The sequence below is a fragment of the Brachionichthys hirsutus genome, chromosome 12 (genome assembly GCF_040956055.1).
Source record: "Brachionichthys hirsutus isolate HB-005 chromosome 12, CSIRO-AGI_Bhir_v1, whole genome shotgun sequence".
Taxonomy (NCBI): Eukaryota; Metazoa; Chordata; class Actinopteri; order Lophiiformes; family Brachionichthyidae; genus Brachionichthys; species Brachionichthys hirsutus.
Window position 1 is genome coordinate 10,526,101 of NC_090908.1, and position 60,948 is coordinate 10,587,048.

General features: G+C 44.0%; 2 protein-coding genes across 2 annotated transcripts; one reads left to right on the plus strand and one right to left on the minus strand.

Moving 5' to 3' along the window:
• The first annotated feature begins 3,845 nt into the window (after positions 1-3,845).
• Positions 3,846-38,394, plus strand: gulp1a (GULP PTB domain containing engulfment adaptor 1a). The gene is made up of 12 exons (XM_068746193.1): positions 3,846-3,943; positions 24,581-24,662; positions 31,182-31,243; positions 33,146-33,217; positions 34,945-35,043; positions 35,126-35,263; positions 35,355-35,471; positions 35,747-35,833; positions 35,975-36,205; positions 36,322-36,463; positions 36,546-36,637; positions 37,649-38,394. The coding sequence occupies exons 2-12, from the start codon at positions 24,635-24,637 to the stop codon at positions 37,718-37,720; spliced, it is 1,140 nt and encodes a 379-aa protein (XP_068602294.1). The 5' UTR covers positions 3,846-3,943; positions 24,581-24,634; the 3' UTR covers positions 37,721-38,394.
• A 241-nt stretch (positions 38,395-38,635) lies between these two features.
• Positions 38,636-56,858, minus strand: col5a2a (collagen, type V, alpha 2a). The gene is made up of 54 exons (XM_068746583.1): positions 56,750-56,858; positions 52,323-52,547; positions 51,937-51,956; positions 51,823-51,855; positions 51,697-51,729; positions 51,465-51,518; positions 51,084-51,176; positions 50,770-50,841; positions 50,588-50,632; positions 50,430-50,483; positions 50,256-50,309; positions 50,090-50,143; positions 49,931-49,984; positions 49,680-49,733; positions 49,540-49,584; positions 49,322-49,375; positions 48,950-48,994; positions 48,804-48,857; positions 48,555-48,653; positions 48,410-48,454; positions 48,222-48,320; positions 48,068-48,121; positions 47,822-47,929; positions 47,670-47,723; positions 47,489-47,587; positions 47,198-47,251; positions 47,022-47,120; positions 46,880-46,933; positions 46,739-46,792; positions 46,600-46,653; positions 46,456-46,509; positions 46,270-46,314; positions 46,096-46,194; positions 45,797-45,904; positions 45,558-45,611; positions 45,385-45,438; positions 45,074-45,127; positions 44,927-44,980; positions 44,604-44,711; positions 44,444-44,497; positions 44,266-44,319; positions 43,825-43,986; positions 43,471-43,578; positions 43,259-43,366; positions 43,124-43,177; positions 42,940-43,047; positions 42,666-42,719; positions 42,470-42,577; positions 42,327-42,380; positions 42,051-42,158; positions 41,583-41,889; positions 41,063-41,244; positions 40,659-40,901; positions 38,636-40,067 (listed from the first exon to the last, which is right to left on the minus strand). The coding sequence occupies exons 1-54, from the start codon at positions 56,856-56,858 to the stop codon at positions 39,921-39,923; spliced, it is 4,506 nt and encodes a 1,501-aa protein (XP_068602684.1). The 3' UTR covers positions 38,636-39,920.
• Between the last annotated feature and the right edge of the window lie 4,090 nt (positions 56,859-60,948).

Here is a 60,948-nt window from a genome sequence, read left to right on the forward strand (position 1 = left end):
TTCCCACTTTTCATCCAGCGATTTCAACATACTCTCTTTGGTGTAACAAGCTTCCTCTTAATGGCCTGAAAAAAAAAACGCTCCCCTATCTGTCTGATTCCGTTAAACCACAAGAGACAAGCGGAACTGAAAATAGCTGATATAACGACGATGACTTAACGGCGGTTCGGTATCGTGCCACAAAAAAAAAAAATGCAACATCGTGCAATGAGACAGACACATCGTCTCAGAACCCTGCTGGTAGAATGTTCAGAATTGCTTCTTTTTTCATGGACTGTTTCAAGTTGTAACCCCCCCCCCCCCCCCCCCCCACAGATTTTCTGAAGCTGTCTGGATTTCTGTTACTGTTGTTGCTTCATTGTCTATAAAAGGATTCAATTAACCCAAAGTCATTGTTCTTTCTGTGATCGCGGTGAGATCTAAACCACATCCCGCATGCCGACAGGAGGATTTATGGCAACGCCAATCACACTGAGATTATTTTTTGACTAATATCCATTTATATTTAAGCGTGACAATTTAGAAATGCATTGGATACAAAGGCTTCTGTGCTGATGCCAGCTTTGCTCTCAGGCTCACCTCCCGATTCCGAACAATCATCGATGGAAAGAAAGGAGCGGATGCGACTAAAACATGACAATGCATCCAATCCCGGTGAAATGTAGTCAATAACATCACACAATGCGGCTAATGACAGATAAAGCACACTTCAGTAATGGGGCTTTTTTTTTTTTATGTGACATCGATACGCTCCTCTTCGTGAGATTGGTTACACAGATTGTAACAACCCTTGGCTCCAGCGCTGCCGCATGGATTCAAGTATTCAAATCCAATTATTGCTGCAGCCGTTCATAGGACAGCTTAAATATCTCGTGCCTATAATGCCGTCTCCTCTGTGTGCTGTTTGGACCTTCGGAAAAAGATTTACAGAATAATAATCTGTTTTTTTTAAAGGATATTTCTAATGTATGAGAAATAAAATAGAGACACACAGAAAGATTTACGGGGTCTGAATTAAATCATCTTCATCTCATGCTCTAGTCTAAAGTAAATCATGCAAGTGTGTTTAGTGCAAATGCCTTTTAGTAGTTAAATGGTGCCAAAGTAAAGGGTTGCATTTCCTCTCTTAATTGTTTAAAGGTGCTTTATGGGATGTAACATGAATTATAGTGGTTAGAGTGCCATCCCCGAGCCAGGAGCTCCTGCACCTGGTACATTGCAATTTACATTTGAAGCACCACTGCCGATGCATGGATCGGGTGGGTGAGGTTGTAAATGTGAACATTTCGGTAAATAATGGAAGGGGTGTAAATGGTACTTCCTCCTTTCGGAGGATATTATCCAAAAAGCAGAACACTTCTTGCTGTCTGTGCCATTTAAGTTAGAGTGACAGCACTATAATTTCTGTGACCATATTTAAAACTATACCAACACATAAACAGGTTTAATCTGTCCCTCTAAATGTCGTATTCCGTTCGCATTTAAAAGCGATACGGTGGCTGCCTAGGCCAAAAAGGTACACTTCAAATAAACACATACATAGATAATGCGATTAAATGCAAACTGTTGCCACTGAAGCGACACAGATTCTTGCAATCTTCGCTTTCATGTATCAAATAATTGAAGAAAAGCAAACCATTTCCTTATTATATCTGTTTGAGAAATACTAAAATGAAACCTTGTGCAAGTTTTAATTAATCATCAATCTTCTTCTGTAGTTGTGATAATAAGATGTGATAAGACGCATGGATGGTCGATAGGTCGGTGCGTGTATAGCTCTGCTCTTAACACGCGACCTCCTCTCGACGGGTGGAAATGCATGGGTGGATTTGAAGAACAATGATAAGCATCTTCCTGAACGGAGACCTCTGCTATGGGTTGATAATGGAATTGCAAATAGAGGCAGTTTAAAGAAGCCCTTCTGCTGCATAAAGTACGAGCCCCCGCTGCAGCCCAATCTCACATTTTTCTCAATATGAGAATAAATAATGTGCAGTGTGGAGATGGCAGCACTTACTATTAGGAAATAAAGTCAACCGTCAGGGTTCAGTCTGCAGTTAAAAGCCTTGGCAGCAGACAAAGGAGAAAGAATGGCTAACGGAGAGAGTCCCTTTTGAAAAAGTACATTTTCTGTTCCATGTACTTTGCAACAGGACACACTACCGAACAAACAGAACCGTAAACTGGGAGGAAGTGGATGCTGTCTATAGCTTTGCAGAGGTTTTTCTATATCTGCAGTGGCGCCACCAGCCTTTTTTATCACTTATAAATAAACCGGATCCATAATTAACATGCCTTTTGTGTTGACCCGTATGTGGGTTTTTGAATGCCTAAGCTGTTTTTCTCTAGCAACGTTGAAAAGAGTGGGTGCAGAACGATGGGTCTCACAATCCAAGGCTATTTTTCCACGCCGACAAAGAGTCACAAAAAAAAACGATGATGGCCAGAATGCTTTTTTTTTTTTTTTTTTACTTTCTGAACAATTGCAGATTGAGTCAATGAATGGGTTTGGTGTTGAACTGCTCACAATGCTTCGGGCTACCATATTTAAGTCTGATCAGTGGGTGAGATGACAAATATAAAAAAAAGAACATAAACTCTGATCAGATTGTGGCTGAAACGGCTCTGATTCAGTTTTTGGTGTCAAAATTGGATGCATCCTAAAAAGTTACCAACTTGGATCCTGAAAAACCAGTTAAATATTAAAGGAAATGTAATAATAATAACAAATAATGAATGTTAAAGCTGAGTAAGTCGATAATATGTTTAGTTATCACTGTGCAGTAGGAGGAAGAGCTATAGATATAACACATATTAAGAATTAGAATGCTAATAATAAAAGGAAGCTATATACAAATCTTTTTTTTTATTCCTGGATATTTGCTCTATAATTTTGGGAATACATCAGTCCTCAGGTGAACCATGGGAATGCATTCAGTATCTGCAATGTCATCACGACAGCGTCTGGTCACAGCGTAAGTTCAGCGGCAGCACCTGGGCCGACTCTCCTGTGATGCTGGGATATTTTTAGCAAACTGGAGATGATGGAAAGTCAGGAATCTGACGCTCTGCCAGCTCCCCTGAGATCAGGCCGTATAATCCTCTGTGAAATATATAAGCTGCCATGAAATAGATCTAATTTTCTTGTAAATGCTTTATATGAGAGCCTGCATTTTTAGCACAGAGCTGTCCCTCTCTCCTCACGGATGCAGCGGCTGACCTATTTGGATTTTCATTTGAGAATAATTCTCTTTTAAATCCTACAGAAATGGATTTGTGTGGGTTTTTTAAAAAAAAACACAATTCACTGTTTTTGCTGTCCTCAATGCCTGGGTGGAGTGGGGGGGGGGGGGGGGGGGGGGGGGGGGGGGTCATTATACTTCAATACTTCACTTATTATTCTGAAACAATAAAGAAACAAAATAGATATTGTTTGAGGAAATAATTCAAAGTGAAAGAAAAACTGTTAAATTAAGTTGGATTTATTACTTTTTGTTCTCCAGGAGGGGGGGGGGGGATTGCTCTCGCCCTCAGCCAGCTCGAGTCCGCCCCTGCTTAAAATGATTCCTGATTAATAGCCCCCCCCCCCCCCCCATTGTGTCCCTGCAGATGCAGAATCCAAACACGACTTCCCCACCACACACACACCTTAGGAGCCTCCAACTTTTTATAATGAAATTAACCATTCTCACGAGGGGGGGGGGCTTGCCTCCCCGATTCTTGCGTCTTCCTCCTCCTTTTTCTATGTATTATTCACCCAAAGAGCTCCGCCGGCGGAGGCTGAGCGCTTGTTGACGTCAGCAAACTTCTCCGGCAGCGACAGAGGAGGAGAGAGAGAGAGGAGGAGAGAGTAATGAGGAGTGCTGGATGTGGAGCCGCGGAGCCGTGAGGAGGACCATTGTTTTCTCCGCTTCTTCTTCTTCTTCTCCTTCTTTATCTCAGGGTAAGTGAACGCCTCTCGGTGTCTGGAAGGATCCCCCCCCCCGGAGTTCGCTTGAGTTTCTCGCTGGGGAAGTTGACATTCATTGTCTCACTGCACGGAGCGGATGTTTCAATGTTTTTTTTTTTTTTATTCATGCTCAGCTACGTGCTACATCCGCAGCAGACATAACGGCAAAACTTTGTTGCGCAAGTCCGCGCAAGGTGGACTCCGAGCCCGCCGACTCTCTTTCAGGGTGGGGGGGGGGGGGGACCTTCACCTTCACTTCTCCAGGCACGAACACGGGGAAGAACTGCGTCATCGCCTCAGGGTCAGTCGACTTTTACCTTTTGGGTAAAAAAAAAAAAAGAGACTGAAAACGAATCAAAAGATGACGCTGTCTTTTCATCTGCGGTGACGTTTTTAATCGCCGTTAACACTCACAACTATTTAGGCAACATTTGTCTTCGTGTAAATGTGAACATAACAGGCTCTGTCTGTTTGTGGCGCTGCTATTAATTTGTGCGCGTTGAATTACGCGCGCACACATCGTAGGAGACGAGCGACGCGCAAGATTCCGACCGATAGAGATGACGTGAAGCGGCATTTACCTGTCTGGTGATCCGCACGCAGCGCTAATGACGCGCGATGCTGCGTTCACGACGGCAGTAAAACTCGGAAATCCCGTAATGTCAATTTACGGCCTCTGCAAGACTGAAATCACGTGATCAACTTCTGAAGACAGTATTGATGGACCGATGATTGGCCACATGAGGAGCGTATCATGTTCCTCTCTTGTGACGAATAAACTAAATGTTTTTGTAGTAATTCAATATTCCCGCTGTCTTTGAAGGCAGCACGCCTGCCTGATGCTTTAAAAGCAAAAACATCCAGTCCAACCACGTGTTTGTATCATTTTGTCTCGAGTCTGATCTTGTTTATTTCCGATTGTCCACCCTGTCATGAATGCACCGTCACTTTTAAAGAAGGGCAAACATCTGCCTGTGTTGTACTTCCTTGTGTACCACTTCTCATTTCAAGCCTGATGAGTCACCGTTACACCCCCCTACTCCGGTTGTGAAACAGGAGGTTTTGCAAACTTGTTGTCCTTTTTAGCAGGTTGATCCTGTAGCCTGCATGCTCCTAGCGCCACCGCTAGCAGTGGCTCATAAACGCTGTGAAAATCAGCATGAATTATCCCCGAGGCCGCCATAAATTACAACTCTAGTCTGGACTGCATTTTTTTTTTTTCATATTCCTCCTCTCCTGCCAGGACGGCAACAAGGTGAATTCAATACGAGTCAAAGGCAATTGATGATAAGTTGGAAATCTTTTCCTTCTGAAACACAAATGGACGACACTGTCTGCTTGCAGAGCCCACTTCCAGCTAATAAGCAGAATGTTGTTGAAATGTATCAGCGTTCCATTTGAAATCCAAATCACTGGCGGATTCTTTCTGAGCTGAGTAGCGATCCGACAACAACAAAGAGCTGACTGCAAAAGTCCCGCCTTCGCTGTGTCCTTTTCTCTCTTCATTAGCTAATCTTTAAATCTCAAGACAATTGTTTCAGTCGGGGTTTTTTTTTCTCTACCCCCCCCAAATAGTGAAATAAGTCAATCATTTTCTGACTCCAATCTGTTGAATTTGTTTCTCATTTGTCAATTTAACCTGAATACCTTCAAAACACGTCAGTTTATTTTGGACCTTTTCGTAAAATACTAAATTTTTCCACGGAGGTCACATATTTCCATGAATTGCTGGTTTATTTGCTCCCAGGATTATGCAAAATAAATAAATAACAAAACCGACAGAATGCATTTCCAGAAGAAGAAGGAAGGGGGTGACATGGGTCATGGGGCCAGGAAAGAACTCGGCTGCAGAATCTGTTTAACACCTATTTCATGTTTGCAATGCTCAGCAGGGGACTGGAATGGGTGGGATACGCCGAACAGACGTACGTGGAACCATTTAACCTGGGGGGGGAGCCCACACGCTCTACTGAGAACCTTTCCAGTTTGCTCTGTTAATAATTTACATTAAATGGTAGCGTATTTCCACTGAGGAATGAAGCTGGTGTACGCGTGGCCTTCTGGGTGAAGTCTGCTTTGTCTTACTGAACTAATTCCGAGACTTCCATCTTGTAAACTTGTCTTGATCCTGCAGAACAGAGTGAATCGATCACACGCCCTCGGATCAAAGACGTCTGACGGGCGACTGGGTGTCAGTCAGCGTGCATTAGAACACCAGCGTTCGGCTGCCTTCAGAAGGCTGGGCAGACGCGCCGTCTATCATTGCGAGATCACACGGTGGCTGATAACATCGTTTTACCATCGGTCTACGCGCCCCCCCCCCCGCTGTCACGATCATCTCTTACGACTTTATCCTGGGGGGGGGGGGATAAAGTCAGCCTCTGGGGATGAACACCCAGAGCTGTTTGTTGCCGGCTTGCAGGAAAGCTAAAGGGACGTTGCGAACGTTAAACGCCGTTTCATCCACCATCCTGTTACCTCTGGAATCAAAACCAAGCAGGGAGATTACACGCCTCTTTTTCCTATCCGCATCGTGTCTGTGAGAACTGTGCCCCCCCCCCCCCCCCGTTCGAGGCAAATACCCCCAGCAGTGACCCAGCTAAGTCACGATCATTGATATTGTCTTGCTGGTCTCTCAGGTGTCGACTTGTACAAATGCCAAAGCCTCCTGTCTCACTATCTCTGTGGTGGAATTAATAATCCTCTCAGCATTTATTAAACATCTCAATCAATCAGAGGCCTCCGCAAATGAGTCGGCAGGGAGGGGGGGGGGCTCGACTCGAGCCCGTGGATGTTTCCCGAGCCACGCTTTGTCTCTTTTCGTCTCGCTCAATTCTCTGAGGAGACTTGAGATGGTTTCAGGAAAAAAACTACTTTCTCGATCGAATGGATCGTCTTTGTCGCTCAGAGGATGTGTCGTTTTGTGAAGTATGTTCAGATGTGCAGCGTAATAATGAATGAGCGCAGCTAAAGTCGCAAGCCACTTAAGAATACATGGTCTGCATTCAGCGCTTTGAAGTGTGAGCTGGAAATGTCACTTCAGAGACGCTCACTGCAGCAATAAATGGCTTTATAAACTCACAGAGCAAACCCAGAACCTACACGACGTGCAGCCGTTAGTGAGCCGACGAATCAAAACGCGCACGGTTATGGACCTCAGTTTGAACTCTTGACCCACGGATCGCTTTTTTTTTTAAATCTTTCTATTTCCCCATACGTTTTGTTGTTTTTTAGAAAACCAATTAGCGGCTTTGCTTGATTACCTCTTAATATGTTAATTCATTTGTTGGTTGTTTTTTTTCCTGCTCCGAACTTTCATTAATAAATCGCCTTAATGCGAACCGGCATTCTATTCACGTCAGCGCCATCGTGCCCTGCTGTGTTCTTCACAGATTGTCGTAGCACTCCAGCGTCGCGCTAGTTTCATCGTACCTTATTGTTGTGTTGTTAAAACTAGCTTGAGTATGAACACAGACTTGTGTTCAAGCTGTTGCTCTGAGTCGACCGAGCCATTGGTCAATCAAAAGAACATCAGCTGGCAACTTTTTTTATAATAATCCCTTCAGGTTTTTGGACTAGTTGTTGGATAGGCGTTGAAGTTGAAGATGTCACTTTGAGGAATTTCAATGAGCATTATTCATTTTGACATTTGGGAACCTAAATGGTTAATCCGCCATCATGGGTAGATACATTTTATAATAGTGAAAAATAGACACAAAGGATTATAAAATTACACACGGAGCATTTCCGATCATCAATCATTCTTATTAGTTTTAGCTGCAGTAATGTTTGATCCGTTCCGTCGAGTGAAAGAACAGGAGGAGTCTAATTTGTTTAAATTTAATCTCAGCATCACCGTTTAAGCTTCGGATGTTGACACGGACAAGAAGAGGTGAATGAATACACAGAAGAGTTTTGGTATTCATCGCCATCTGTTGTCCTGCCCGCTGGCATTTGGAAGAAATGCCTTTGGGATAGGTCAGATAGGAAGTAAATCACAGCTGAGACAAGAGAAGCCAATGACGGAGGAAAACAAGCCGGCGGGCCGATGAAGAGCGCTCCCAGCAGCCTCATTATATTATTGCTTTCACACTGTGACTTTAGCCGTCCTCTGATTCAAGACCGATAAAGAAGAAGAGGAACAGCAGCTGCTTTGATATAACGTAGTCTTCGTTTTGAAGTCTGTGTGTTGTGTGCTTTGTCTTTCCGTTTTACGTTGAAATGTCGAAAAAAAACAACCTCAAAATCTTGATTTGCTTCAGTCTTGACATGTTTCACTGTCAAACCCATGAACAGGTTTTGGTGCGATTGAAGGGCGGGGTTTACAGCTCAATGTCAGAGAGGATTGCTTGTCATAGTTTAATAAATTATAATATAGCTTCCTCATTAATGTGCTTATGCCTTCGGGCTAATGGGATAAGGAAGGCGGCTTCTCACGGTTGGGGATCACAGCTTTCGTAGTGCGACAGCGGCGGTAATAGTGGCTAGACACAGCCAGGCGTGTGGACTGAATGCTAAGTAGGTCTTTATCGTCCTCGCACCTTTGTCCCGATCCTGACAGGGCGTATCCCATACATGGGATCCTCATCCTCAAGGATATCAAAGTTGTTAAACTCAAACCAATAGGACATTTGTATTCCCGTAGCAATCAACCTGTTCATGCAGCTTATTTGACTCATGACGTACCCGGTCTGAGGTGCAGACAAGAAATACCCAGCTTCACTGTTAAAACATAAACCATCACTATCTAAAAAGACGGTTAATGAAAGGTGAATCCCCTTACGTACAGGACAACATACTCCATCAGAGCATTACAGCACTAATGAGTCTCCCTTTGACTGAACTTGAAAGGGAGTCGTAGTTGTAGACCTTTTTCAAAATAACAGTTACAAAACATAAATATTGTGTTACACATTTATTCAGGCTGAATCCCAAATATATTAAAATTAAGATTAAAAAAAACATTATTTAGAGACTAATAATGAAATAAATGTAAAGTACTGCAGTTCCTCAAGTGGCCAGTTGGAGGCAATTTCCATATGGACTACTGCAAGTCTACGTATTAAAAGCGAACCACTCCTGCTGCTAATCATGGAAAAAAGTGTAACATGCGCACAGTCAGCAATACTAAGATCCAAGTTCATCGTGTACGTGTTTTTGCATGTGTTTGCTGAACCGTAAACACAAACATACCTTTGACACCCCCCCCCCCCCCCGCCGCCTCGCCTCTCACCAGAGCCATCATCAGAGAACCGCTACTAAGATGGAGATGCAAAGTTCTCTCCAACAAATTAACGAGGTCCTCCTCCAGCACCAGAACAGATGCGGCTGTCGGCATCCACTAAACACAGCCGAGGACTCCACTCATCGCATGATAAACTTTATTATCGCTAATTCATCTCAGACCGTCGATGCGGATGCTGCTCAGTGATTAATATACAGAGCCTTTATGAAATCAGACTTCGCAAGGACGATGTAATCAGATCATTGTGAAAAGTAAATTATGGAATTCTTCAATTATAAACTGCAAAATGTATAAATGCGCCTCTGATCACAACAGCGTGTGCAATGTTGCCGAGCTGGATTATGTGTCACACGCCCAGCTTTTATTATGTCTCATGCAAGCCGCATCCATAAAGCCGTTGTGTTTCATCTGAGACAGTCTTTGTTGTTGTTGTTGTTGTTGTGGGGAATGTGTTGATGTGGTAGTTTTTGCTTTGCAGTCTCGCAATTGAAATATTGTACCGAATGGCATGGAAAATGGAGGAGTTGCAGGTTGACAAATGCATAATGCATTGCATCTGAACTGGGACCATTTCCATTCTATTAAGGAACATCCTGATCATTTAGACTTTTCGGCCTGTCATTGTGCTGAAAGGCTCCCGACTGAATCTGTTCGGCTTGAATGGAGCTGACGGCAGCATAAACAGCCGAACACCGTTGCCGTGGGTGTTGGATTTCGGATGCAGCTTGATCCAGCACCTCCGCAGAAATCGTGGCCATACTGCTTTTTTGTTTGTTTTTACAGCTCATATTTCTTCACCGACAGAAGCTTCGCAGCTTTTTTATTTTTTTAATGCGTAAGATGACGGGCCTGCATTATCCCTCTAATGAATTGGCAGCAGTTGTGTGTGTTTTACTGCTTTATTGTTTAGTACTGTAGATGGGAGGCTGGTTCTCTGCTCACTTGGAGTTTACTGCGTATCTCATTCTCGCAGGCCTGAATGGCTATTTATGTGTGCTAGATGTTTTTGCCAAGGCTGCAGTCTGAAGTAAACACTTATCCCTTTCCGAGCACATCATTTATTTTCTTCTACACTATCAGGCTGGAAGCTTCCTCCATAAAGATCATTCACATTAAAACTAATTAGATTTATTCCGTGTCTTTGCAATGCCGCCTCCCTGTGTAAACACTTAGGATTTCAGTGTTGTTCTCTCCCTGTTTGTTTGCGCTCTCAGCCAGTTGCTCCACAAACATTTTTTTTTATCACTTTGAAATGGGATTAGGTGTCTCAGATTAGCAGCCTTTCAACATTTCCTGGGACACGTTAACAGAAAACAACAAGGTGAAGAATTATTTTAGGGTGTGAGTGTCTGGTTTTCACCAGTGCGGAAACAAATGGATTTTATTTCCATCTGATAGCCATTAACTCTTTGAGTGCCAGTGATGTCTAAAGATGTTTTTCTTTCGAAACTCTAAACATTCACTGCCAACCCTGACATTGAAATCTGCCTTTCTTCCACGGCCAATAACTCCAGAAGGCAAAATGGGAGGAACACACTGCCTTTGTCTGATGAAAGATGAGACTTTAATCTTTCATATGACGGGTTCGGATTGTGCATGGTCATAGTGAAAATATTCTGTGGGGCTTTGAAAATATGGCTAAAAAATGCACGAAAACTGGGGCACTCAACATATAGCTGAGCTGAAAATGGCTGGCACTCAATGAGTTAAAAGTTCATCTGCCTGCTACTTTCAGATCAGATGAGCTCTACTTTATCATGGCTGTGGAGAAAACCTTTCTCTGGAACCACCCACCCCTGAAGGGCAGTGGGCAGCCCTTCTTATAGGGTCTTCGGTATCATCCTCCACACAAGATCGATGAGTTGATGAACTGAACTAGAGGAAAAAAGACAAGAAAATGAAATGAGAGATGCTTTTAAGTTTTTGTTGAGCTGAAGGATTTCGTCACTGTGACATCAGACACAATCAAAAGTACTGCTCTTGACATCTCTTTGATATTCTGCTGTAGTAAGCCATCATCTTTTGACGGGACCCGTCTCTCAGCCTGGTTTCATCCTGCATGGATTTAAAATGGAAATCAACACGCCCTGATTAAAGAAGTGAGTTCCCATCTCTTCTCTCTCTCTCTCTTTGTATGCAGCTCACTCGTTTCATTGGGGCTAAAAAAGTGAAGACGACGAGGAAATCCAGTGTGTAATTGCTGCACTAACAGCAGACCGGCGATGGCTCCTTGTGCAGGAGCTGAGATAGTGACTCCTCAGAGACTGTTGATGCAAGCTTGGGGGTTGGGATGGAAACTGCGTGGCCCGACGCCACAGCAGCCGAGACGAGTCCGCACAAAATTATACAGTGACATTTGAGGCTGAACTATATGTGCTGTCTCCTTTCTGAAACTCGTGACTCGAGATATAATTGCTTCTCCTGTAACCGAGTCCGCGTTGCCTCCATCTCGGCCAGGACTCGCCAAATCCCAGTCACCCCCCCCAAAAAATATTATCTCTATTTCTGAGGAGCTTGTGTCGCGAACTGTTTCATGGGACCAAGTCAGAATTCACTGGAGCATATATATCCAGAGCAAAATCCCGTCAGGCATCACCAAAGGAATGGGGGACATGTACACGATGACACATCCGTTGTTGGAACGCGTCAACGCGTCACATCAAAAGGCATTGTCCTCTGTGACAGACTGCTCCTTGTCTTCATTGACGGTTTGTGCTAATTGCTATATTGAAATTCTGCCTGCAGCATACGACTAAGGAGTTCTGCTGATACACTCCTACTTATCGTCCCCTTTGGTTAACAAGTGGTGATTCAGACTTGTGCCATCCACACACGGGACGTGATTTTCCCATCGCCATCTTGACCTTTAAAAGCTGATGTACCAACTTTATCATTCTTTTCAGCGAAGTCGGCCCCATATCATTTTCTCCCTCCCCCACCGCCCCCCGGCCTTCTCCTTTTCGACCGTGCTCTGCTGTCTCAACACTTATTGTCTCCTTCATCTGTCACGGCCCTCTCTCCGTCTGAGAGAACCCGACAGTGATGGATGCTAATCCCTTTCCCTTCGTGTCCGGCCGCCGGCCCAGGCCTCCCTCCCTTCTGGTCTATGAATACACGACCTTCTTTTTGATACTCTGCTGTCAATATTACTACATCTACCCTGTGATTTGTCTTTTTTGTTTTTTGAGCTCAGACAGATATCAGCACATTTTGGACGGCATACAAATGAGTGTGAAACCAACATGAAATCTGTATTTCTTTGAAGCCAGGATGGCAAATATTCTCAAAGACCTTATGCCTTCTTTCTGATTGAAATAGAAAGGAACTTTCACTGCCCTCTAAACTCTAATGTGCAGAAAAAAATATATTGACAATGTGTTTAAATCCTTAAAAAAACAGGGGACTTAAAGTCCAATTACACAACAGTTCTACCTTTTGTTTTCTTTTTCTTGTCTGCATTCACGGACTGAAAATGCAGATGGGTTTTGTGAAGCTTTGGAAAAGGTGGAAACACCACCCTGTCCTAGCATTTTCTTCTAAATAGTCAAATCATTCACTAGAAATGATAACAGCGCCACTTTTTGCTTCCTCCTATGGTTCCTTCTGGACTCATTCACGTGCACAGACAGAAAACGGCCTGTCATGGCCAGAACAGCAAACAATGACAGTGTCAGATTGTCCAGAGTTGTTTGGACTGCAGACTCTGTTGAGGTTTTGGAGGCCATTCCAAATCAGATTTGCTGACGCGCCACTACAATGTGATTCTGCGGTGTTGATATTGAAATACAACCAAGTTCTGGCTTTTCATTCCTACTACAATGTTTTCAATTTTTCCAGATTATCCTTGTGTACGGGAATCGTTTGGGTCTCCGGTGTGGAACGCCAGTCTTCAAGTGTAAAGAGATCTGATCTCAGATCTGCTGTTTTCCTCTCGCACTTTTGCGTTTTATCCAACATACAGCATGTCTCCTGTGAGCTTTCCAGAAACTGGTGTTTCCCAACAAAGCTGCCTTTCATGCTAAGGAAAAGTTTTTTTTTTTTTTCTGCTCTCATCTTTTTGTTTGGCTGTGTTTTATGAAACTGGCGATGCACTTCTCCCAAAATGCTGCATCTTTCAAAAGAACGGTTTCATGAACTTCCTCTGGACGATTTAGAGATTATACATATTGAGGGGTGGCAGATGCATATTGGGGACAAATGAGGGCCAATGGTTTGCTCTTTTCGTCAGCAATTATGTCTTTAATGTGGAGTTGTTGAGGATCCAGCCCATAAAGTTTGTCTTATCAGAAGCCATTGAGCATTGGTTTAGACTGGAATTGTTTTGTCTTAATTATGGCGTCTTCCCACCTACTGTATATTGTAGAGTGTGTGTGTGTATATATATGGCGCAGTTTGAGGCGGGTCTATGCTTTTCCATGGATTAACTTCTTCCAGATCCTCCTCCTGCAATCAGCTCATTCCGGTCACCTGTGGCACGCAGGCTCACCTGCAGCCAATCTGTCATCAGCCCGGACACTACATATACTCAACTCATTCGGATCTCGCTGCCTGCCTTGGTTACCTGGTTTTTAACCCTTGCCTGATTTCTGGAACGCTCCCGTCGCCTGCCGCTCTTCTGATTTGTCTGCTGGTTTGAGGAGCCCTAACCTTTTGCAGAACTGCTAAATCAAGATGAGCCGGACGAAGTCTGTAGATGTGTTTTGCTTGCTTAGTTACCCTCAAGACTATTTCCTGTCACAGCTACTCTGTACACTGACAGAGAAGGATGGCCCCTTGGCGATTGGTTTGGCTACCGGCCTGTAAATGCAGTGAACTTTAAGGTTGCCACATGGTTTGTCTTTGTGTGTGAGTGGAATCCTTTCCACTGAAGTTAAATGAATCCTTGTGGGGTAGAAATATTCTCAAATTATAAATAAAATATAAAATAAACACCTGAGCCTCATCATTTGAATGATGCGAGGCTAACGTTAGCTGAATTATGCTATGCACCTGAATGCACAGCAGCCGGTCATATCAAGTTAGGGTTGATTTACACCATTGTCAGTCATAGTGTGATTAGTGGAACAGAGATAATAACATCAAATCTGTTGTCATTTGCCGCTATAATAATCTTTTCCTGGGCTGTAACTTTCACAAAATGTACATCACATAAGTCCCTAATGCGGCCTTGCCGGAGTGGACGTAAATAAAAGGGGTAGATGTTTGGTCCTTGAGGGACACCAAAAGGGATTGGAAGAGGATTGAAAAATGCTAAAAGAGAGATCCACTGGATTGTTTATGTAGAAATGTTGTGTCATCTCTGAATGAAAATAAAGTGAGGAAGTGAGTCAAAAGTGGTGGTTAGCTTTGGATGCAACAGGAAGCAGCAGTTAGCTGAGTTAGCACGTTGGAGGTTAATATTTTTCTCGGTGTCCTCACCGCATCAACTGGTGAAATCAATTTACATGCAAAATATGTCACATTTTCTGATGATGCTTTGAAAGTTACACTTGTTGTAAAGTACTATCAGGGTTGCAATACAAAGGGTCTCAGTGTGTGAGAGAAATACTAGCATGTTGCTGCAGTACCACCTTCAGCATGGATAGGAGGCATGTATGTTGTGTTTTCTTTCACCAAAGAGAAACCAGACAATTGTCAGAGAGTGCCAACCTCCTGCAGGGCAGCGTCCCGTTATGTCACTACGCCTAAAAGCATCCAACCCACGATAGTCACTGAGAATGCGACTCATGTACCTGCCCCTACCATTCTGAATCACAATAGAACCATTTGTAAATTAACAACTGCTCATGTTTTGGATGATTCAATATTTACTTCTGACAAACTGACATTGCTCATGTTCAGGCACATAGAATTGTGTGTGTGTTTTATTCATCGCTAGATATTTGGCTGTAGACGCTGCCCTTTTCAGTCTGTGTTTTACCGTGTTAAAGTGGCGTCATTGATTCCGAACTGTCTGCTCTCTTGCACCGTGTCAACGAGAGACACGCCGGAAAATAGAAAAATAGCCCCAATCGCGGCGACTTTGTCAAATTCAAATCTGAAGTCAGCTGTAAACGCATCACAGCTGCTGCCACACTTACAAAGGTCAACAGACAAACCAATTATCATAAATCATCGGCTGCAGAGAACAATTATCTTCATTTCATTCAGTTGTTTCTCCTGATTGACACAAATGATTGCAAAGCAAAAATAGTTGCTATTTAGTCACTATCACTTAATGCCCTCAGAGAACTGAGCGAAGGACGAAGCAGTCCCAAACTTTTAGCAACCTGAAGCTACTGCATTTTAACTGTGTGTGTTTTTATTTTCTTTTATTACCAGTGTAAGTCAGGATGCTGCAGCGTTTAAAAGGCCGGCTTGTACCTTCTTTATGCTTGCCCAGATATCTGTCCGACGCAAGCACAATCCTCCCCTCTCCGGAGGGAGGATAGGCTGGAGTCAGCGTGGTACTATCTTTGCATCCCCCCCCGACTCTTATCTACCACCTACAGCATGCTGTGTACTGGATCTAAGCAACTGCCCACATGAGAAGGGCAGAGTGTTATCAGGAAACGACTGCTTTAGAGCCTGGAGGGATGCGAAGGTTTAAGGTTTTGGGAAGCTTTAATTTGAATCTGGTGGGGGTGGGGGATTGCTGTTTCTCAGCTCATTTTCCAATTTGTCTTGGCCTTATATTGAATTTGAGCTATTTAATGATTGGATTTTATGCAACAACCATTTGTTTAGTAATGGAACCAACAGGCCTCCTTCTCCAGACTGTTTGTCGCAGGACTTTTGCTTTGTGATCTGATGCTGGGTCGTATTTTTGGCCTGAGATTCCCTTTGAGTCATATTTCATGTTGGACCTTACAAATATGCCTGACCTGACTCGGAATACAATATCAAGGCCTTTTCCTTCGATTTTCCTTTTGGAGTTGACTTTGTGCTGAGCTATCAGAACTCCCCCAGAAGGTAAATCCAATAAACCTCGTTCTTTCATAACGAGCCACCCACCTCTGTCCTCGGGACTTAAAAACTCCTTGCTGACCTCAAATCTTAGTTATTATTTATTTCTTCTTTTTGCGTGATTTGTTTCAACTAATGAAAAAGGAACAGGATAAAGGCATTTCAACTGAGTGTCGGATTTTTTTCCTGTCAAACTAAAGCCTTTTAAAATGTGGTAGGTTTTACGCCCACGAGCTACAAACCAAAGTCACTTACTTTAACGGCATTTACAAAGCCAGGGATTTACATAAAGTAATTAACAACTTAATCAAGTAAGAACCACATGTTTTCCCAATGTGCTTGGCATTTCAAACATCAATTTCCCTCTCACGAGTCAGATTAGCATTCTGTAAAACCATATTCGTGAAACCTAAACTGCTCGAGGGCAGATTGAAACTGCACGTGGAATCTACAGCCAGTCTCCATGTGTTTTTGTACACAGCGATCTGAGCTATAATACGAGGTGTCAGGCCCATGACTTTGGCCATTCAAGCCCCACATGACTGCAATGCTCTTAATTTACCGGTCTATAATCTGACTTCCTGTCTTCACCTGTGGTCGTGATCTAGAGGTAAATGACCAAAAGAAAGGCACCTGGGTTCACACCTTGAGACAGGCTGAGGTGGTTCCCTGGGAAGACTTTCCGGCTACGTCGGCATACCCTGAGTGTCCCCAGGGATTCGATGTTACCCCCCAAGAATAGTTGGAGGAGGTTTGAGATTCTCTGCTGAAAATTGTGATTTCAGACACGCACTTCAAAAGGAGAAGCCAAACTGTAATCTCTTGCCTAGACAGGCTAAAATTAGCCAGAGTCAGCAACTTTTAGCACAGGTTCCTGGGATTATTCTGCGTCTCACTTGTGTGTGGACTTGAGAAGAAGATCCTTTGTGGAGATATCAAACATCAGAGTGAGTATTATTCATTTGAGTCACGGCGTGCGACCAGAGGACATCCGTACAGAGTCGTCTGAATCTGTCTTCATCAGGACTGAATGAACTGAGTGTGAGTCCATTTACTCATCGAGCATATTCTTTCTTTAACTCTGAGCAGTTGGAGAATTGTCTACGCCATTATTTATAAGGAGAAAATGAAACATGGAACTCCAGTCACATGCGTCCATAAATATGGTATTGATGTATCTGCTCATCATGACTTTGTGCTGAGGAAGATGCAGTAAAACACCATTTATTATTCTAAATAACAAATGTTCCCCCACGTCCAACATTTGTGTCTTCAGTCAGACAGAGTGGGCTGAAAATTACAGAGTATCAACTGAACAGTATGTATTAAAAAAAAGCCTGTCAACAGTTGAGGTGGATGCCCTCAGATACACATTCAGATGGCATCAGGAAGTTGCACACTGGACAACGGCAGCAGCAATTACAAGGCGTCGGCTTTGGCTTGCCTGTTATTTAGGGCTTCGATGGGCAGGAGGGACAAATTAGTTTTTAAATTGATTCGGCCGATGCTCGGGGACTCTAAAGTGTCGGCCTGATGGGACGAACGAGTCCTCGTTGTGAAGGACGTGGGTGTGGGGTCTGACATTGTTTGCTCGGCCTGTGTTTTGCTCGGTGAGGCAGGAAAACCGGGACACATCAATGTCTGTTTTAAAGTGTGAGAATCAGGACATTTCACCACTTTCAAATCACAGGAAGTGACATAACGGGTGACTTTAACAATAATTAATGAATGTCATTTACGGCCACATTCAGCACACATAAATCCCTTCATAAACCAGAGGGGTGGCTGCTGTAATAGAGTATTTACCCATTGCTTTTAGCCAGAGGAGCAGAATGATGCTGTGGTACCTTGAACTGCCATTTTTTTATTTTCCAGTTATTTTATATGGGAAAAATGGATTTGAGTTATGAGTTCAGTCCAGGAACGAATAATTTACTCGTATGTCAAGGTATCTCTGTACTGATTCAGATTCATCCCTGGGGCTGTTGTTCCCAGAGGTAGACTCTGTAATGTCCTTGCTGAGTTTCTACTGGCACCATTAGTAGTTTCAAATTGCAGCGAAATAGCACAACAAGATATTGAAGATATTGACATTGAGCCCAGTGGTAACATCCATGAACTGTCACGCAGCATCATTATCAAATGCTTTCCTAGAAAACTTGAGTCTTCAAGAAATGTATTATCCTCATTATCTTTGTTTTCCTGCTCGATCAACTCGTCAATGACCCTGATATCGCTTTCAGTACCATCTATGTCAGCTTTTTTTTTTGACAGGAAAAACAAAACAAAAACGAAGTTGTCTTCTGGGCCAGACGGTCTCTGGCGTTCTTCTGCTTTTACCTGTGGATAAAAGGTCACGGAATCTCTAAGTCAGCTGATCAGTGAAGAATAGCAACAGGGCCTTGGAGCTACATGACATCAAAGCTGTTCAGCACCAACTGATAATCAGCAGTAATAGTTTGCAGGAAAAAAAAGGCCGTTGTGTATTTGCATAATGTGAGGCATTTAAGGCTAACTCGCCAAATATACAGCGCATTCTTGTTACCTGTGTGAGCAGGTGTGCTATCGCTATTGTTAATTTAGCAACCGTTTGCGTTCCATATGCAACGCTACAGGAGGGAAATGCTTCTGAAGCTTTCAAGAACAGTTTCTGCGCAAAAGAACTAGCATTCATTTCCAGAGCTGCTCTTTCTTCTGATTAAATCCCCCCCCCCCAAAAAAAAAACTAATTTCCTGCCTGTTATATTAAATCAGGGGCGGGTTCATCCCAACCAACATGTCCTCGTGTTAATTCCATTAAGATTGTGTTTCGTGCATCACACATAGAAAATGTTTTTGCTCTAGACTCTTGTCATCATATTTTTTCTTGCAGTGACATTCAGCAGAAAATACACCAGTGGTATCCCACATTTCTCCTTTGGATTACACAAATCAAGCGAAGGCTGCAGAGCTCAATGGAAATCCTCCCAGATGTTGCTCATTGAGATTCACGTTCCTGCTTCTCCACCCACTCCTACGAACACACATTCCCAGCCAGGAGGGAATAATTGGACTCTGAACTTACACACGTCTGCAAAGCTATCGTGACTTAACAGGACTGCAGCAGTACGATGCTGCCTTAAATATTTTATTTGTTGTTATGTTGTTTACAATTACTTATTACTGAAAATGACTTTCTGTTTATATATTTGATACTAAACGTGAAATGTGAAAAAGGTGAGGCGCTGTAGCCTAGTTACAAAGATCTGAAAAGATGACTCTGTGATATTGTGTTCATCTGCTGACCTAGATGCATTTCAGCTGATTCTGATGCATCTGTGCTGTCGCATTGAAATTCATTTTAAATGTACTGCACAGTGACATGTAGGTGAGAAATTCAATCCGTCAGTTGCACCTTTCCACTTTTGCCTGTCTAATGGAGATATTTTTCTTCACCCAGTTTTATTCATGTCTGAGCAGCATGAAGGGCATCACTTTAAACGAAAGCATCTGGGCCGAACACTTCCTTTTACCACACCACAGCTGTTCATACAAGATGCAAATATGAGATGATACAGGCCAGATCAAAGAAATAATATGTGGACAGAGCAGCGACCTCCAAATGATATGTCAGGCACAAAGCGAAACACACCGACCCAAGACCCTGACTGAGCTCAATGTTCAATGGTTAAGACCATTTAACAACTGTTAACTATTGTTTAATTACCATTAACTACCACTAAATACTAGTAACTATTGTTTAATTAGCATTATCTACCACTAAATACTGGTAACTATTGTTTAATTACCATTAACTACCACTAAATACTAGTAACTATTGTTTAATTACTATTATCTACCACTAAATACTAGTAACTATGGTTTAATTTCAACTTTCACTAAATTCAATTAAATATTGTTTAATTACCGTTGACTACCTTTAAATATGATTAACTATTATTAATTACCATTAACAATGATTAATATTATCTTTATAAACCGTTTACATTTCTATCTTTTTCCATTCTGTGCATTTGTCGAGACCACTGTCAGAGTTTTATTAGTTAGTTTTCCTTCTTTTATGCCTGAGCGATTTTAGATGTGCTTATGGTGGCCGGAATTCATACGTTTTTAAATTTTTGTGGGGAGCAGCAGAAATGGAAAGCGTGTTATTAATCTTACAATAAGGTTTTAAAGGCTTTGTATTGGAAAGATAATGTGACTTTTGCTTCATAATATTCTGGCTACACTGTTTTTTTTCTTTTTTTAAATCAATGCAAAGATGTCCACCGAACTCTGCTGCGAGTGCACATAGTGTGATGATGAATCACAAGCTGCAGTAAAAGGGTCAGACGGCAACCTCTCGCTTGTTGGCTTTTGTAGGTCATCTCTGGTACGCCGCGGTGAATCTCCGTCAAACTGTTCCCGTTGAAAGGAGGAGGGGGTTCTGCCTTGCTCCAACAAAACTTCAACAAACTGTGGGAGGAGGAAGTTTGGTATGAATGTCAAGTATCGTGTGTCAAGGCGAAGGCTTCGTGATGAGTTTGCAAACCCCATCATCTCTCCTTTCTGCAAATCCTTAGCCTCCCAGCATCTGGCCCACAGCTGAAAACTATTAAGAGCCGCTGGAACTCCCTCGCCTCTATTCCTCCCCAGTTTGAAGGCAAGTAAGTCGCTTTTATCTCCAGCTCTGTTGTTGTTGTTGTTGTTTGCATGCTTCTTTCTATAGCAGCGCTTTTACTTCACGAACTACAACACGGTGACAAAATTCAATTCCGGAGTCGCGAGAGTGCCGGGCTGCGAGGGAGAGAGCAACTCTGGATTTTAGATTAGACCCCACGGTTGATTCGACTGTGGAATTCTGGGGCTGAATTCATAAACAGATTGTAGCTGCAAAGTCTTGTGGGTCGTTGCTTAGTCGGCAAGATTCCAGAGCCGGGTGAAAGCAGTGAGGAAAACAAAGGATCTTTGTTGATTTGCCTTTGTGGAGCTTTATGCTGGGACCACATCGCAATGCTCTGCTTTCATTCAATGCTAAATGCCTGCTGCCTTTTTCACTACATATGGGTCACATTAGTGACTGGCTGAGGGGCATTTAGAAGTGGAAAGTTTCTTTTTCTTTCTCCCATTTTTCGGTTTAAGTAAACCTTGGTAAATATTTAACTCAACCCGAGGTATTTGGATTACTTTCTTACTTTTGTTTTTTGTTTTTTTTTGTCTCTAGTGGACTCTGCGGGGTCAGACGAGTCTTTCCCAAACAAAATTCCAAATGTCTGAGTCACCGAAGGTGAACTGTTGATCGTCTGGACATGATGTTTGTTGTGCACTTTGGAGGATGATGTTCTAAGGAAGCTTTAATTTTCTCCTACTTTTAAATGAAACACATTTCCGACCACATCCCTAAACGTTCCTTGTTTGTTTGTTTTATCTTGATCACATTTGGTTTGTGGATTTGCTTCATTTTCCTGTTCAAGTCTATAAAGTTCTGTCATTTGCCTTAATAATGTTGGAGCGTCCAATACTTTGTTCTTTATGTGCTTCTTCAGCTGCGGCTTGTAAACATGGAAAAGGAGGCTCTGGAAGTTTGCAGCTTGGCGTTAACTCTGTGTGTGTGTCTCAGGTCGCCAGCTCTCCAGAGGGGCTGCTGTTGATTCACCAGACAGGAAGCTATTAAATCGCTGCGAATGCCATCAATGCGGGTGACATCACTGTCAGGTGTCGAGGGAGGCAGCGCAGCACGACGCCTCAGGGTGTCGCAGACAAACCAAAGAGAAGCCAAATGCTGCGAGAACTTTTATAAATCAGGCAATTCACCAGATCCGATTTAATATGTGATAGGACAGCCTAAGAGTCAAGGAAAGATGGGTTCTCCGGGAATGGATGGAATCCTTGCCAGGAAGTAAATGAATAAAGATCTGCTCAAGAAAATACTCCTTGCATCCATTGGAGGAGGCCTAAACACCCGAGCCCGTTTACCTCGGAGCATCCAGTCCTCCTCCCTTTGCTGCACGTTTGCCCTCTTGTTCTCGCTCGCTCTCACTCATTTCCTGTCCTCTCTTCAGCTGTCCCGGGGTTTTGAATGGGTGGTTGCATTTTCGGAAGAATTCATCCAGCCGTGCAAGGAAATGCGGACTCTTCTGCTACAACGTTTATTTCCTATATGCCGAAAAGTTTTGAACATATCTCAATTCTGAATTCCAGAGCCAAAACGCAGTCGGGTGTGCGTATAAAATAGGAGTCTGACTTCTGGGCTGACGGGAATGCTAAGGGTTGGTTGGAGATTTCCGGCCTTTGAATACTCTCCATCCGAACCAGCCAACAAAACAAATTAGAAAGATGTTAAAGGACGGCTAATTGGCCCCACAATCTAAAAAAACAAAAAAACAAAACTTGTCATTTAACTCTGTACACAACACCCGTGTCCTTGAGTCATCACCCATGTGATGTTTTCATCGGGCTCCACCTCAAGATGAGGAACACTTGTCTCTATTTTCCCCGCTGGACTGTTTTTGCCGACTGAGGAATGTCCCAGTTCCCCGCCCTGAAGTGCGTCCCTTTTGGGAGTCTCCGGTTCTCTCAGAGTCTTACATCCATCACTGTGAGAGCGGGGATCATCCGTGTCACAGTATAACTGGTGTTTGTGAATCCAGCAAAGGAGGAAGGGAGATGTTATTTGTCTCGTTTCTTCTTCTGTCTGTTCGTCTGTAAGATCTGAAATGATTAAACCGAGCCTTTGGATAAAAGGCCAAAGAGGAGCTGGTTGGATTTAGACATGGGATGTTCTTTTCTTTTCTTTTATGCATTCCTCACTTCATAGTAAACCATTGTCTTTAAAAAGCAATAAATATATGGTAATAAATAATATAATTAGCATATTTGTTATTACTCAATAACTTACATTTATATATTTTCCAATTAAAGTCTATTTTTGCTATTTTCATTTCAATGTCGGTTCTTTGTATAGATATTTAGTTGCAAGCTTTTATTTGGCCTTGGGTCCGTTTAAAAATAATAATAATTAAGATCCATGAAGTTTAAATTTCTTTCAAATAAAAACATATGTAAAGACAAAATTAATCTCCTTCACTTCAGCTTTTAAATCTAAGCCTACCTGTTACCCTTAATATGGCGATACAAGAGCATCATCATCATCATTCATTTCTAGACGGACCCTGGTGTTCAAACATCAGCCCTTGTTTTTTAAATTAGGCGGCAGGATGCAGCTCGTTGGAAGCTCGGTTCCAAGGAATGAGCGGGGTTTCTTTTTCCATCTCCTAAAAACTCGGAAGAGGTCGGGTTTCCCTCGATAAATGGAAAGTGCCGAACATGGAAAATCCAATTCGTTCTCATTTGTTTGCAACAGTGTAAGACTAAGGGATATTGATTGTGGCGCCGGCTGGCAGCTACCGAGTCCTGGACAGTTTGTCCTCTAGATGCTGAGCTCTCATTGGGGACGTGTCAGACTGAAGCGACGCAGGACCTTTAGCATTCAAACGAATGGTTGCTTTTACAATAACGTGGAGCAGTGATGCACCGCAGCAGTGTGTGACAGGGCAACGCAGTTCCCGGACGCCTATGTGAAATATCTGTAACAGTCTTTGGTCAAAATAGCAAACAGATGCTGCAGGACAGCGTCCCTCTCTTCTGTCTCAAACACCTCTGTCAGAAACGCCTCTGTAAACGAAAACGAAACTAACTTAATTGCGTGCTCGCCACGAATGTGCATGCATGTGCACGCACATCTTGTGCACGTTCACCCCTCTGTGACATCGCAGGGGGAGAGATTTCTGCCGGTAGGTGACTACAGAACTACGTAGGAATCACTTGATGAGATGGGAAAAGTGAGTTTTTCATATGTCTCCTTTAAAGAAAATCAAAAACTGACTTTCAGCACAGCTACATTTGTCTCTTCCTTTATCCAGAGGAAAAAACATCCCAAGGGATCGCCCAAATGGTTTTTTTGTGAAACATGGTTTTGTTGATTGCGAAACTCTGGAGATGCTTAGAAGAGAAGGTCAGTACAGGCATTCCTTCTGATGATTAAACCTTCTGGATTTAGTTTTAGGTTCTGTCATTTTCGGGTACACGGGGGGGAAAAAAAATCATGCTTGTTCTGCTCAGAGGATCGTAGTGAAGACTGCAGAGTTTTTACTGCGTAGCACTTTTGGTCAGGGTCACCGTTTTTAGACAAGTTTGGCACCGCAGAACGCCAAAGACCGTTATTATCGACGCCACAGATTAGAGGTTCCACGTGTGATGTGCGAGACGTGGCGCGGCGGCGACCACATGTGATGCAGATGCCCTGGAACCTTAAATCGAACTCATTCTGACAGCAAAAGCACTGCCTCGCTCTCGGTGGTTGGGGGGGGGCATTGTGCAGCAAACACGTCACATCTTTTTATTTTTGGATGTTTTGCTGGAGGCCCGAGATTTTAACTGGCTTCTCTCTGCTGCTTTTCCAGGTGGAATATTGTCAAGACACTCGGGAGGGGAGCCGGAGACGCACGTTTTCCACAATGAACCGCGCCTTCAACAGGAAAAAAGGTGAGCGGAAATAGCTGCCGAACATTTAGCTGATGGACTTGAACTTCAGGGGACGTCTGAATCGGCAGCGTTGTTCAGTTGCATTGCGGAAATAATCTGACCCAATACACTTGGGGAGGAAGATTCCGAGAATAAAGGGGAAATATCGAGATAAGGACAGTCACAGCTAAGAAAGTGAGTCATAATATTACAAGAATTAAGTTGCAATCTTTAAGTCATTTGAAGAAAAAGCCATGATACTCCAATACATTTTGTTCCTGAAAGTTCCCCAGTTTTCTCGAATATTCCATTTACTTCTTTTTCCTAATATTTCCACCCTTTTGCTGCACTTTATTCTTAATAAGTGCTGACGCCACGCTACATATAGTCTTGACGTGATCCTGCTTGGATGCGGCTAAAGCGCTCGCAGCTCGGCTGAACGGCTTCCCGCGTTTGCCGCCATCTGTCCCGTCCCTCCGGGATAGGAATCGGAAGACCGGAGAAGCCTCGGACAGCTTTGGGAAAGCGTCCTGGGACCAGGTGGCGAGCTCCGCTTTAATGATATTTGCCTTGCATGATTCACTTTCTCCCATTAGGTCGTCTATTTTAGGAGCCAAAAGTTGGCAATCAGAGAGAGCAGCACCCCGCATTAAAATTCCCCTCCATTGCTCCCGTGCCGCTCATTTCAGATGGGGTTTCATTTCCATGGCGCGAAGCTGTTTGCACGTACCTGTGGCTGTCTATGTCCGTCTGTCCGTACAGAAGCATCGTCTGATTTGAGATTTGCCATTAAAGTTTCATGCTATGATAACTTGGAGTACCTTTCTATTGCAATTGATGTAGTTTTGTATCAAAAGCTGCAACCGGAAACATTCTTAAGGTTTGTCTCCGGCTGCAGAACGTTAAGACGCTCTCCTCCCGAAACACGACATGCGTTCAAGATGCTCTGAGACGGGAGCTTCACTCTGGCCTCTTTCTAGATTTAATTCCTGCAACTCTGGTTACAACCAGTAAGAAGGTCTCCCACATATGCAGCAGGGCGATAAAAATGTTCCCCTCCCGGACAAATAAAATATTTTTATTGGCTCGATCGAGGCTTAATATACAAAAACATATCGGTGGCCATTCTGTGTTTTATTTGGCTGTTTGGATGCACCCTCCTTTGACCTTTGCACAAGTTTAAAGCTGCAAAATAGAAAGGTCCTTTTTAAAGTTCATCGCCTTCATATGAGGCTTAAATTAACTTGATGTTACGCCGTTAATGAAGATGCCGTGATGATGATCGTCCGGGTGCGATCGCGACCGAGACTGCTTTCGTCTCTGTGTGTTTGACATTATCATGTTATTATCAAAAATGAGTTCAGGTGCAGGTGAAGTTCCTGTCAATTTGAAATAGCATTTCATCTGCAGGTGGCTTGAACAAAGGTTTTGTTGCTAAACGAGTAAATGATCCTGTCTCTGCTGCAGGCTCAGCATTTCGAGAAGATGATTACTGCCTTGTTGTCGTTGTTGCTTTTTGATGCTGTGATAATCAGCACTTCCCTGCAGGACCACGACTCGTACGTCGACACGCACACACAGGTGTCTTAGGTGGTTGGATTTCACGTTGTAACTATTAATAGTAACGCAATTCCATCGAGCGAGTGAACTAAACCGTTAATATTCGCTCCTCTGTCTCCTAAACCAGTTGTAGCCAAATGAACGATTCATCCTTCCACCCTGTCCTTTACATCGTCCTCCCCAACGCCATGTCCTCCCTCGCTACGCCCATGTATCTTCTCATAGCCGTAATAAAGCAGTAATAAATATGTTACAACTCTGCCATAGCAGCAGATGGTAGCGGAAGAGTAGTCACGTTAATGCAAACTATTAGCCCAGAAATGAGGCTCCTCACTGCGATTATGCAGTAGCCGAGGACAGTTCATCGTTTGCCCTACGTTTTCTAACACCATTGGGCTCCAAAGCTGCTCAGCGCTGGTATTTTGGTTGACGGTGACAACAAACTATAAAAGGACAATTTCCAACGTTGTCCCGCACAAATGTTAAACACAAAGAAAAACGTAAAAACACTTTGGAGAAATGGATTATGATGGATATCTCATACGCTCCAGGAGTCACTAAAGTTCTGTGATGCTGTTTGTCTGTGAATCGCCTGAAAAGAAACTTCATGAAACCTTCTATATGCATGCAGGTGAATGAATAATGACTGGAAGTCGGATGTCCATCCGTCATCATGAATGAAGGGGGCCATAAAAGCATTCATACAGAAAATTAGAATCTGAGGATGCTTGATCTTGTTAACTGAATTGCTGCAGATGAATATCATTCTTCACAAGACATTCATGGTTCATAATGTGATCAGAGAACAAGGAACTGTTTTTTTTTGGATGCATCTCTGATAACCACGTGCCGGATGGACTCGGATAGGAGAGAGTTTATTGGGTTTGTGTAATCCGCATTAGCCCTTAATGAACCTTGAATGTCTTCCTACCAGCAATAATGTTGAGTTTAATGAGATTGGGCAAATCCTTTCAAAAAGGCTTTAGCTTTAAAGAACAGTGGAACATGAACATGAAGTTGCAGAGTACTGACGCAAATGCAGGAACTCTTGCAAAATGTAATTTAATACACTAAGTAACCAAGTATCTGTCGAGAGGGTTCCGTTTGCATTGAATTGCATTACGTTGCACTGTGTGTGTGTGTGTGTGTTCTATTTGAGTCCATTTCCCCAAATGTTTTCCACGAGGAGCAGACAAAAGCCTGAAGGAAAAAGCGTCGGTATTTTGCAAAGAATATTTCTGCACGTGAGCTGCAATCTCCATATCGAGCAACAGCATGGAAAGATATTATTATATCCCGGGATCCCAGTGGGAGCGCAGTTCAGCTGCCTTTTTGAATGATGGACAACTGTGCATGCCCAGCAAATGTATCGCATGTCATTGATTGAGCACTGCAGTCAATTCGGGCGAGGCCTGCCTGCCTTTCCAGCGGTCCGATGGAAACGACTGCACACAGCGTAACATTCAAGCGCTGAAAGGTTAGCGCTAGCGATGGGGGGAATGCTGGAGGATGTTGGAAACAGAGCTTCCACCTCTGCTATAAATAGTGAGGTGAGAAAGTTCTAAAAATTTAAACAATCACGTGAATAAAAGCATATAGAAAGATCGACAGCAACGCTCTGCTTCGTTCACGTGGAGAACAAACATCTAGGATGAGACAAATTTTGCTTGACTAGAGCTCAGCAATTCTTCAAGCCTTGTATAAATGTCTAAGCGCCGATGAAACGTAATGGATCTTAAAATCAGACAAACGTGCTTCTTTCATGCAGCGCAGACTCAGTAATTTAGATAGATGCACTAAAGAGGAAAATTTCAGTCTCCAAAATGAGCAGATTTTAAAGATTGTGTGCCTCAATTTGGCTTACAATGCAGAGATCATATAACTTTTCTGCTGAAACGGCGTCGTTTTCATCTTAGGGGTGCACCGCAACGATATTATAGGACGTTAGAAAACGATCCCGAGACACAAGGTTCATTTACGTTCGACTGTGGAAACCATTTATCACCGTCTCGGTGCAGAATTAGAAAATGGTCAGATAAAGAGGGTAATGCAGGCGTAAGTTTGTAGATAAGGCCATGCACTCTGTGATGATGCACCAATGGATAAAACCATCGATACCCCAGTGTGCTGGACTCGTCTGTGGAAGTGTCGGTTCCATTCCTCTAGTCTAGGGCCTCAAGGCAACATTCACTTGCTCCAACATTTCATTCTGTCATTTTCTGCTGATGTGAACTCCTACAGTGTCGGAGTATTTACGGCCTCTTAACCCGTGTCCGATTCTCCAGAGGTTTTTTTTTTTAATCTACTTGGATAAATAATGAACCAATATTGTTCACGGAAGGCGCACGTTATTTCTTCTTCTATGGTTTTGCCCCTCCTGCATGCGTAATGATTTACCATTTATATCTGTCTACTCTGTTTAATTAGAGCAGGTATCTTTGGGCAGGGGTTCGGTCTGCAGTCAATTCACAGGCCGATACGTCAGATTGGATTTTAAAGAAGGCACAATCTAAGACTCCGGTGTCCTTCAGGATCGGTAGATGATTACTTTGGCTTACTTTATAAAGCTAGTTGAAATATATTCTACCGCGTGTTAAAGTACAGAACCCTGTAATGTGACAGGGGATAAATGAATACTGCTATTGCCGGTGACAGTAGTCTCTGGAGTGTACCGTGCATGAAGGACCGGTGACCTTTTTTGCCTTCCCGTGTGCTGACCTGGGTCCGCCAGAACTATGAAAGCACTGAGAAACAATGCACTCCCACTCTCCAGAGACTTTTGTTTTTGCATTAAACTACACAGTGACAGAGATGCATTGGCACTTCATCCACCATCTGGCAACTTAACCAGGCAGAGTGACCTTCAGATGTCACGATGCATCTTTGAACCCCAGGAGATCATTCTCCCTGTGGGCAATCACATGAGTTTCCATTTCAAGGAAGGAATGAAAAGCAAAGAGAGAGAGAGAGCGAGGAAGGAAGTCCACCCTCCCACCACCAATCCCTTATTCAGAGCAGCAGGTGTTGACTGCTTTAAAAAGTGCCAGCTATACCTGCCACGCCACTCCGTTCGCCCTCACCGCTCTCCTCCCTAATCTCCCTTTAAAGGAAAAGAGGAGGTACATTGTCCTTCTATTAACTTTCGTTCAAGACTCCCACTAGAGAATTGATTGCTCTTTTGAATAGATCTGTCCCAAGGTCATTGACCATGGGTCCAAGGCTTTTAAGTAAACGTTAGAGGATAATCTATAAAGATGAAGAGTCTCCCAGTTTAAGGTGAAGCGTCTGGCAAGTGGCAAAAAGACCTCTTATGAACTTCCACCCTGATTGATCCGGTCATAGGCGATCAGTTATATGACCACCAGTTTGCACTTGTGTGGAACAAAAAGCGGAAGAGCACAAACCTGTAACATTTTATGAATTCACAGAGGTCCAGAGAATTACACATTTGCTGTAAACAGACTCTGGGCAGCTTATACTGTCCTTTTAGCTCACTAAGCTGAGTATATGGGCAACTGAGAGAATAGTGGTTGAAGTTAATAAATTAAAACAGATCGCATGGAGATCGGACAGGAAGACTTTGGCAACGAGACTCTTCAGGGAGCTTGCGATCAAAGGGCATTTGTCATGAGCTGCATGAAGATACAAACTGATTGCCACGCATCTTCAATCAAGCTGCATGTTCACACCCAAATCTAGAACAGTCTGTTAAGATCAGATCATTCCAATGCAATGAGAGCCGTGCAGGCCTTTGTGCTTCAGCGGATGTTTCTACTTCCTGCCGAGGCAATACCAGGAAGAATAAAACAGGACATCCTTTCCAGGAGAAGACGCTAACTATCAGTCCCTTAGTATTGCATGGTAGGTTCCGAACATGAGCAAAACCAATTACGCACCAAATTAAAGCTTGATTAATTGGAAGGATTTTGAAATCATCAAGCTTCTTAGCCAACAGCATTGATGTAAACAAAGTCATTAGCATACTTGGGCAGAGGACGTGGTCAAGTTGATTCTCATTATTTACAGCTTTCAAATCCTGATTAATGTAATCGACACTCAGGAGTTAATTACCCCAAGGTCACCGGCATGTGTCTTTCTTGAAAAAGACCCATTAGCAGGATGGAAATCCATTTGTGGAAGGGAAATGAAGACAGGGAAAAAAGGATCCCCAAGGACCCGTTCTGATCGCAGATTCTTTCATCTTGTAAGACTATTGGAAGACAAAAAAAACAAAAACAAGATGCACAAAGAAGCTGCATCGGTTCCTACATCAAGTATTGAAATCTTACACCATATAAGAACAAATTGTTCGTTGATTGCTTTTGTCATCCGTTTTATAAATGCAACTTCTGAGGGTTTGATAGGAGTGTCTTCCAATCCCGTTGAAAGTCCAAGCCCAAATTGGCCAATTCGATAAATGATATGCTTGATCAATGAATCAATCTGATAATAAAGCTGTTAACACATTGAAAACACATTTCTGCTGTTCGTTTCGTCAACTGTTTGCACTCTTTGCGCCCCAGCAGTGGTTGACGGTGATTAATTGCAGCGCAGCGGGAGCGTTTTGACAGCTGTCATACCTCATAAGCACCAAAGTTGTGAGATTTGTTCGAGAGTGTGTGTAAAAAAGAGTTTGTCTTCATGCAGTTGCAGAACTGGGACTGTTTTGGCTCTTCCTGCATTAATCTTTCATGTCAACAAATACCTGGAGACGGGTCGTACCGCTGTTAGCGCTAAGCCACAAACAGTTCACTCCGCGTTGGTCTTTAATGGAGTTAAAGACACACCTACCCAAAATGTCTTCTCAGATGACTGAATGTCTTCGGATATGATCGCGACATCCTTTTATTCTCTTTCCGCTGTCATCCTCCACCAAAGATGGAGGGACGGATTATTGGTGTATTTATTCTTTTTCGCCTTTGTTGAGTCATTATTTTTGCTTCATTGCATTTTACTGCCGCACTGTTTGTATCATTTCAGATAAAACATGGATGCACACTCCGGAGGCTCTGGCCAAGCATTACATACCCTACAATGTCAAGGTATGTTTCGCCATCGCACTGAACGACGACAGAAGAAGAGAGGCATTTTTCTGTTACTCGCGGGGGGGACTAAATCCCATTTGTTTGCTCCGCTCTCTGTCATACTTATGAAACCAGTCCAGTTGTTCTCATTCCAGACCTCCAGACCTTTCACAGAGGCTAGCTGCTCGTTGCAGCTTTGCAGATTTCAGCCGTTTGCCCCCCCCCCCCCCCCCCTTTTGCCTCTGATTAATGCCAGCCAGCATTTCCAAGTCACCTCAACGAAAGAGAATTTGGATGATTGACACTTTGTGATTGTACGTGAACTACCAAAATAGTGAAAGTGAAAGATTTACCAAAATGGAGAGAGCAGAGTAGCTTCAAGTCTGAGACAGCCAATCAGCTATCATTTCACAGGTCTGGCATTTCCTTGGACTTTTAATGTGAAAAACAAATCTTATGCCAAAGTACGATCTGTTTCTCTACCGAGTCCTACACCTCCACAAGGCTTCACAGAAATTGAGTGTTTTTAATGCGTTACTTGATTATGGAAAATGTTGGAGAAAAGTCAATTTTAAAGTCAGTGGGAAACAAAAACTGGATCATTTCCTACATGTAATGGTTTCTTTGTTCCACCTGCCAAATGTTTCTACCATGTTTTATCAAAATCCATCACTGTATGTTAAAGAAAATGGGGATGGGGGGGGGGGCAGGAAATCTCTATCTGGATCCATTTCAACATATAATGGGTTTTCCTTTGCCACATGCGCCACACAACCACCAGCATGAAAATCCATCATTTCCTCCATGTGTGTGAAACTAAGAGAAATTAACTTTAAAAAAATGGTTGCAGATGGTAACATTTGCCATTTTATTTTAATAAAACCATGCTATAAATGAGATTGAATAAGTAAATAAAGAATATACACATCCAAAAAAAAAGGAGGTTGGATACGGGGAGCTTCATCTTGGGCAGCTGTGCAGTCTTTCTTCTCGCCTTGCTTGACGGCGTCTGTAGCGAATCGATTGTCCCTGATGAGCTGCTGCGCTTCGCTGACGCTACGCTGATGCAACGGCCGCAACCATTAATCAGCTAACTATTACTCACACCTGAGTATCGCGTTTGGAATCAAGACGCTCGTTACAGATTTAACCAAAGTGAGTTCTATGAACTGTCGGGGGGGTGACTCGCTTTGAAAAACAGGCTATTGCTGCGACTTAAAACCGGCCTGACATTCAACGCCACAGAATTTTAACTGTAGTTTCTGCACGTATTTCTATAGTCGTAACTGACCTCTTGACACAGATGGTGCGGGGTCATGCTGGGTAACTGTTATTGCATAATCATTTCATATTTACACCACTTCATGAACGTGTGACTATCATGTCAGAATCAGACTCAAGACGCTCACAGCATCAAAGAGACGTTGTGTTGTGGATCGTCCACGGCTGAGTTGTTAGCTCCGTTCCGGTGGAGACATTTTGTGGCTGTGGGAGGGGGGGGGGGGGGGGGGAGTCTGATACGGGAGCAGGTTGCACACCTTCAGCTCACTGAAGCAGAGTGTTCTGTGTGACTGGAACAATAACTGCTGCTGTTAGATGGAAAATGGGATTCTCAGGTCCAAAGGTTAACGGCTCCACCTGTCGGAGGATGACAGAAGTGTATTATGTGTGTGTGTGTGTGTGTGTGTGTGTTTGTGTGTCATCGCATGATGAGGCATTGGTATCGTTCGTAGGTTTATGTCAATCAGTTAATCGATGTGAGACTGAAACAAATGGGGGTGTGATTTATGCAGCCAATCATGTTGATAGTTCCTGATGCGCCTTAAAGCTTGACGCGTTTAACGTAAAGTCAAGTTATGGTGTTCTTTTTTTTTTTTTCAACCCAGTTGATGCCTGTGTGATTTTCTATTCTCTGTCCAGTTCCTTGGAAACACGGAGGTCGAAGGCCCGAAAGGCACCGAAGTGGTGAAGGACGCCGTCAGAAAGCTGAAGGTAAAAGCGGTAGCCTGAAGGACCCCGGGGGGGGGTTGGAGGGTGGAGTCTGACAAATGGTCCCCGTGCTTATCATTTACCAACAAGGTGCCCTTGGAGTTCTCCAGCTCCTGAGGGTGAACATTTTGCACCTGCTGGATACGCAGCGCAGTTTGTTCAGTCAGCCATGAGCAGCCTGATGGATGCATATTCAATCAAACATCCATCTAACACAACAACTGTTGTTGTCCTGGCCTTGGATTGAACCCTCAAACCCCCCCCCCCCCCCCCCCCCGCCCCCCCAGGAGTTTACTCAATAAGCCGCACAGCTTTCACTTAATGAGTGACTTTATTAAAGCGCCACTGCTTCCATTTTCCATGGCAGTAAAAACCTCTGAAGTTATAATATTCACCGCTAGTTACTGAAGTTCATGAACCTCGATGCCTCAAGCTGACAGAAGCAAAGTCAAAATGGTTCAACAGCAGTCCAAAGTGGGATAATCTCAGACTATGAAGGCCAGACTGCATAAAGAGGGGAGGTGAGGAACAGGTACAGGCCGGACACAGGTGACAATCATAAACCATCCCGGTGGAGGAAAATAAAAAAACACCACACGCCTAGAAATAACCTTTCACAGTAAAGCAGAATTTTCACAATCCAAAACCATGTCGTATTACGCATTAGCATTCAGCGCTATTTCCTTTCCCGATGCATTCAAACATGCGCTCCTCAGCGATAGTTGGGTTTAGATAAACTAGCGGCGTCTGCCTTCCTCGCTCTTGTTTGTGTGGCTTCGCTCGCTGCCCGCTGGCCTCTCCTCTGCCTCCCACCCCCCCCCCCCCCCCCCCAGCCAGGCGTTGAATCTGTGAGGCCACTCGTAGGGGAGGACTGTTTTCCCCCCCGCAAACCCATCCCTCTGTTGTTGTTCCATTACATTTGATCTAGAAAGCCTGTTTGGACACAGAGGCTCCATGGTTACGCTCCGAGATGCAATTACAATCACAGAGAAAGCATCGGTCCTGACTGTTCTAGCCCATGGTAGATTTTTGTGTGTGTGTGTTCCTCCCAAAGAACATCAGTGTTCCTGTGACTCACACTTGCTGTTTGTTCTCCTCACGCTGGTCGAGACCCTGAAGGCTGAATATCTCCTCACAAGGACTCGATGAAGTTCAGTTGATCATTTTAGTGTGAGCCTGGGAAGGCCTCGTTTTTATAGGCTGTAATACACTTTGGTTATTTTTACACACACAAACGCCACATTTCTCTTTGTTGTGGCGTTGTTGTTGTTGTTGTTGTTTTTTTTGGGGGGGGGGGAATGGAGCAAATCATTGCTATGGCAACAATGGATATTTCCTTAACATTTGATGTATCTACATTGCAAGTACGGTAATGGCAGGCTCAAAAGCGCCCAAAAGCCTGCCTTTGTCCAGCAGGGGGCGTTATTTGCATTTGTGGTGATAGACGAGCATAAAAGACCATAAAGCAAAAATCAATTGTACACTGTCAGGATAAAAAAAAAAAAAAATCTAGATTAAGATGCGTTAATTAATATATATTTTGCCATGACTTTGCACAATTTACTTTTGCTTCATGGTCTTTTAAGGCTAATTGTTTTTACCGTTTTACATTTTGGATTGCGTCCTATTGGTGGGAATAACAGCCAATGGCGATGCACCAATATTGTAGAATTATCTAGAATCCTGCGCTTCTTTTGGCCACTTGTATTTGTTTCTTCTGCTGCTGGCAGTTTCAGAGACACATTAAGAAATCAGAAGGGCAGAAGACGCCCAAGGTGGAGTTGCAGATCTCCATTTACGGTGTAAAGATACTGGATCCCAAGACAAAAGTGAGTCCAACTATTGAAAAGTTGTATTTTCCCGAATTGACAGCAAACCAATAAACACGAATGCTTTATGCTTCTTCCCCAGGATGTGCAGCATAACTGTCAGTTGCACCGGATATCCTTCTGTGCAGACGACAAGACGGATAAAAGGATATTCACCTTCATCTGCAAAGACTCGGAGTCCAACAAGCACCTGTGCTACGTGTTTGACAGTGAAAAGTGTGTAAGTGTCCTTCCGCCCTGCCACTGGCGTGTCTTTTGGTTTGCCTTCGTTTTTTGAACGCTGTTCCAACATCTTCGCCGACGCGTTGCAGGCAGAAGAGATAACCCTGACCATCGGCCAGGCCTTCGACTTGGCCTACAAGAAGTTCCTGGAGTCCGGAGGCAAAGACGTGGAAACCAGGAAACAGATCGGGAGCCTGCAGAAAAGAGTATGTCCCTCATCCATCGGCTCGAGACCGCCGCAGTGAAGCATTGATATGTGTATTAATTAATGCAGAGGTTGTTTGTATTGATTGCTTTTAAAAGATCCGGCGAGGGCAATCAAGCTGCACTGATGAAACATATCGATAGTGAATATTAATGGTGCTAGCTCGGCTGCTGCAAACTCTGTTTGAAATCAAATCGGAACTCGGAAATAGGTGTGGAGTTATTACTTGACTTAATCGAGCTTTTAATTTACTGCAACCGATATAACATTTTGCAGATTCAAGAACTGGAAACGGAAAACTCTGAACTAAAGCAGCAGCTTCAGGATCTGGAGGAGCAGCTGATGATCGCTCACGAGCCACCGGTGAGAACAAACATCCACTTCCATTCCGATCACCGTGACGCCGTTAGCATCTTGAAACCGCGTCTTCTCCTCCTTCGTCCCCGGATAACGCGCTTCCTCTGTGGTTGTTTCCCGTCTGCCATCTTTTTTTTCCCCCCTCAGCCGCTGCACATAAACGCGGCTAACGAAGCGTACATGCTGCAGAGGCCCTCCTCTCTCTTCTGGTGTCACAGCATCAAGTCGCTCTCCTGTCTGGAGATCTCCTCCATCACGCTCACCCCGATGAGCTCGCCGGAGTCCAACCTGTCTGCCGGCCTACTAACTCCTCCACCTGCCAAACACGCTGTCCTTCCCCCTCAGCCTTCCGAGGGGTGCAGCATCCCGCGACCTCGCGTAAACGCTTCCTTTCTTCCTGCCGCTGTCGTCTCCTGCTTTTGTCTTGCCTCCCCCTCTCTCTTAAGTAAGTTTGTCCTGCTTCATCTAAACCATTTCCACCACTCCACACGCAGGCGGGGAGTATCTCCATGAAGCCGCAGTCTACAGACGTGTTCGACATGGTTCCCTTCTCGCCCGGGACACCACTGGTGCCCACCCTGGCCAGCAACGGCTGCCCACCACCTCCACCACCGACCACCTTACCACCCGATATAAGTCAGTGATGATCCTAAGATCTGCAGGTTTGCTTTGCGGCCTTCATCCAGTGCAGTGACTATGATGCTCGTGTGCTGTCTAGGTAAAGACCTGTTTGGCGCCCAGCCGTTTGATCCGTTCACCTGCGGGGCAAACTTCCCTCCAGATATTCAGTCAAAGTTGGACGAGATGCAGGTGAGTCGGCGTCGGATTCCTCGCGCAGCTGTGACTCTGAAGCGGTGCAGTGTTAGCGCAGAGAGGCTTCTTGCATCACGGGACTGGGTCAGCTGGAGGGCGGGAGGGTGAGATATTATTAAGGAAGGGGTGTAAGGACTTGTTCTCATGATTTAATGTGACTGACGATGGCATGCATGAGATATCTTTGGATAGTCAGGGTTTAAAATGGTCTGGAAATGAAAAAGAAAATTAGACTTGGAATAAAAAGTCCTCATCTACAATTATAATTCAAATGTGGATTACTCTAACTTGAATTTATTCTAATGGTGTATTAATATCCACATATTTTAAAATCTTTGAGAATATTCAGGTTGGTTTTAGGGTAAGGTTTGACGCCGGCTTGCTGCTGGAATGAAATCTACTACTTTAACACCAATCAGCTGCAGGGATTCTAGTTTGATCAGAAAATAATGAACTCTGATAGTTTTATCAGGAACGGCCAGTAGGAGGCAGCATTGCACTGACGGGCTTGCTTTTAGTGCACTTTAACTCCTTCTTCTGCGTGACTAACAACCGAATGCATCTGTTGTCTCCTCCACCTTCAGCGGCAGAGATGGTTGGTACTTTTCATGCGTCTTTAGCTCCTTTCATGTCGGCATGCTGCATGTTTTCCCCGTGTGATGATTCGCCGCTCAGCAGAGGCGCCATCCTTATTCAGGATTCATACCCGATGATCTGATCTAGCCTCGGACCTTGGTTTATTGATCCATGTGATGGAAGAGTAGCTATCCCAGTGATGCATGTGAGGATTGGCAGAAAGAGCATGGATGGGACAAGTACTAAATAAACACAATTATATTACTTGGGGCCTGACGTGATATAAAATTGTGCAAAGGGTGCTTTTAAGGTGAGCTTCACTCTCCTCTTCTTATGCTCATGCATGATGTGTTTTAAACTGTATGTACTTTAACATTTCATCCCCCCCCCCCCGGACACTGTCATCACTGCTGTGGTCTCTTTGTCTTCTAGGAGGGGTTCAAAATGGGACTAACCTTAGAGGGCACTGTCTTCTCTTTGGACCCGCTAGACAGCCGCTGCTGATGGCGAGAAGATACTCTCTGTCATGTACCCTGAACTCATTTGTATGAAGAAGTGCCAAATCCCCCCCCCCCCCACACACACACACACACTCCACGGTCCCATCAAGATGTCACGGTATTCATCTTGAGGTTTATATGCATTTGCATTTTTTTCTTTTCGATATTTCGAGGTATAGAAAAGAGCTATTTTTGTAAAAGAGAAACTATGGAAGGTGTAGTTTGGAGCGCCGCTGCTTGCGCAGGCAGTGGGAGATGTAAATAGTCAATGATGTCCAATGGTACACATAATTTTCATACGAGACAGTTTGTGTGTCTGCACCATTTGAATTATGTACCGTTAAACACATTCCTGTTTGTATGGCAACTGAAATAAATACAATCTGTGTCAATAACACAGCTCATCCCTAATATCTTGTAGCTTATTTTACTCCATATTATTGCACATAATGAATTAATCCAGTCTGTTGTTTTTTGCTTACTGACCATTCCACTGTTTGTTTTTGACATTGAGTTGTTGTTTTTTAGCTTTGTTTATTTGTTTTGTGGCATTCAAAAGTCGTCATTTCAGTATTTTCTTGTCAGAATGTTGCACCAGAGGGCACTTTCTTTGGACAGCGTTTGTCCACATCCAGTATTTTACTTTTGGTTGCATTGATTTTGCTGTTGCAAGTTATTAAAGAAAATCTTGATTCAAAAGAGATTCCGCACATGCTCGCATTTATTTATCATTTGCATGACTTTATGGTTGTGCTTATGTGTAATTTTTGTCTTTGGAATCCTTTCTATAATATTTTATTTGTTATATTCCTTTAAAAGAAAATGCAAAATTAGCTTCAGTTAAAAAAAAATTCAACCAAATCAACAATAAGCAAAGAGAAGGAATTTTAAAATATTTATTTTCAAATCTGGCCTCAGGATGTTAGCAGGCAGTCAAATGTCGGAATTATTTCAAGGTAGATTCATGAAAGTACGGAACAAACAGCTCAATTGAAAATGTCTGTAAATGTTAAATACACAAACCCGAATACTTTTTTTTAAGTCCAAAATGTGAGTCTGTGGGGAAAAACGTAATGTAAAGGATCTGACTATACCTGAAGCAATATGACAAGAGTTTGGGGGGGATTAACAAGCATTGTGTTTAATTTGTTGCAGAGCAAGAAATACAAAGCAAACAGGCATCACAGCCACCTTAATCTATATAACTGCTTATAAAAAGGGTTTCAAGAGCATATAAATCCAGGATACTCAAAAAAAATAAAGGGGGGGGGGGGGGAGTGACATGCATAAAAATAGAAAATTATTTTCTACCTTTCACTGAACGATATTGGAACTGAAGAAACAAAAATTACAAATCACCACACACCAGTCACATGACACCTCATTCATCTCTCCATCAAAGACAGAAAGATCTTTATTTTGGTATCCCCAAACCCTGCCCTATTGTGCAGCCGGGAGAAGTGCACAGGGATCACACGACTTACAAAACAGCACCTGTGAAAATGATTTACATGTAGCGTCATGGTTTCTCAGTTTCGGTGACGAGGTAGCTGACACTGAGGAATCAACAGTCTTAATGATTCTTTAATGTTGTGCATGCTCGGTACAGAATGTTAGAAGAACTGGATACAGACATCAAAAATACCTGTGCCAGTAAATGCACCCTTAGCTGTATGTGTTTCCTCAATAGCACCACAATCTTTTTTTTATATTTTTTTATATATATATATATTCAAATATTTAAAACAAGAAATTAATAGACAAATCAGTAAAAGATAGTGGCGGAAGGACATTTGCTGTAGCATCGCTGGGATTTTTCTGGACCTATTTAACATCAGTTTTAATTACCATTCTCAAGCGTCCATGTTCATAAATCTTTGGCAATGTTGTGAAATAAAAAATAGATCTTTGGGAGAAAATTACATCGCAGAGAAACTCGAAATGCATCAAGCCTTGAGTCAAACATGCACAAAGCACAGGAAGGATTCTGACTTCTATCAATTTTCTTTTTTTCCCCCCCTAATTCCAAACATTCATCCTAACTTATAAATCTTCGATGTCTTGAACTGGGTTGAAAGGCACAATAAATATCTCGCCACAGGGCCAGAATAGTCCTCAGTACTTGTATGTACAATGTGGCTGATCGTGTCAGCGGTCAGTTCAATAGTCTCACAATTCTCCTCTATAAATCCCGGCTGACGATTTTACAAGAAGCACACTTCCCCGATATCGATGCCGAATTCTTGATCAGGGCCGCCAATGTTCACAGGGGCAATATCCACAATGGGAAGTCTCGCCGTTTTCTGTGTCCTGTACTCAAACACTGTCTTGCCCCAGTTGCCGTTTGCTTGCTGCAAAAGACAGAAAAATTCAATTTAAGCAAATGACTTTCGTTGATTCTGTTAAAAGCAATGCATCTCAATGAAATGGTATCTGCATGGCTTAACAATGGAAACAACCATCAATGCATTCTACCATCGTCCATCTGTATGCACTGTTAAAGCGCATCATTGGACTTAAAGACGCATCCAGTGAGTGTGTTCCAATTTAATTACAATAACACTATTCCTCTGGTCAGGTCAATCAACAAAGCCAACCCAAAGTTATTTAGGGGGGCTTAAGAATATTTTAGGGGGGCTGAAGCCCCCCTAAAATAGGCCTAACGACGCCACTGGTCAAAACGTATTCTAATATAGCTCCTCCGCCAATCTCATATTGACGCACAGGTGTTTCCCCATTGGAGCCACTAGCCTGGTGCTTGTCATCCAGACTCAGAAGGGCAGCTTCTGGTCCAATCAGGCAGTGAGTGCAGCTTGTGCAGGATGAGACATGGCTTGCCTGAATGTGTTGGCTTTTGTTCGTTTCACCGGATTTGCTGAGATACAGAACAATCTAGAGTAGTGCCAGCCTTAAATGATCCGCAACGGTTTGAGTGAACTTACTGTGCAGGAGTCCTCCAGCACCGTGTATCTGAACCGGTTGTTCCCCTCTGCTTTGAGTTCCAGATCGTTGGCGGCCTTAAGGGTTACTGCTTTCTTTAAGTTGCCTGCCTTCTCATCCTTGTAGCCGACAGAGTTCTTGCAGTGGTAGGTGATGGTCTGAGATGCCTCTTTGGAGAGCAGGCGGATGAAAGTCATCTGAACAGTGACGGAGTTCACTGGCTGGTGTTTGTTGCCGTATGTGAACTAAAAACACAAAAGTACACCAGTAAGCCAAGATGCACTCGTGAAAATACGTTTCAACAAATCTTTCTGCCACGGTTTTACACATGAAGTAAAGTACATTTTAGTACATATTCTTGACACTGTCAGATGTTCTCTCCCATTGTCTAAATTGTGACACTCACTTGTTTTCCTCTGTTGATGTCAGCTCCAAACCACACTGGTTTGTTCCTGGAAGTGCTCCACCATTGTTTACGAGGTATACTCGATGGGTTGGCAGAGATGCAGGTCTCTCCGGTGTCCATGTTGCAGTGCACTTTGATGGCATCCTCCACACTGCCTTGGTTTGGATCCACCCAGTATTCCCCTGTGCAGCAAAATAAATATCAGCATTTGTTGGATTTATTCCACATGACTGGAAGAGCAAGATAAATTGATTATATAGCTTGGGTTCAAACTTCAGAGGCATCATGCCCTGACATTCGTTCTAGATTCATCGAGATCAAGAGAATTGCTGCAGAGATGAGCATGAAAAATGGTTCCAGAGAGAGCATCGTAAACTAGAGGACAAATATAGGAGATGTGATTAAAAGTCATGCAACACACACTACCATAGCCAATGGCAGTGTAATGAGCATATAAAAAAGGAACAACATGCAAAGGCTGCCTCTGGTGGAAAATCAAAACTGTCCCAGGAACCCTTACCGCTTTTCTTCATTGGGTAGCATCTCTTGAGGTCATCGCAGGTCCTGGCAGGGTGTTTCTGGCTCCCATCGGGGCTCTTCATGCTGTCGATCTGGCTGCTGAGGGCCTTCAGGGTGGCCAGAACGCTTGGGTCCACAGGATCTCCAGCGGACGCGTTGCTGTTGGGCAGAGCCTCGTCCTCGCTGAACTCAGGAGGAGGAGGAGGGCCGGAGTCGTAATCCTGAGAACCAAAGAGGTCCTCCACGGCGGCTACAGGAGGTCCCGCGGGACCAGGGGGACCTGGAGGTCCAGGCTCTCCATTGGGACCCTGTGACAAAATGAATTCACAGATTCAAATATCAGTCACCTTTTCCCTTTAATATCTGTGGGAAAGACAGAAAGACGTTTTACAATTTAGCAGCCCACCCTTTTTAACAGTTGGCTATGCTACCAGCTGCTTTTAATGAAACAGATTTTATTAGGAAATACCTCTGGTCCAATTTCTCCACTGATTCCACGAGTTCCAGGAGGTCCCATTGGTCCTGGCTGTCCCATATGTCCTTCTTTTCCAGAAGGTCCAATAGGCCCAGGAGGTCCCTGTACAGATACTTAGCTTTTATTTTGAGGATTACAATTCCAGATTAAATGCATCGCATAAAATTGTACTAATTATTTCTGTCAATGTTAAACGAATGGTATTAAAACAAAAGAAAATTGAGGAAGTCAAATTTTCCTCATGAAATAAATGGAATTGGTGGATTTTACCCTTTGACCACTTGGTCCCACGATTCCTGTAGCTCCCTGCTCTCCTGTTGTACCCTAAAAATAAACAAATTGTATCATTAAAAATATTTTTACCTATAAGTTCACCATATAAAATTAATTTTTGCAAGTTACTCGGAACTTACTGGAGGTCCGGGCAGACCCTGCAAACCAGTGAAGCCTCTGTGTCCCTTCTGTCCTCTCTCTCCGTGATCACCCAGGTCACCATTATCTCCACGAGGTCCTTGGGGTCCCTGAGTTTAAACATTTATTCATTCGGTGATATCTCTTTAGAAATGGGGGATTTTTAAACTCCGCAGAGATGTTCAGTTAGTTACTCACCACTAATCCTCTCTTTCCAGCTGAGCCTGGTGGACCGACAGGTCCTCTGGAGCCCTGGAAATAGGTCAAATCATCAGAAGGCCCTCGGGGAACAAGGACTTCTGCCAGCGCTGGGAAACTTTCCAAGTCATCGTTATACCCAAATGCAACATTCCTATCATTTAATACTGACATTACTCACGTTCCAACATGCACGCTGGGCTTAAACCAAATCACGAGAGCTAAGCACGGGTGCATATCTGCTTCTAGAGGAACAGAGATGAGAATGTCTTACAGAGTCTCCTCTCCTTCCAGCGCCACCCACTGCACCTACTGGACCTGGAGGGCCAGGAAGTCCCTGAGGACCAATCAAACCCTCTGGACCGGAATCGCCTCGGTTTCCCTGTAAAAGTAACAGAGATTGTCAGCTAAACAATAAACAACACACCGGTCACTCTGCTATTGTCTTTGTCTTGTACCCTTTGTCCAAGAACTCCATCCTTGCCTGGTGGACCATCAGATCCTGCAGGGCCCTGAGGATGAGATAGAAAACGTTAAGACGGCTCTCGGTGTTCCAGACACACTTGATCGTCTTAGGTACAATTTGCGCTTACATCAGGACCAGCATCACCACGAGGTCCATTAGCACCGGGAACACCAAGTGGACCTGGTGGTCCTTTCTCTCCACCCTGTCCTGCTGAGCCCTGTTTTCCTGGTGGACCCTGAAAAGTGAAACAAAGACCTCACAACGCAGCACCGAACGGATTAAATGTGAACATCAACTGTAATCTTTAACAAATCGGATTAAAGGACTTCAGATACACACCGCTGGTCCTGGTAGGCCTGGCATTCCTCGCTCCCCTCTCTGACCAGGAAGACCCACAATGCCTCTCTGTCCAGTAGTTCCAGCTGGGCCTGGGGGGCCATCCGGACCCTAAGACCAACAAAAGAAACATCAATGCTTCTTTAACCCTTGGTAGTAAAATCTATCACTGGCCACATTATCTGGACAAGAGAGAACTTTAACAGAAACTAACGGGCGCTACTGGAACCATAAAAAGATCCATATGGAAAGTTCGGCTGGGAATAACACCCCTCAGGACACCTAAATGTTCTAACTGTTCATTTATTATCATAATTTCAGTGTAAAGGAATTTGGCTGCTGTCGTAAAGACTTTACCGTGGGCCCATCTTCTCCAGAGTCTCCCTTGTCTCCTGAGCTGCCTGGGGGTCCCGCTGGTCCTCGTTCCCCTTGTTTTCCAGGGGCTCCGTGGTCCCCACGAAGACCAGGTGGACCCTCTTTCCCTGGAAGTCCAAGGGGTCCGGGTTCTCCAACTGGACCCTGACAAGGAAGGTGGCGTTTAGCAATAAGGTTGCGGCTGGCGCAGGACACCAGCAAAAACAGTTTATTTTATTGTATTTATTAATTCCTTGTGGCTGAACGTATGTTGATTGTACTGTTTATTGTTGTAAACTTACAAATATTGACATGCTTTTCTCTCCCTGCACTGCATTATTCAATTTTGACATTAGTTATAAATATTGAACTTCTTGTCAAGACCTTACAATTTCACATTTCGTTTTTGTCCTCGCTGTCTTTTCACAGTCGGGGAGTACTTACACCTGGGCCTGGAGGTCCAACCCTTCCTGCAGATCCAGGGAAACCAGTAGGGCCCTGCAAACAGGAATGAAGTCCTCAGGACTTAAGTTCAAACACATCAGGAATTTAAATCTGCTTCAGGTGTGAAATATCCTCCTGTGCTCATCTGATGTCACCTCATTATGACAAATGTTCTTACCGGTGCACCCTGGGTCCCTCTTCCGCCTTTCAGTCCAGCAACACCAACTGGGCCCTGCAAGACAAACACAACTCAGGGTTAGTTTATGGTTCATTTGTAAATGGCAATGGCTATGGAAAAAAAATTATCGAGATTATAAAAAACACTGTTAGGGACTCACATGAGGTCCATGAGCACCAGCCAATCCTTGAGGCCCCGGTGATCCAGCGTCTCCTTTCTGACCTGGCTCTCCAACTTCTCCCTTCACGCCGGGTTGGCCATCAGGACCCTATAAATTGATGTTAGAAATGTTTGTGTATTTATTACAGATAATAAATCATAATATATATGTCTGAATTATAGATGTTTGTGCATTTCTGTATGATAAAAATGATAAAACTACACACACCAAAAATATTGAACTATTGATTTCACATTGTTGAGCATAAATAGTATGTCGAAAAGAAAATATTACATGATGACTGTGAGTGAAGTGATGCTTACGGGAGTTCCAGCAAATCCAACAGAACCAATGGGACCTGGGTCACCTCTTGATCCCTGTCATTGGACATAAATTATTATATAGAAGCACACTAATTCCATTACAAATAAAATGGACTTTATGTAAATGCAAATAACGGGTCTACTCACTGGCATTCCCCTGGATCCTGGGGGCCCACGTGGTCCGCTGGGTCCAGATTCTCCCTGCAAATAAGTCACGTTGTCACCAGCAATAAGTTTAATAATGATAAACGCTTCTTTGTGAGCCCAGGATTCTTTTGTTTAAAAGGTAATGCCAGTTCTAGACTCCCCCCTCCTTGAGGCTGCGGTTGGAGAAGTTACACCAAGCAGGACTGAGAGCATCATGGGAACTGGTTATCCAGTAACAGTACTGGTTCTAATCGGGAATGATTACGATGTCAGCCTTTTAATGTGTGCTAGAAAGAAAAGAAAGACTCTACCTTCTCACCACTGGGTCCGGCAGGTCCTAGTGGGCCAACGGGACCGGGGGCTCCCTGTTGACAGAATACAGATCATGTTGGGGGCCGGCGACAATAGCAGTCATTTCAATGTATTGAAGCCAAACTAACACGCCATCGTCAATAAACTAAGATGTGGAGGATGCTTTGCTTACTCTTGCACCATCATTTCCGGGTGTCCCTTCCGATCCTTTCTCACCAACCGTGCCCTAGACAGAAGAGACCAAAGAAACGCATGTAAGCCTCCTTTAGTTGCATTCAGTAGCAGGAGTCAGCACCCGAGTTCGCTTGAGCGCAGAAGTGGAGAAGTGGACCCAGCTGACGAGTAAATCAAGAACGATTCGATTTGACATATGTTTTATCAGCATAATAAAGATGATGATGACAAACTTACTCTGTCACCTTTAGGCCCAGGGGCGCCAGAGATGCCCCTCTCTCCTGGCATTCCCTGAAGACCTGGTGGCCCTGCATCGCCAAGTGCACCAGGAGGACCGGGACTACCCTTCAGAGACAAACACAGAGACATGCTGGTTTTATTCACGTGTTAATCATTTATTGATTAATCAGTACAAACTTACTGCTTTATTTTATTGCGAGGCATCCCACTAACTTTCCTAATCTATTTGTCTATACATGAAGGTATAGCACTGATATGCACCCCCCCATGCATGTTGGCAATGCCACTACAGGTACCTTCGGTCCATCTGGTCCAGGTGCACCAGGTATGCCCTTAGGTCCCTGGAGGCCAGTGGTACCAAGCTCTCCTCTCTCGCCAGGAATTCCACGCTCTCCCTAGGGAAGGGGAAGCATCAGTGTCACCATCCTTGCCACAGATGCGAATAATTTACAGTTGTGAATTTCACCCACCCTCGGTCCGATTTGTCCAACAGCACCAAGCTCTCCAGGAATACCCTGGAAGAAAGCATCAATGGCGTGACGTCCAAGTCAAGAGTGAAATCGGATATGTTTTAATTCCGCTGATTTAAGAAGAGAAGGCAACAAAAGAGCGAGTCCAATGAGCTGCAGTCATTGGTTGGCTCTTGTCACACTCACTAGGTCACCGGGTTTTCCAGGTTCTCCAGGAGGACCTTGATTTCCAGGCAATCCCTATGAAAATGAGACGTCAAATATCAGATCGAGCAATCAGCGCATTTCCATCAGAAAGCCATTCACCATTCTCACATTTTATAAACCCACCTGGAATCCATTCACACCTGGAGGACCTTGCTCTCCTCTGTCTCCTGCGACACCCTTTGAGAGCGAAGAGTAAAGTAAAATTTCTATGACGTTAAAAAAAAAAAAGACAAATGCACCTAAAGAGAAATGGGACACTTACAGATGGACCAGGAGGACCAGCAGGGCCAACTTCGCCATCTTTTCCAGGAGGACCCTGAGGAGGACATGACACAGCTGATTGCATAGCTGGCAGGGACAAACGTCCAATAATAAAACAAAGGAATGGAATAATGGCACTCACTCTTTGACCTGCCACCCCTGAAGATCCTTGTTCCCCTGTCTTTCCAGGGTCCCCCTTTTGCATTGATAAAACCAGTTTGGAATTAGAAACAAAAGAGAGTATTGATGGCCTGATGTGGGGCAAATAGAAATCACTGCCTTACATTGAATCCCTTGGGGCCTGATGCTCCCATTATTCCTGCTGGTCCTCTGTTTCCAATGGATCCTGCAGGACCTGGACGACCATCTTCACCTGTGGCACCCTGAACAAGAAAAACCACCATGTCTTATAGGCTATCCCAAACTTAGGGCTAACTCTAGTGCTTCAATTGTGACCCACCAGTGGTCCTGGCTTGCCCTCTGCTCCCTGGACTCCAGGAGTACCAGTTAGTCCCTTAGATACAGAGACACAAAATATAAGCAATGGAAACGTGCTCCCAGACATAAACTTACCCTGTGTTCCAAATCACAAACTAACCAACTGCACATGTCCTATTGAACACTGGACTATACGACTTTGTCAATTTGATGTCATACTTAGCACAATTGCTACATTAGAATGTGATCCAGGACACAGCGATGGTAATGTTGTTTTAGATCAAATGTGGAATGCCAAGCTCCTCGGTGTTACCCTTGCACCTGGTAGACCAGGCTCTCCGGTACGGCCAGGGTCTCCCGCAGAAGCTTTTGGCCCCGGTGGACCAGATGTTCCACGGTCCCCTTGTGCACCCTGTAGAGCAAAAAAATGATGAGTTACCCGAGTCACAATAACTAGCATAAATAATACATAGAGACTCTGAAATATACAGTACCTTTGGTCCTGGCAGCCCATCAGCACCAGGGAATCCTAAGTTACCAGGAGTGCCCTGACAAACAGATGACGAATTACAGTCTATTCTCAAATGATAGGCAACAACTAGCGGCCACACAGTGAGAAGACCTTTCCTTGAAGTCTGTGACTTACTCTCTCACCGACGGGGCCCGGTGGGCCCAAAGTGCCAGGGTCCCCACGCTGTCCTCGCTTTCCCTCTTCACCCTGAGGTCCGATCACTCCCTGGGCACCTGGTGGACCCTGGAGGGTCGACACATGAGAAAGAAAATGCATTGAAGCTAAGCCGACACAGTTGGACTTCGATTACATGACTATAATGTCTAATGTGACACCTGTCTGACCCAAATCCAAGTTATATAAGATAGAACGAACGCTTACAAGTTCTCCTTTGGGTCCACCCTCTCCTTTAAATCCTGGAACGCCAACATCTCCCTGTAACACAATAATGTAAACATGTGAGTTTCCTGAAGATCAAGCAGCTGTCTCAGCTGAATTCATATGTAAAAAGATTCCAGGACTTTTAAAACTTTACCAGCTGTCCTTTGATTCCAGGCTGACCAGTGCTTCCCCGAGGTCCTGGTGGGCCAGCTGGACCAATATGGCCACCTTGACCTTGTAGACCAAGATTGCCCTGGCAGGGAAAAAATGTCCCCAATGAACCTTGTGTAACTGCTGGCATTAATAGTAAATTAATCCTTAAAATCAGAGGACTGTACATACCACCGGTCCCTTGCTACCCGTGCCACCATCTGTACCCAGGGGCCCCTATGAAACACAAAGTTTGATCAATTGCGTGTCAATAGCATTCCATCACAGTGACTCTTTTTAATGTTCTAGTGACATGCGATGTGTAGATGAGATTTACCCTGAGACCAACAGGTCCAGCTCTGCCAAAGTGACCGGTCTCTCCTCTCTGTCCCTGTGGGCCCTCTGGACCTCGGACTCCTGTTGGACCCTGTTGTCCCTGTGAAGACAGTTAATACAGAGACATGTGACACTGACTAGTTAACATATACCAGCAGTGGAGGGTGGTTAATACGAAGATGACAATTAAAGATGAATGACAATAAAAGCCCGCAATAAGAGTGTCTCTCGGTGGGACGTTTTCCTGTACCTTCATTCCAGGTGTTCCTGGATATCCAGGTGGGCCACTGAGACCCAACGGACCCTGTTACAGCAAATACAGTCACAGTATTTGATCAATATAAACAGAAGGCGTCTAACAGAAGTGATTAAAAAGGTACGCCGATGCCGACTTACCATCGGACCGTGTTTTCCAGGGTTACCAGGAGAACCACGCTTTCCCTGAAACACAACATCAAATCAAATTGGCTCATAAATCACATTTGGATCACCTGATGGTATCACCAAGGTTACCGTGGCTCAGGCCTGAAGACCAAAAAAGGATTAGAATAAAAAAAAAATCAAAATATGCAATTTCACATTATTCATAACAAGTATTACCATTACTGTGTTCCATATTTATCAAAAATAGATCAGGAAATAAGCTGAATTGATTATTATTGTTTGGCTCGGGTGCTTCGGCCGTATAATGGCAGGGAGAAGGACACAAATAAGACAATGTCATCGGGGTAGCAGATGTTTCCAACAGCTCTGTGATATTATCCTTACTGCTATTCCGCTGGGTCCCGAGCGTCCCCTCTCCCCTGGCATCCCAGCAGGGCCCTGTCAAACACAGGCGTGACGAATCACAGTTATCCTCCTTTTAACACCGAAGATTATTCACAGCCTCGCTGAATGTAAGAGAAGCAAATCAGAACATTGTGTGTCCACCTGTCAATTACCGGTATATGTGAACATTATTCACACGCGATAAAACAACACTTTACCATAGGTCCAGGGATTCCCATTGGTCCAAGAGGACCTGTAGCACCCTAGAAAAGATAGTTGGAGGTAATGTAGGTGTTATCTAAAAATGAAGAATTTCAACCAATCAATAACATTTAAATATATCTTGTTTTATTTCTACCTTGGATCCAACAGCTCCAGTTTCACCTTTTTGTCCAATAATTCCACCATGGCCCTGGTAACAAAAAAAAAAAAAAGGAACTTCAACAATTACAAGTCGTCATTACACTCAAAAGAGAAAATGAAAGCGATGAAAATTAAATAAAGTAAAGCCGTTTACCCTTCAGACAAAGGTGTAAGAAAGGAGTGCATGCTAACAGATGGAACCCACAGCGTGTCCCTCCATGCACGCTTCAGAACGTGAACACTCACCCTGTGGCCCTTCAGACCAGGAGGTCCAGGCGTACCTGGGAATCCTCTGGGTCCCTGTAATAAAGATAACCGTAAAATGCACCACCGATGCCTCGTGAGATTGTATCCTGAATGAGCGTGTGTGTGTGTGTGTGTGTGTGCAGAGGTCTGAAAACTGACCGTAGACCCGGCGAATCCAACTTCTCCATTACTTCCTGCTCTGCCCGACTCTCCCTGCATGAGGGCGATTATGCTTTCCGTCACACATTTGACCGCATAAAGTTCAGTATTAAAAGTTGAATAGGTTTACGTGAGTTCCCCTTTGATTCACTGTTAGCGGACTTACATCTTCACCTGGTTTCCCTGAAGGGCCCTCAGGTCCCCTTTGTCCAATTGGACCCTAAAAAGCAATGACATTTATTTTTTTTGCAGTGAAACAGCACAGCAGAGAGAAAGCAAAAAAAACATGTCTAATGTCTTATCACACCATGCAAAATTGCCAAGCTAAATTATCTTTTACCATGCTTCCTGGATCACCGACATCTCCAGGAGGTCCTTGTGGTCCAGATTGGCCCTGAGAGGATTGAAGGGGAAATAAACACAAACCATTAAAAGAAATGAAATGAAATCCCAGCTCCAAGTGTTTTCTGTCTGAGTCGCGGCGTGTTGAGGACTCACAGGTGTACCGCTGGGCCCGGGAGGTCCTCTTGATCCCGCCTCGCCCTGAAACAAACATGATGCAACACAACATGAACAGAATTCCAATCAGTCATCACAGCACAAAAGAATGATATCTCCTGAAAGGTCATGTGTTAACTTATTTGCTGTCCGTTTAGGTAGCAAGCAAAAGATCTGCTTACCCTTGAGCCGCTTAGCATAGCTTGAGGTCCTGATTTCCCATCAAACCCTGTAGCCATCTGAGACCCCAGACCCTTGCATGTAAAAAATAAAATAAAATCAGTGATTGGTTCAGGTTCAATGATTTGAAAAGCAAATATGTATTTAAAAAACTCAATTCTCGAGTAAATAAATGACAAATTACATCAAAATGTCATCGTGCTAGCTGATTCTGGCTCACAGTGAGGCGCTTTTGTCTCTTATGTTTACTCTTCCTGTGCATGTTAGCACTTGAATGCGCCGCCAGTGTACTTCAGCATATTTGTGCTCCACTCACTCCAGGGTGTGACGGATGTCCCGGAGGTCCTGGTTCACCAGGACTGCCTGGCACACCGGGCTCTCCATCAAAACCTGCAGGACCCCGCAGACCCTAGGGTGGAGAGAGAGAGTGAGGGGGGGGGTAAATCAAGCAGAGCTGAGATACTTGCTTGCAAAGCACATGTGACTTTAATTTGCACTTCTTGAACGCATGCACACACACACACACACACATTCGCACGTATTCTGCAAGAATGTTTACCCAGCAAGAAACAGTTAAATAAAGACAATATGTTAATGTTATCATTATGAGCATAGAGTGGGCACGATTAAGAACTAATTTGTGATTGTAGTATTACATTATATATATATTACATTATGTAATATTAATGTCACGTACTGGTCTTCCTTTGTTTCCACGAGATCCACGTTCTCCAGCAGAGCCAGGAGGTCCCTGTTGATGTAAAAAAAAAGGAAAAGCCTCCAGTATTAATCTAAGAGTGATGATCAGAGTACTTAAAATGTCACGGTAAATTATCGCATGCTTTGTGCAGAAGTCATATCGAGGTCAGGAGGTAGCCGTCCTCTTGTGCCATCTAGTGTCAGCTCAGGCAGCTCCAAGGAATTCTCACCATCGGTCCGGGTCGGCCTCTGATGCCTGTCACCTGCAGAGGGGGGGGGGTATCATCAGAAACATGGTTATTAGCTGCAGCGTTTACACCGCTGGGTTAAAGGCTTTATGTTTCACAGATGCTCACAATTGGGACATCTCCAGGTTCTCCCTTCGGACCCTGAATGAACAGATACACGGCAAAGTCAAACTTGCGATCGATTTGACGTGCATGTTAGAGCATCACACAGCTGTGACCTACCTTATAGACTCGTCCCCCACCTGCAATGGGGGGGAGAGAAAAAAAAACAAGGGTCATGCATGCACGTCTCATTTAACACAAAAAAAGTCAGATGGCATACCTCGATTGGGTTTAAAATAACGCATCGCAGTACTCAAAGGGAATACATAATATTATAATACTGTATTAAAGATATAAGAATGTTTTTGCAGACTAAGTGATGTCATCCTATATTAATTGTTTCAATCTCTGCAAATGTGAACCAATGACCTTCTGAGAAATGTGTCAAAGTACTACTTGTGTCCTTTTAATGGCTATGTGCATTTATTATAATAATAAATACAAAATCAATGCTTCTCAGGTGTCTATCTGACATTTAGCCCCTAGAGTGCCGCCCGCCTGCTCACCAAAGGTGCCCTGCCCGCCGTCGGTGCTGGCCGAGTCGCTCTGACACACAGGGCAGCACTCGCCAACGGGGATCAGGACCTTCTCGCAGCGGGACAGCGCATCGCACTGGATCTCATCGCAGAGGACCTGGCCGTTGTCACAAGCACAGATCCGACACGGCTCCGGCTTCCAGACGTCCCTGTTAGTGTAGACCTGGCCGTCTGATGTGCAGCTCCCGTCATCTCCTGGAGAACAGACGGGAGAGGAGGCTCTGAGTTCTGCGACACAAACTGCTGTTTATAGTGAGGGCTGTCCGACCGCGGTCCGGGACATCAACCTTTTTTTTGTCAGTGTTCACTATGAGGAGATGTTAAACAGTACCTGTCACCTTTTTGGAAAACCTCCCACAAAAAGAGAGAAATGAATTCACTCATTCTCAGCGGAGCTCACAAACAGCACGAAAGACACAATCTTCACAAATCATTCTATAACAGCATGTTGGGTTTGTTTCCCCCGTGCAGAAAACACAGCTATGACGTAAGACATGTGTGCAGCATGTAGATGGAGGCTCCAGCCCTGTGAGGTCTGTCTCTGCCTTGCGCATGATGGGATCTGAGGCCACCTGCAGACACAAGGCCCTGATGCCTTCACCTGTTCTTAATGTAAACAGCAGGTGGCAGCTCTGAGCTTCAGACGGCAGGTAAATCAGGTTTCACACTCAAGAGGAAGAAAGGTGGTGAAAGGAAAATAATGTAGCACTGTAAGTATATATACAGTAGATAGATAGATAGATCCAAGTACCCAGTGAGTCTTTCAATAACTAAGCAGTTTTATATGTGAAAACATCCTGTCCTCTTTTATTATAAAAGGGCAATAAAACTGGAGATGAGATAAACGATGTTGCAAACGATAAATTACATCTAGAGATGTGTTTACTGTCAATAAATGGAAATAGCTCAAATCAAGACACGGAGTTATGACAAGCACAAAAAAAAGGTGCTGCAAGATATACATTACAGAGGATAGAGACAATATATTCACATTATATCTGTGTGTCCTACTCATTTTCGTACGTGTCTTTCTTCTCTGCCTATGCTAAATAAATAAACCAGCCTGTAATGTCTAGACAGTAGACAGTGATTTAGGGTAAAGATGACTTTACTGTCAATTCACTTTGCCTCAAGCTAAAGCTTATAAAGCTGAATATTTGAGCAGCATTAGCTAACTCGTTCACTGACATGCTCTCTGCACTAGCATTGGTTTTTGGAACGTCTGTATAGCCAACAGAATGTGAATGTAGCGTCGACACAACAGAGATTTGATTCTTGTATTCCTGCCCCGTGCCTTTATTTTTCCCTTTCAATGCATATTTACATTTTGTGACTCACTCCATATCTGTGCCAATATTCCAGTACCCCAACCTGCCACCGAGCGGCTAGGCTGGCTGTGGTTTTACTTTGCGAACATGGAAACACATCCTCACAGGTATCGCTGCTTCCCGAGCCTTCCTTGTGTCGCCATAGCGCCTCGGAACATATTTGAGTAACGACATATCCAGACTACAACCGCTAAAGTTAAAAACCAGCACTCTTCAGCAGGTAAGAACACATTTGTCTTTGTTGGCGGAGACACTTGGAATCACTTTTGCCATGATTGTTGGATAGCTAACTTCACAAGAACAAGCCCGGGATGTCTGGCTGAGTCGCCGGCTGATAGCATGGCTGGGGAGCCATCTTTCCTACGACTTGTGAGAGATCTTTAACAGTGCGTGTTGGGAGAGTTTCAAATTCATTGGGAGAGACGTATGGTTTAAAAAAAAAAAAAAAAGAAACCACCGCAAGAATTAAAGGCAGGGATGGAGAAGGAGGAGGAAGAGGGGGATGTTCTCTTTTTCCCTCCTCTCAGCTAATACATTTCTGGCTCCACACTTTTCCACAGATGGCGTTAAAAAAATAGCAGTTTAGTCGCGACAACGATGAGAAGGCACGTTCCCGTCTCGCTTGACCTGGCTTTTCCACCCGTCGGCTTACGAGGGCAGGCAGTTTCCTCGCCAGGTCTAAAACATGGAATCTGGCGCTTTCCGACACGACTCACGAGTCTGCTCCGCAACTATTGTTTCACCAGACAGATAACGGGGGACGCCAACACGGCCTCTCGCAAATCACACGCGCCTTCCAGCCACGAGGACAAAACCTGGAAAAGTTTCCTTACACCTCGCCATGAAATGCAATGGCTGGTAAATGTGAGGAGACCAAAAAAAAAAAAACGTGGGTTTTCCTTAGCGAATATGGAAATGCTCATGTCTTTGGGAACAGGCAAGAGGTTAGAAAATGACCCCATGGAAACAATGAGTCACACAAAAATGGAATTCTCATTTCCTTTTTGGAAAACTAAAGTCGGCCCCGCTGCGGACCGATCTTCGGAAAGAGAGACGTTGAAGACATTTGCCTCTGTTTCAACTGGTGTTCTGAACAAGTCCTTCCAAATGCAACTTTGCTAATACCGTAAGGAACACAGCCTGATTCCTTGTGCAGATGCAGATGAGTTACAGCTGCTGAGGGGTATATGGCTCTGCAGCTGCTGCATGTCCCCTGCTCTAAAACCCTCCAAACGTAAATCTTCCTCTGCACAAGACTTTCAGCTCAACCGCTGAAGCCGTCCATAAAAGCGGCCGCTGCACAAACACAAGACAAAAAGCCTTGATGAGTTGTAGCGGGCCAAAAACAAGCCGACACAGCGCTTTGCCTTAAACCGAAGCGTCGCCCTGAGCCTTTCTGCTTTCTGGAGGTTTTTAATAGGTCCTGTCTGCGTCATGTCCCAAAGTGCAGGGGGGGGGGGGGGGGGGGGGTTTACCGTGTTGCCCTGACAGGGTTTTGAAATCTGAAATAACGCTCTAGTTTGAACACGCTCTTCTTTGCCTTGGCCTTTACAAACACGGCTCGCTGTCTCGAGGGAGGCGTCGGAAGCTGGCAAGGAAAGCAGAAAGGAAAAAAGGAGCTTGGTGATTACACGTCTCTGCTCTTCCATCAACAGCCCCCCCCCCCCCGTCTCCATTAGCTCTTCCTTTAAATAGGCAACAACGGTGAATTGAGTGGTTCCCCTCCCACGTTCAGCTATGGAAGGATTGTAAGCATTGCTCAATTACCCCCCCCCCCCCCACACACACACACACACACACACACACTCTTTATCTATTTGGCAGACTGACTTCCTGCCTTCTTTTGCCTTGGATTTGAGGATTGCGTTCCTCACATTTTAAAGCCAAACACTTCTTGTTGGCATCAGAATTTTGCATTTCATACGGACAATTACCGGTATTCAAATTCAGCTGTTTTGCCGCAACACGGAATTTTAACAGAATGATTTGTGAACTAAAACCATTTTTTTGGCTTTTATGACACAAAATAGGACGGCGCGAGCAAAAGATTGTAATTAATTAATTTATTTCCCCATTGGGGCATTGATAAAGTGATCTATCATATGAAGCAGGTCAGCAGGACACGATGATGTCACAACTGTTTTAATATCAATTAAAAATAATACTGCATTCGGTTAGTCTTTGCAAAAGTGGGAATGCAGCAAAGAGAGATGGATGACGTCAAAACATTCCAGGCCTCCGGGGCGGAGCGTTAACGTACACAAAGGGTCGGTTTCACATCAAGCGAGCACACGGCCAGATGTCGAAGAATAAACCGTGGATTCTGGACACCAACAACACTCGGAGGCACAATGTGGTCCCGCTGACGCCGAGACAGACACACGACGAAGATGAGGTGTTTTTTCTACTTGAAAGCGAAATGCTAGTGTGAATGCATGACCTTTGAAAAATGCAAAGGAAAAAAAAATATTTAAAAAATCAGCAAGAATTATTCTATTAATAAACAAGACCTCAATCTACAGGTGTGAAAAATCCTAACTCATAAATAAATAGGGGCCCCTTATATGTCTCGTATTTTACTGTTACTACATTTACACATGCATTCTTCACCAGATTGTTTTGGTTTTTTCACTCGGATTGCAGAAACCTCTCAATAAAAATGCTTTTTTTTTGGGAGGCTTAATAAACAGTTTGAAGTATTAGAATATATTTGTGATCCTCTGTCTGCATCTGTTCTTCTGTCTCCCCTTCTGTCTCCTCTCTCTCTCTGCAGTTCACTTTGGGAATGTCGGTACAGGAACATGTCGGTAGATTCTGACATTCCACCCCCATTCTAGAGTCTCAAATCAAAGCCACATCGCTCATAAGACGACTGTCATGCACATGGAGTGAGTTCGGCATCGTGCAAGCCAGAGCTTCCCCTTCCATTTGAAACCTGCAGAAACCAAATGATGGACGATGCTTTCAGCCATTGTTGTTTTTCACATCGGGGGGAGGATTTCGACTTGCTTCATGTGGCGTCTTACATTAGCGGCAGCAGAGACTTATTGCCTCTGAATTTTGCCTGACCCGAGTGCGGCAGCTGTTCATGAACGCCACATCCTCTCCTCAGAACCAAATGGCTGCCGGAGGCTCCCTCTTCCTTCTCCTCATCCCTATCAAAGCGGGCTGCCTCCATTTGGACTTATCGTCCACACACCTCTTTCCCCTTTTCCCTTTTCTTCCTTTCCCACAGCTCTCTGTCTCCATTTTGTTTGTCTAAATGCGACACAATGCAACGTCTCATTCTAATGCAAGCACGCTGCATTTACATTTTTAACTGGACTGCATGGCGTGAGGTCACGAGCTTGACATTACTTATATTCGCATTGTATTGTCCACAATGTCTGATCACGTCAAAGGGAATAAGTTCCAATTCCCAGACTTTAACCTGTTGTTTGACTATTTTAGCATGCATAATAACTAAACATTTATCCACCATTAAGAAGTAAGACCAAAACGTGGACCAAAATCAGCTGCTAAACTACGCACCTTGTCACACATTATATTAAACCGCAGACACTCAAATACTCGAATATTTGTACAATATGTCAATAATTAGTTCTACGTTTTAACAGATGAGATGCTTTTACTGGATGCCGCCTTGAAAGCAACTTCAGAGCAAAAAAGAAAATTCTTGTTGCAAAGAACATGATCGTATTTGCAGAGATGAAACTCGAACGCAAAGCCAATGTTACGGAGAGGCTTTCTGGAAGCACCGGGTGAACCTGAAGGGGAAACGGCGTCTGAGAAGATGGTTTTAGGCCAAAATTTCCTCTCAACCTTCGTAAAATATGCTTGAATTGGAGTCGACCCAGAATCGTCTCTGAAATGGAAATCGGGATTTCATTCCAGGAGAGCAACATCGCTTGTTCCCTTAGTTTTCAGGGAGTGGATCTGGATTACTTCTCTCATTATAACTGCTGAAAAACACAATAAAAAGTGTAATAAGCCTAAGTAAAAAAAAAACATGCAGCCACTCTTCAGCCACCTTCTTATCTTAGTTATGGAAAGTTCCGTCATTCCGCTGGCAAATAGCCAATTCTGTTTGGATAACTAAGCCAGGATCGTGAAGTCAACTGCCCCCCCCCCTCCCCGCCCTGGGGGATACAGAGTATTTACCACTTTTTATTTATTGCTACATGGAGCACCTTGAAGTTTACCACAGCCATGCGTTCTACTTTTGGACACAGATGGAGGCGATGGGGTCAGAAGGTCAATGTTAACTCGTGATTTATCTCAGTGAGGCCTGGCAAAGCGGTGGATCTCTATTGGATCTGAAGCGCGAGCGTCTGTCCCGAGACGACTTCCATCGCGTGACGTTAAGCGCTAAGACTCAACAGAAACACTCTGCGACAGTTATCTTTGCCTACAGGAATAGAAACCATAGAAACAACCTCCCCGAGGAGTCCCGAAACTTAAATCCTGATTAGAAACTTACATTTGTTGGCGCGCTTGAATTTAGTCTTTAGTGTTTCCTTTTTTCTAAGTGCTGTCCCGATAGAGGAACTGCCTTATTCTGCATCGGTTCGTTTGTCTATTCAAAAGCCCACGGATGTATTTTCATGTATTTGAATGTATTTTCATTTTTCATTAAAAACATTTTTTTTTAACATCATTGAAAATGTCTTGAATAAAACGGTTAAGTAGTCAAACTACTAAAGGAACGTAGTTTGCTGGTAATTTTTGACGTATCGTTTAAGTTGCGAGCAGCTACCGGGTTTTTCATCACAGACGCTGTGTACCGTTAGTACACACGTGTGTACTCTTGCATGCATGTGCTACCAATTGAATTATGTTGATATGATAGTGTTATAACGTTATGTTTCGTTGTGATAAATGTTATTAAATGTACTATATGAATACATCTACTCTCTCTCTCTCCCTCTTCCTCCTTACACTACCATCCTCAACGTGCACTCGCGCTGCCATCAGTGCCAAGCAAAGGATTATTTCTTGGCTAATCTGCAGCAATTTGTTCACTGAAACTCCCCTCACTCTCCAACAGCTGCATACTTGCTCCATCCTGTCATCAGCAGCTGTGCGAGCCCAAGAAACTTCATCTTCATCTTCCCAGAGGGAGAAAAAAAAAACGTGTTCTCATTTTAATAAAAGCAGCAGGTCACAGGCTCACCTCACAAAATAAACCTTTTTTGGAAAAGGGAACATTTATGACCATGAGCCACATCGGTTGCCCGTGACAACCGGAACTGTACTCCTCCACAGGAAGAATCCAGTTTGAACGGATTTCCGCGCTGAAGTGGGACCGGTGAATGATTCCGCCCTCCGTTGGGGTTCCCTCGTTGTCCCTGCGTCCTCACCCTGTCTTCCCTCTGCTTGTCATTACGGATTCCAGCCCCCCCCCACCCCTCTGATAGATGCAGTTTGGGACTTTGTTTCGAGCTTATCCTCTCATTGCCAAGTTCCATCAGTGAAAGGCTTACAAACAAGATGAACTAGAAATGACCCACATCCTGTACTCGGAGTTGTAGTTTAGCTCAGGTAAATACACGGTTTGCAGATACACGCCGCTAGTTGTGTAAACCTGCGGTAATTGTTGGCTGATGACTGAAGCCAAGCTGTCTATGCACCCCGGTAATTACAGAATAGTGTTTCTGTAGGCGTCACCAAAAGGCTTTTCTTTTAATTCTGAAGTATATTTACTGAAACACAAAGTACTACTATGAGGAGTCCATGATTTTAAAGCTCGAGGACCGTAAATTCTAACTTTCCTCGATGGTCTGTAAGCAGTGAGGCAGTTTTGATGTGCAAAGGCTGATTTTACTTTCGTGTTTCCACTCTAAAGGGGCAGTTCACCCAAAAAATTACTACTCGCCGCTCCCTTGTTGTAATGAAAAAGGCAGTTCTAAGATTCTCGGTTCACAAAACATGTCTGGGTTTTCTCAGTAAACCAGCATTTGCGGCGTGACTGAAGATGACGGGAACTAGGATTAAAACGTAAGACACAATCTGAAGCAAACATGCGATGACTCCATGTGGCTTTTACGGTGCAATCGGAGTCTTTTTTTTTTATAGTCTGTTCTTCTTCTGCTGCTCAGGAGAAGCCGCAAGACTCCAGGAGAAAACCTCACGCCAATTTTCCGTCGGCACGGGGGGACCGAGTATCATTTTTGGGTGAAGCCGTCATTAACTCGTTCAGCCAGTTTGCTTGCAGCAGCGTCTTTGACCCATGTGGTGAAGTCATCTAGGTTAGCCGTGAGTCATCAGCGCCGAGCAGACTTTTCCACATCTCATCGGTCTGGCTGTGTGTGAGAACCGTTTGTTCGAGAACACTAACTAGAGATTGCTGCGAGCGGGCGAAGGACAGCAACAGACTCGTATTGTGCTCGGAGAATCCCCTCCCACCCCCCGCATCAGCTTCTTTTGTCAAACTGTTTAGGAGTCGATGCCAGTTTGGATTCAAAAGGATGCGATCCAATGAGGAAGTCGTTTTGGCATGCATGTGAATCTGCTCTGCTTGCAGTGATGCGTTTTAATAGTAGATTTCATTTCGAGGACCATGTTGGTCTCCGAGAGATGATACGTACGCCCGACTCACCAACGGCGGTTATGGGGATTCTTTTAGCCAGGCATCCTCCATGTTTCAAGAAACAACAGTCCAGGTTGGGAATAGCATTTAGCACCATCTGACGGACCGGTGCCGTTGCTTCCGCTCCTCGACAGGAAGAACCATCTGGATGTCAAATGAACCTCAAGGCCTTTCACCGCATTTACATGAGGCATTTTTAGGCCACATTGTCACCCACCAACACCCATGTAGCTCCACTTGTTCACCCACTGCACTTGTAACATACACAACCCAGCTACAACTTAGAATTTAGGTCGAGCCGCAACCTACAATTGCGGCCGGCAGTCGCCATCCTGTGGCATTTAAGCGAGTGTTTGGGTATCTGACAGAAAGAAAGAAAGAAAAGAAAAGAAAGAAGACTTGCATCACAAAAGATAAAGGTGACACTGAGACTTAAATAAATGTATTTTCTATTATGACGAACAGATTATGGTTAACGACAACCTCAATTGTGCCGGATTATTGCCAACCCAAGGGACTCCATTTAGGAGAACGTACGTTCTGAGGTGACAGAGTACGTGTCACACAAAACTGGAAGATTAGATTCGTCTTTGTAACAGCCACAAGGGGAGAGACCGAGAGCATGTTCAGAGAAAGTACTAAGTTACACCGAGACCTGCCAACCTACTGAGGATACGCT

What these genes read in the sequence shown, in the direction of transcription:
- gulp1a (XM_068746193.1), top strand. Translation starts at nt 24,635, where the DNA reads ATGAACCGCGCCTTCAACAGGAAAAAAG. An exon ending in TACTGGATCCCAAGACAAAA is followed by an intron (nt 35,044 to 35,125) that starts GTGAGTCCAACT and finishes CTTCTTCCCCAG; the next exon opens with GATGTGCAGCATAACTGTCA. An exon ending in TCGGGAGCCTGCAGAAAAGA is followed by an intron (nt 35,472 to 35,746) that starts GTATGTCCCTCA and finishes AACATTTTGCAG; the next exon opens with ATTCAAGAACTGGAAACGGA.
- col5a2a (XM_068746583.1), bottom strand. Translation starts at nt 56,858, where the DNA reads ATGGAGGCAGCCCGCTTTGATAGGGATGAGGAGAAGGAAGAGGGAGCC. An exon ending in TTGGATTCGCCGGGTCTACG is followed by an intron (nt 49,985 to 50,089) that starts GTCAGTTTTCAG and finishes TCTTTATTACAG; the next exon opens with GGACCCAGAGGATTCCCAGG. An exon ending in CCGGACCCAGTGGTGAGAAG is followed by an intron (nt 45,128 to 45,384) that starts GTAGAGTCTTTC and finishes ACTTATTTGCAG; the next exon opens with GGAGAATCTGGACCCAGCGG.